Source organism: Monodon monoceros, unplaced genomic scaffold, assembly GCF_005190385.1.
Source record: "Monodon monoceros isolate NGI ecotype Baffin Bay Population unplaced genomic scaffold, NGI_Narwhal_1 Super_Scaffold_2, whole genome shotgun sequence".
Classification (NCBI taxonomy): domain Eukaryota; kingdom Metazoa; phylum Chordata; class Mammalia; order Artiodactyla; family Monodontidae; genus Monodon; species Monodon monoceros.
This window is the reverse complement of record NW_021703776.1, coordinates 64,545,163-64,617,251: the sequence shown is the minus strand read 5'-3', so window position 1 is coordinate 64,617,251 and position 72,089 is coordinate 64,545,163. Positions and strand designations below refer to the sequence as shown.

Below are 72,089 nucleotides of genomic sequence, written 5' to 3'. Positions count from 1 at the left end.
GAGCAATTCAGTGCTGCTTTATTTAGCAGAAGCTGTTGAAGGTTTTAAAAGCAATGATCCAAAGAACATGAGTGGCTGAGATCATAGTGGACAGACAGGCACGACGGCAATGCTTTTCAAATTCTACTCTTCAGACCCCAGCCCTGGTCCCCATTGCCTCCCCTGTGTAGAGATGATGATCCATTTTGTTCTGGGGGATGTGGTGGCGGAGCCTGGTTATCTGTATTTTTTGTAAATCCTCTGGGTGATTCTGATATGCACCCAGGTTTGAGAACCAATCTTCTATACCCATGTCTGAGTCCTACTCTTGGTACCTTGTTTTCTTGAGGCTCATTTATTTTCATCGATTAAATTATTAGACAAACGAAGGAAAGAAAACTCCATTCCCTTTATACTTCCTAAGAGTCATGGGGGAAGCAAAGATGTGTTGAGCACCTCCGATATTGCCAGGAAATTTGTTTTATAGATTTCACTTAATCTTCACAAGAACTCACCAACATTTTAAGAATCGGCCCTCAGATTTGAGTTATACATACTCCTCAGTCCATACCTTATCACCGTAAGTCCATGCAAGACTTTCCTTTTATTTTGTTATTGTTCCTCTTCACCCTTGCTCCCAAACCCATTCCCCTCCCCAACAGAGAACTACCTAAATATGATGGAACTCAAATATACATGTGTCCTTATAAAATAGATCTTATTATTTGTGTATGTTTATATTGTTACTTTGATAAATGATAAATCTGTAATACAAATAAGCTATAAAAAGTAAGAATGTTTCTTAGCTTTTACTTAACATTACATTTTCAGGTAGATCCCTGTTACCGTGTAGACTACCAACATTTTCACAGTATTTCATTGTCTGCATTTCACTCCATTTTATTTCTATCCTTCCAGTTGATATACACCCATGCTACCTCCCGATCCCCACTGTCACAAAAAATTCTGCAACGAACATCCTCATTTGTAACCCTTGGGGACCCGTGTGAGAATTATTTCTGGGATGCGTACCCACGAGTTGGGTCCTGCAGTCATATGATCTATGCCTATTAGTTTCAGACTGGTTTCCTAAATGGAAAGAGCACATGAGTGTTCCCACCTCCCTACATCCCTTCCAACATTTGGTGTGGACATTTGGTCATTCCGATGGCTGAGAGCACATGTCATTGTTGTGTTAATTTTCATACCTTGGGTCACTGGTGAATTTGAGCTTCTTTTCATGTGCTTCTTACCTGTTTGGATTTTTCCTTCTAAGAATTGCATTTTTATGTCCTTTATCTACTTTTCTATTTCTTTTTATATTCTAGGTATTAATCCTTTGTCAGCTCTGGCTGCTGCAATAATTAACTCCCAGTTAGTTATTTGTCTGATAACTTACCAATGTTTTTTCAAAAATCCTTACTATTTAATGTAGGTAAATCCAACAATTTTTCATCTTATGGTTAATGATTTTAGGATCTTATGAAGTACTTTCCAACCCAGAATAAGGATTTGATTCCTATTTTTGTAGGTAAGGAAATGGGATCACAGTCTTGATACCCAAGCTCACACTATCAGTTAGTGTGATTTGAAACTATTAATAATTAGCTGTTAATAAATGAGATCATGGTGTTCACAATACTTTTAAACCAATCAAGTATTATTTGCACTAAAAACATCCTGTGAGTTTCACTCAGAGATCTCTCAAAAATACCAGTCTGCAGCTTGTATCCCTCAGATTTCACTAAATTTTCCTTCCTGCCCCGAAATTCTTCCAAAGTGTCTCAAATTGCATTACAGCCAGGCTGGTCATAATTACAGCTTTGGCCTTCATTAAGCTAATTACTACTTGGACTCAAATTGAGCCATTTCGCTCAAATAACACCGTAAACCAGTCCTTTCTCTGTGATGTCTCTGCCTTTTCTAGGAAAGTACAAGGCTGATATCAGAGCTCTGTCTCTCCTTAAAGCTGGGGATTTCAAGCCACCTTTTTCCAAGGACCCCTGGGGTACAGCTCAAGTGTCTCATAATGTAAGAGAAATGGGGGAGGGAGCTGCAGTCTTGGAAGGACCCTGAACACACGCCCTTTCCTCCAATTTAACCCAGTCAAGCTTTACCTTTATTTGTTGTGTGTACTGGACGATATGTCAGATCTATTTGAAAAGGGATTCTGCTGATAAAGGGAGGGTGGGGGAGAAGCACTGCCTTAGAGAACTAGACTACTTAAGATAAACTGATATATTTTCATCTCTCTGCTCATGTTACATTTATATAGTGCTTTACATTCTGAAAAACACTGACATTTCTGTGTGAGGTAGGCATGTTTCAAGAGCTGCAGCACAATTTTCTCACAATTAAAAGCTCCATCTTGCAGCACCCGTTCTAGCAGGCGGGCTGAAGGGCCATATGCCAAGAGATAGTAGAGATTATCAACGGCTTGGGTCGAAGGTAGAACTAGATGATATCTAATCTCTCTGTTTGTGCAAAGACGTTATAACTGGGAATGCTTAGAGAAGAAAGTAACATCACAAGAATTGGCTACACTAAGCTTCTTGTCTGCTGGGGAAAGAAAGACTCCACACATTTCTTGAACACCCGCTCTGGTCTAGTCACCGTGCTAGGTGCCTCATTTCATTTAATCTTACAGCCACTCTGGGAGGGAGGTATTATTATATCCATTTTAAAGGTGTCAAAAGTGAACCATGTCAGGTTAAGTGGAAAAAGCTTGAAGCCCAGAGCTTTCCAGCTCCAAAACCAGGGCTCTTCCCACTGCATAAGGATACCTCCACATAAACATTGCATCTTTTAAAAATCAGCCTCCTTGAACTTCATTTAAGCAGTTATATTTGGAAGGAAGTTTTTCATGAGTCATTCTGTCTCATGCTGGGCATCACATCAATGCCTTGGTCCTCTCTCTCCCTCTGGTCTTTACCTCCTGCTTTTGGATCAAGCGCATCATCTGTCATTTATAGCTACTTTCAGCCTCCTTGTTGATGAGGTCACTTGCCATGACTCAGCTGTTAGCATCTTTTCTGCTTTGATTTCCTGGGTTTCCAACACAAGCCCATGCTATTTTTGGTCTTGCCTCAGATAGGAAGATTGGAAAACAGCAGTCCAGCCTTCTGGTTCTCCAAGTTGTTGATTCGACTTGGCTTTCTCTCTTCATTCATGAATTCTTTCTGGGCTGCAAGCTGAGGAGGTTTGCATGATTGAAAGGTTCTTCTCTCTTCTCAGAGGGTGTACATCTGCGACACAAACAGGGGCCAAATGTGGTATCAGCTTTGGTTATCTTTGTTTTCACTCTTCTGACCAGAATCCCTCAAAGCACACAATCACCCTTTTCCCCACCTATTTCTTAAATAAAAGAATAAATGTATTGAATAACGATGTTGAGTAGTTTTATTTCAAATATGCATATACTATGACTAGTGTTCTGAGCAAGACAGTACAATTACCAAAACTAGGTTTATTTAATCTCTTATCACTAGGGCCAATCTTTCAATGAAACTGTGCTCTGTTAAGTGGAAGCTGTCTGGTATTCACAGCTTGTGCTTCTGGGTTCTTGCATTTTATACCAGGGGGCAGTTTACTCATGTGTTTCTGATCATTCTAAAATGATGGAGAGCAAGAATGTGTGTTTGCATAACACCTTACACTTTATGAAGTGCTTTCAGATGTATCGTCTGTTTTACCTTAATTACTCTATGGGGTAGGTTTTATCATCCCTATTTCATGTAAGTAAATTCAGATGCAAGGAGCCTTAAACTTTATAAAAGAGCCTTCGTTTTGAAAAACAAATGTACGCATAAGGAGATTGAGCAGTCACCTAGACCTAGCACGTGCGAGTCATTAGCTTCTTTTGCCACAAACAATGCTGTGTTGATGAAGAAATACTATAATATTATACTTTGGGAGAAGCTGGTGCATGTAAAAAATTGAGGTAAGACTGAATTGTCATTCAGCTGGCTGACACTCAGGACACTATCAGAGGGGTAGGACTCATGGAATTAAGCAGGGTTTGATATTCTCCACGTCAGAAGTAGAGCCTTTATTTGTGAACTGTTTTCCCTTCGTGATGGTTTCCTACAGCTGGTTCTGTTGGCCAAGCCTTCAGAGCAGCCATCATGCTTTCAGGATCCCCCAGCCAGAAGAAAACAAGCACACCGTGGATTCTCAGGAGGCTAGGCAATATTCTAGGTGTTGAGGCTAACACAGTTAATAGGAAGTGTCCTTGCCCAGAGAATATAACAATACGGTGGGAAGTAGAGGGGTACAATGAGATCCGGGCTGTGACGGGTGACAAGCCTGCTTGCGCGAAGGATGAGCAGTTAGCCTGTTAAAGAGGGAGGATTTCAAAAAGAGGCATCAACATAGAAGAGCGTGGAAATCACCCAGTAACTTGGTGTTTCTAAAAGGCAGTGTCTGAACTTGAGAAATAGGCAAGATATAGGCAGATATAGGCAGAGGCCCTGTGATGGAGGACATCTTTTCTGACCCAGTTCATAACACTGTAGAGATGGGATGGGAGGAGTTGAGCATGGAGTGAGGGAGATAAGTTAGGAGGCTTCTGAAGTAGTCCAGATGAGGGATGTGGAGCCTCAACAGGCAGAGAAAGTAGGAGTGGAAGGAAGAGGGCAGAGCTGAGAAACGTCGAGAAGGTGGAGTCACAACTTGAGGATTGGACACGGAGGTTAAGGAAGAGAAAGGTGTCTAAGATGACTTCATTATCTTTGGTCTGAAGGAGGACTCCATAAATCCGTATAGGGCAGGCTCCAGGCAGGACAGTTTTAAGAGGAAGATAATAAGTTGAGTTTTAGAAATGTGTGAGAGGTGTTTATGGGACACTTCTAAGACAATGTTTTACAGACAAAGAAATCAGTTTGTATCTCAAAGCTAGACATACAGCTTTTGCTCTGGTTTGCATTTTTTTTTTTTCCTCATGCTACTCTCTTTAAATCAGTGATTCTTTTGGGCTTCATCATGACCGACTTTATAAATCCGATGACAGCAACGGATTCCCTGGGGGTGGAAAAACACACATGCACACGTTCATAAAACATGACATAAAATTTCAGGTAGTTTGAAGAGCTCCAAGTTAATGCTACTTGCTTTCAATGGGACTTGGAGCTTTAAGACTCCATATAAATCTCAGAGCAGCCAAGTCACGTATTGATTGACTGTCAAGGATCTTCTACTATTGCTATATGACTGGAGGAGTCCAGTTGCAACCACATGGTTTATTATCAACACAAGTCAGTGGGAGATCGGAAAGCAATTACAATACCTAGAAACTGGAGCACACAGGCTCATTTTAACTCTTCTGTATACTACTTAGATCTTTTCTCACGACCCCATTCTTTGCCTGTGTCATAAACTCCTCCCCAGACTTTCCCCCAAGGTGGAGCTAATAGGACACGAGTTGTTCAGACTCTTACTATTTATTGATGCAAATGTGGCCTTTCTTATCCCAATTCATTATCATCATAAGGTGAGGATCCGGTTGTGAGGACAACCTCGCTTCATCTTCCGCTCAACTCACGTTTGGTTTCACAAGAACGTAAACATCCCACAGCTTTCATCTCCATATTCTAACTCGTTTTTCTACAAGCTCCATGCATGTTCGTGTGCAATAAACTTTTTCACACATTTTGTTCTCATGCTGAGGCATGTTGGCATTCCTCTCCTCTAATGCACTAAATAGTCCTTCAGATCAACAGAGTCCCCCAAACAGATACAACGGTGCATTAAAGCATTCTGTCACCTAATATTTATTGAGTACTTCTTATGGACTAGGTCTCCCTTGAGGGTTTCCAGTCTAACGAAAGAGGCAAATGTAGATATATAAATTACGTACAGTGTGATCATTGCATTAATAGAGGTATCGAACCCAGGAGCTCATAATATGCATGCTGTGGTACCCCTTATCTGATGGGTTGAGTCTTTTCAGTCATTTTTCTGTGAGCATTTGTCGCACCCCTCCTGACTGGGCTTCACGGTGCTGTGGGGATATATACTTGGACAAATCTTGAATTTGAGAAACTTTGACGGCTTAACAAAGATGTACAAAATAAGCTTTAATAGAAGGTAGAAGTGATACATGCCGTAAGTATGAAGAAAAACAAAGGGGAAACTAGCATTTACTGAGTACATACTATGTGTCAGGGATTATTTTAGATACTTCCATTTACACTTTCTAACTGAATGCTCCTACCTGTGTTTAGGCTTAATTAGGCTTTTCTAACTTAATTTACAAATTAAGACTCAGAGATGACAAGCAAATTATCGAAGATCTCCTTGTTTGTAAAACTCACAATATTTCCACTCTATATTGCTAAAAGGACCTTAGGAAATATATCAAAATAATGAAGTGAGACAGAATATACTCATTTAGTTACTGCTCAGTGTTCCAATTTTCTCTCAACTTCATTTATGTATTTTGCCCTGCCCCTTATGGGTCAGTACATACCCTAGAACATACTTAGGGCTTGTCCCTTACCAGCTTTAACTATCAGTAATATTATGGCAATTTCAAAAATAAATCCCTTTGGATGTGGCTCAGCGACTGGCTCCTATCTTTCTCCTGTGATTTCCTCAATCCCAGGTAGCATTAACATTAGAGATAATTAAATTTGCTACCTTTACAGGATGACTTTCCATGGGCATGCCATCTTTTTTCTGAAGTGTGAACATTTCTTAATAAGACGTAGATGTGGCAGGCACCTTTTCTTATAATTCAAGGCCTTCTAATGTCCTTTTTAACAAAACTACTGACAAAGCCACTCTTAAGTTTCCTTTACTGGATGGGAATTATTACAGCTCAGATCCATTTATCCAGTGTCACACAAGTAGCTGGATATATTTGATAAACGACCCAAATTTTAACCTTCTTACAATTTAACACTTTAAAGAAAAGCCAGCAAGCTTCACCTCATTGGAAAATTACTATATGTCTGAAACAATTGGGATATCAGTATCTGTCAGACAGCCTTCCTAGGTGTAACGTCTAAAGCAAGACTCATTGAGGTGACTCGCGTTCTCTGCATGGTGTTTACCCAGTAGTCATCACTCGTGTTTGTTCATTATGTGTTGGGGTGATGAGCCAACCGCTGTACTGTCAGCTGGGGCTAGAGCCTGTTTAGTTTGGCACTGATTAATGATGTGCCCAGAGTGAGCTATTCTCAGAGCCATCTTAGAAACGCAGTTAGCCAAAGACAAATAGCTGGAACTTGGCCGATGGGAGCACAGGAGGTGTGCTCTTGAGAGAGGGGGAGTCATTTAGAAACATCCGTATGACTTTTGGTTGTCTTAACTAGGGAAGAGGCAGGTTCTGCGGTTAAAAAAAAAAAAAAAAAAAAAAAAAGCCTTGGGGTGTGATTTCTTGGTAGGCACCCCGGATTCAGTGTAAGGCACGTTACTGATGTATAATACTTGTACAACTGCATTATTTTTCTGTGCTTTGGGTCTCACCATTTATAAACTTGCTTATGGAGCCTACCTGCTTCCCAGCCACACCTTCAGACAAAAGGCACTTGTGTCAGTGAGTATCTTGAGATGTTCCTTTCGAAGATCTTATGCCAAAGAATAAGCATCTATAGCTTTACATTTTCTTTACCAAATGAACTTTACACACACACACACAAAGTTTTAAGGGTAGTGTTTTTCTTGCCTTTGTACCTTATTTTTCCTTCTCATTTCATTCACCTGTTGTACCATGTTGGTTTGACATCCATTTCTTTACTCAAGATTTCTCCTCTTCGCCTCTTTCTGTCCTTTAGGTGGGACAATAAGGAAGAGTTACATTGATCTTGAAGTTATAGAGAAAATGTCTCAGTGCTAATTAGAGTGCTGGCCTTTTAGTGATATCCCAAAAATGGGCACAGCACCTTATTTTATCCTTTCCAGAACGGACCTTCTCTCCCTGTTACTGACAGAAAGCATCTCTGAAGTTCCATTGGCAACTCCTGGCCCGAGACTTTAGGAATATTTATTTCCAAAAGATAAATAAACCCCTTTTTAGAGGACATTTTTTCACTAGCCCATCCAAAATGTTCAATTCAAAAGTTACAAGGATGCCCAAATCCACTTTGTGGGAGAGAATACAGAGATGAGAGGATGAGCCCAAAGTTACACAGGAGGCAGGATAAGAAGAAAAATGCAAAGCCAGGTAGGCACTAGGTATCCTGGTTTAGTCATTAGTGTTTGACTTTATGACTTTGTTCCTCTGCTCAAAGATCTTAATTTTTCATCACTTCCTGCAAGATACAGTTCAGATTCTTCTACTTGGCAGCTACAGGCATCCATAGTTTGATCCTGACCTGTCCCTCACAGCTTACTTCCTACCCCTCTCCCTAAGTGAATAAGAATAAACAATAATCATCATGTATGTCTAGTCTCATAGAAGCTGCTCAACAAACATTCCTTTAATCCTTACACCACACTGCAAGGTCTACACTGTAATCTCCAGTTTACTGGGGATCTGAGGCTTAGGGAGGTTCAGAAATTTGCTCCAGGACACATAGATGGTAAAAGTGAGAGAGCCAAGAATCAAACCCAGTTCTGCCTGACTCCAGGGCTTGCTGTTTTCCTTTCACTAAAGCCAAAGTGATCTTGAGCAACTGCCTTTCTATTGGCTTCGAAAGCCCATCCCCCTCACTTCTCTTTTTAGATCTAAATCATACCCATCCTGCAGGACCCCACCCAGAACCTGCCTTGTTCATACAATGCTTCCTACCCACCCCAGCTGGAAGTGGTCTCCCCTGCCAGGTAGGAGTCGGGAGCTTTGGGCTCAAATCGCTACTGTACCACTGTCTAGTGTGTGATTTTGAGTAAGTCACTTAATTCTACCTTGGCATATGCTGCAACCTGACCTCTGTAGTTCTACCCAATCAAAAGTTGTAGAATTGTGAAGTTATATATAATTTCTTGTATGTGCGGAGTCCTGTATCTCTCTGCCTACCTCACCCCCATTTCCCACTGGCTAGTACAGTACCTTATGCAGAAGGAGGGACACAGCAGATAGTATCGTGGAGAGACGCATCTACTCTTCAATTCCAACTCACTCCCATTTATTTGTTTGTCTCTTTTATTCACTTAGTCATCCATTCATTTATTTATTGCTAGGGCTGAATTTTTCTGTAACTTCCATGATCCTTCCTGAGATGTCCTAGAAGCCTCACCTCCACCTTTAGACAATATAGTTATTGGTTTGGGAAAAGTTATTGGGCAATACTTAATGCCTTGAAGGTAAGGACTTTTCATTTTTTATACTCAAAGCAGATAAAACAGAAGGAGAAGTCACACTGACAATATGAGATCTGAGAAAAAGAAGTTTGGACCGATAAATACTTTTTAACATTTTCTGTGTCATGGCTCTTTCAGCATCTCATCAATCCTTGCGCACCTGTGCATACCAGCCCATGGTTTCCAACCTGCACAGAAAAATGGATGGCTACCAATTAATTGAAGTCACCAGGTTTCAAGTTTGGTTCCAAAGGACTGTCATCTTCTCTACCATCTTCAGTGACACTTGTCCCTTTTTGGTCCTAGAATCTTTAGCTCCTCCAGGTCCTCAAGCATTCCTTTAGGAGACAGTGATTCTGCTTATCCCATCAGCAGACGCCACTGGGCAAAACAGATCTCATCTTCCTCCCCGCTAATCCCCAGAAAATTCTTGGACTCTAGCTTTCACCTGTCAGATGTTCATGCTAATTGAAATTTGAAAAGAAGGGAAACGGCGATTATGTTCAACATCAGAAGGCCTACAGTTTGAACAAGGAGACCCATGTCTTCCCACTATTTTATCCATTCAACAAATGTGTCAGGCCCTCCTGAGTGTTTGGCACTGTTCTTAAGCCCATGACACTGTTCTTAAGTCCTTTCCCTGGACAGTACACCATTTCCAAAGGTGTTAGTATTGGCTTCAATTGCCAAGATGGTAAGTGAGATAGAAATACTGTTTAGCTCTTGAGCTGAACAACTTTCACAAGGACATAAAACTGAACATAATTTCAGGCCCTGAAAAGATTTGGTCTGGGTCACTGGGACTTTTCAGAAGGTCTAATCCAAAGTTACTGAACAGTCAGATGTGTTAGATGAGGTTAACTATTGCTGACCAACATCAGTTGCTTCAGAGATGATGGGTGGGTGCTCTTGTGAATACCAAATTCAATTGATTGGTAGAGACTGCCTGCAGACAGAATCCTGGTTCAGCAGGAAATAAAAGTGCCATGATAGATTAGTCATGTCTGCCATTGTCATGGGAGAGAAGAATGATGGTATATATGCCATATAATTGCCATCTGTGCTGTTTCCTCCAAAGGACCCATCAGTAAGGGGGGGAATCACATTCAGGTGAAAGCATGGCAGACCCAGTGGATTTCTGGAAACTGTGGCAATAGCTGCCTTCATCCAGCTGAGAGAGATATAGTGAATGAGCAGAAAGGAAGAGGTATTGAGTGGAGAAAACACAAGAACCATTTCAGATCTGCCTAGGGTGCATTAGCTCCAAACCGCCAAATGACTAAGGATTTTGCAGCATCAGGGCATTTGGGGCTGTTTTAATTGTCTGAGCTTTGTGGCCATGGTGGTTGACAGGTTCTCCTTTAAAGATGGCTCACAATTACTTTAGTTTCGGAAGTGCTCTTCTGCCCTGGGAGTGTGTAATAACCAGCCATGGAAAAGAAAAGGCCTGGGGATTTATGAGGTGTCACAGTTTACAACCATCTGGGAGAAATACAGCAGGATGCTGGTACGGTAGTGTGTTAACCAGAGGTAATCTATCATTGCTACTGTTATAAACGCCCTCTTTCCCTCTACTTAAAACCATCGCACAGATTTGACGCCAGTCTTCACAAAGACGGGCCAGAAATCATCTTTTTTAAACATGTAACTCAGAAATACAGTCAAATTGACCTTCGGTTTACTAGACTGAGGGGGAAATTTCCCAGGTATGAGAAATTTTAAAATCCACTAGTGATAAAAAGAAAAATGAGATATAGTCTCTTCCTTCAAGGGACTCAGGGTCCTACGGGAAACCAGTAGTGAATACATAATTGCAGTACACTCTGAGAAGTGCAGTCCTTGAAGCGATTGGGCAAGAATAGAAATATGTTTGTATGCGCAAAAACCAGTAGTGTGCTAAATCATCACTTTGCTTTCCCTGCCCCCAAATTGTATTGGTAACTCATACCCATAATGGCACTTATTGAGGGCCACCGTTATTATTTGTTTACACACCTACTTCCCACTAACTGCCTTTGAGTTCTGCAAGAGTGAGCATTGGATCTGGTTTTTGTGTTGCCAGCACTTCAGCCAGTGATTAGCATGTATTAGATGCCTGACAAATGTTAGCTGAGCTAATACAGGACTGAACGTATACAGGTGACCCTTGAACTACATGGGGGTTAGGACGCCAACCCTCTGCACAGTCAAAAATCCACATATGACATATAGTTTGGGCAGTTCCTTCATATCCGTGGTTCCACATCTAAGGATTCAACCAACTCCGAATCATGTAGTGCTGCAGTATTTACTATTGAAAAGAATCCACGAGTAAGTGGACCCACAGGGTTCAAATCCGTGTTGTTCAACCGTCAACTGTACTTCTAAAGCTTCTAATGCAATACCCAGAATTGACAACTTATTAGAGAAAATTTAGAAAATAAAACATATTTACTCTTAAGGTGTTTGTTGATGATTCAGCTGAATCTATTTGGAAATTAAAAAGCATACCATAGTGTTCTAAATTTCTCAACAAAGAATGGTCCACTTATAATATCACACTGTAAACTATAGAAACAAACATTCGATATACCATTTTAAAACTGTAAAACACAAGAAAATACTACATGTTATTTATGGGTAAGGCATGTGTAGAATTATAAAAATATCTACAGAGAGAATATATCTCAGGCAAGAGTAGAATGAGGAAAGGATGACACCTATGGCATTTTGTATCTTTAAAAAAGACATCTAAAACAAATACGGCAAAATGTTGACATAAATAAAATTGCCATGGTGGATGATTATCTGCTATATTATTTTCTGTTTGAAATATTTCATAATTTTAAAGTTTATAATTACTTTTTTTATGAAGTAAGACTACTGGGTGGGAACAAAATATCACACTCTTAATTTGACGCATACCGAAAGGGAAAAGTATTTGGACAAGTGTGGCAAGAACATTCCTTCCCTGTATGTCAGAGTTTAGACCAGTGGGCTCTGCTTAATTTAAGTCCCACTGCATGGCCATCCCCCCTGCCCGGTGTGTGTGCTGAGGAGCATCCGCCAACACTTCCCTTTTGGTGGCACTGTCCTTCTAGAGTGACTTGCCAAAGCAGCGATTCCCATGTCCTCTGAGTTCGGGAGCCTTGCCTGGTGGCAGAGCTGGCTTATAGAAGCCAGACCTTGCCTTTCCCACCCCATATCCCCTGTGGTCTTGCCTGAGCAGTCTGCTTACGAAAAGTTTATTAAATCTCCCTTCCAGAGGGGCACATTGTCCCCTTTCGTTTGTCGCTATCTAACAGTTTATGCAAAGTATGCTGGGAGAGCCAAATGTGTGAGGCTTCAGGATTTACCTCCATGTGAGACAGTAGACAATGCATTTATTTCCTAATGGTGATTAATTTTAGAATAGTTTGGGGCTGATTTATGTGGTATTTTTTCTGTCCATTTTCCGTTTAGCTCATTCATTCACTCTGCGAATATTTTTGAAACTCATACTGGATGCTGGACACACAGAGATGAATTGGGTAAAATCCCACCGTCCACAGAGGTTGAGACACATGGGGGAAGCTCAACACATGAGCAGACGGTCACCGTTCACTGCTTTTCTTCACACCTTACCCATGAATGAGTGAAGAAGGGCAGTGAATGGATCTCAGATTTGTTGGTAAACAGCCCATAATGTTTAAAGGGGTATCTGTGGATGCCATTTATCCATGAACAGACCTAGGAAATTGCTTATCATTTAGTACCGTGTATTTGGGCATCATCATTGTGGAACTTAAAAAAGAAAACTCCTTGCAGACTCAGTTACTTCTTCAATAAAATTCCTCCCCTGCTTTTGGGGAGCTCCTAGGAGAGGCAGTCCAGCCCCTACCCCCCACCATGGTCAGCCAGGGTACCGTGGAGCACAGCACCTTGGTAGCAACTCTAGTTTGGGAGACTGGCCCGTTGGGAAGGTCATTCTTTGTAACTTTCAGAAGATTTGCCTAAGTCTTTGCTTTCAACACTTGAGCTTGACAAAGTATGGCTAAGTTTGGTAAACGAGCATTAGAAAACCAGCAGTAGCAGAATTATTAAAAATTTGTAGCCATTTCCCCCCAAACCTACTGGAAGAGAGTAGTTCAACCTTCTCTGCCAGAAAACCAGCCCCGTTGGTTTCTGCCCTTCTCACCATTCATGGTCCCATATTTTGACTGACTAACTTGACATGTTGTTTATTCAAAGCTGTGGATTAAATGCCACCCACTAATATGATTGGTGTGGACTTTGCTTGCCTGAGGCCAGCATCCTCAGACACTGGTGAAAATAGCTTCTTGCTGTCCAACAGAGCCTTAGTTAGCTAACCTGCAAATCTAGCCCGATTGCTGTATTAATTTGACTCCCCATTTCAGTGGGGAAAGGAAGCTTGGTCACAGGACTGTCTGCCCCTTGATCTCTCTCCCCTCAAGGGCAGGATACAGAGGGAAGGCAGTGATCCCAAACCTCACCTTTTCTGTTTCCTCTTTTGAGCTGGCTTCCTGTGGTTGCTGAAGAAAGTGAGAAGGATGTTTCTTCCATATCCTTTGTTCTTCAACAAACCCAGCAGTAATTGATTTTAAGACTAATTGCTGGTTGAAGGGTTTAGTTCTTTTACTGGCTATAAACATGCCTGAAACCTTAAATTAAAATGCCTTCTTGTGAGGAGGAGGGCAGCTCTTAGTGTCTTAGACTTTGGAATGTGAAGTCACCCAGATAGCATCTGCGCGGAATCGCAGGTCAGGTATTGTATGATGAGTTATTTGGGGGGCTAATGGCAAAGCCCTCGGAGCTCTCAGTTTGGATTATGATCAGATTCTCAGGATGCTTGGAGCTGCCTAAGCATCACTACCCTCGCCATCTGATTCCTACTTTATTTGTAGCTAAAACCAGGGGACGTTCTCAGCAAGCAAACAGCAGTACCAAGCAGCTAGCTCCCTTTCTAACTGCTCCGGTGCCATCTGTTTTGCTCTCCGGGTGAGTCTGAAAAGTCATCTTCTATACTCTCTCTAATAACAATCCTCCATCAGGTTCCCCAGGCCCGTCTGGACGCTGCTAACCACAGACTTGCCCGCTCAGGGTCGGCACTCGGGCTACTGCCCTGTATCCGGAAACACTGATGCTGATTGCTGCCCAGCAGATTGTGGGTTTACTGGGGAGACGGCGGCTGCCCTTGCTAAAGAAAGCCCTTAAGTGGCATCTGAGCCAGGTAGGCAGATGCTCTCACCACAGTGGCTGTGGCTGCCTCGGTGAGAAGCAGCCCACCGAGTGGAGGTGGCTTCTAAGAGCCCTACCCAACCATGCTCAGAGCAGACACTCTCTCCTGACCATCTCTGTGATTTCCCAGGTGAGAGCACTCATCTTGTCCCCACTGTAGCTGGTACCCGAAGGCCACCCCTTGGGGGAACTGAGGGCGTAACAAGCTGAGGCCTGGGCTTCTCATCTGTAAGTTACATTGACATTTCTGAGGGAAGGTCGCATGTCCCTTTCTCTTTTCCTAAGAATGGCAACCATCATAGCTCCTTCCTACCTTCTTATGCCTCCTTATTTAGACCAGTAGCCCTCAACCCCAGCTGCACATTAGTACCCGCTGGGCGGCTTTGTAGAGCATGACCAGTGTCTGGAACCCATTCCAGACCAGATGAATCAGAATCTCTGGGGGTGAGGCCAGGCAGAGGTACGTTTTACATTTTGTTGTAGACTGAGGGTTGGGAATTACCTGTTTTGAGGCTATTTCTTTCTTTTAATCATTTTTCGAGTCCATCAGTCATAAAGTAAACAGACATTTTGTCAATTACTATGTGATCAGATCATGCAGACTCTGGATATGCAAGAGTAACCAAGGACACAGCGCATGACATTATGGAACAGTCCTATGATGGGAGAATATGTGGTCCTACGTTGCCTTTAGGGGGAGGGCTGCAGGTCAGAAATGGATTTCTAGAACGGAAGAATGAGCAAGTGTTAGAAAGGAGGGCATTAGTCACAGGTGGAACGGAGAGCACAAATGAAGGCACGGGGTGACGCTCGAGGCACTGAGAGGACCTCAGTGCGGCTATAGGTCATGGGGTCTGAAGGGTGGTTCCAAGTAGGAGGCATCGGTTGGGGGGTGGGAGTGGAAGGTAACCACGAGGGCCCGTGTGGTCACACTAGAGGAGCTGGTCTTCACCTGCAGGCAGTGCTGAATCAAGCAAACGATGTGATCAGATTTGCATTTGGGAAATAATCTGGCCTCTGTGAGGAGGGGCTGGAAGGGGTAAAGTTGAAGTCAGAGGTTGTTGGGTAAACCTGAACAGGTAATGGGGCAGGGGTCCAGGGACGAGTCAGTGAGAATGACGTGAAGTAGAGGAAGGGACAGATATTCAAGAGGTGAGTGAACATCACACCACTCCTGAAAACTATAATCCTCAGAGCAAAGTTTCCAACTTTCATGAACATTCAGGTTCCTAAGCCCAGGTAGTTCCATTAGTTTGATCATTGCTACCTAGTTTTTCATCACTCACCAAAGACATAACGTAACCCAGAGTTGCATTACGGCCACAGTACAGATACGTGGCGTCCCGAGAACAGGCCTTGGCTATAAGCAGTTTGCATTCCAGACTCTAACTTGGGAGAAGTGAAGCCAATGGACGGTCCCAGTCTACAGCGAGCCGTTCTTATTCTCAGCTCTTGGGTACAAATCTCGGCTTTGAGCGTGATGCATCACAAGCCTAGTATTTGCTGGGCTTGGAAATACCATCTTAGGGAGGAACAGTCACGGTGACCTCACTGTCCGCGTCACACACAACGCTGGCCTTTGGCCCCGAATTAGGTCATCATCCACCCCTCACAGGGATGCCCACAGGAGCTCAGACCTCAGAGGGCTGTTAAGACCCACTGGAGCAACAGAGACAAGGAGAAGTTAAATAGCTTGCTGATTCTTACGATTACTGCATGCCAGGATTAGATCGCATCCTCTGTGAAGTGCAGAGGCACTTTTTTGCCTTTATTAATGAACAAACTATTTCAAATTCATCTGGTATAATTGAGGACATATGATGAAATCGAGGATGAGCTGGAGGTTGCACACCAGCTGAGCTGACCGTTGGTGATTTCAGAACGCTTTCTGTTCATTTACATTAAGCCGACCCCAAGGGGCCCCGGAGAGCCAGACCCATCAGCAGGGGACTGCACTGGTCAAACCCCAGTGGGAGGTATGGCAGGAGGGTGCAAAGGTGGGCCAAAGCATCTTCCAGTCCCTGAAACCATTCAGGGGGAGAGTTGAGAACACTGTTTACAAAACCAACTCTTGGGCTTCCCTGGTGGCGCAGTGGTTGTGAGTCCGCCTGCCGATGCAGGGGACACGGGTTCGTGCCCCGGTCCGGGAAGATCCCGCATGCCGCGGAGCGGCTGGGCCCGTGAGCCATGGCCGCTGAGCCTGCGCGTCCGGAGCCTGTGCTCCACAGCGGGAGAGGCCACAACAGTGAGAGGCCCGCGTACCGCAAAAAAAAAAAAAAAAAAAAAAAGAACATTCTTGGGAATAAAACTGATCCAGTCCTAAAGCCCAGCGATGAGAACTGTCCCCCATGAGTCATTTTAAAGCTGGACTGCGTTGGCATCTGTCTTCTCCAAGACAGCCTTTTCTCTCCATGAAGATAAATCCATTTAATGGGCACCATGGATTGGGGAAATTGCACTTTTTTGTAAGCGCTGACCCTCCTTTAGTGGTGTGCTGCTGTGGCTTCTTCAGAAACCCTCCGCTCAGCTTCAGATCAGCCCCTTCCAGCTCAGCTCTGGAAGGAAGCCCAGAATGACCTCTGGAACCCTACAACACCATCTCAAAGCCACAGATGTTATTCTTTAGGCTGTATAGAAGTATTCTTTGAAAACCCTGGTAACAGTCTTACAGTTCTGTTAAGGATGCATTTGTTTAATTCTACAGATGAAGGGTAGGAGCCTGAGAATCTTTGATATTGAACATATGCATCATTACAGTCTGGAAGATACTTGCTAAGTCCCATGGGCCACAATACAAATAAGAAACGGTGCCTCCTCTCCAGGGATTTACAGTCTAGATGGGGTGAAAGGTACACCAATCACTAACTTAACTGCTTTACAGTGAGATGACAAGAATTGTTACAGAGGCCATACTGAAGGCTCAGAAGTGGTGCTGGATGTCTGCTGAGATCAGAGGTTCTCACACTTGAGGGTGTATCCGAATCACCTGGAACAGCTGTTGAAACACTGATTCCTAGGCCCACTCCTAGAGTTTCTCATTCAGTGCGTCTGGGGTGGGCTGAGAAGTTGAATTTCTAGCAAGTTCCCAGGTGATACAGATGTGGTCTGGGAATATTTTTGTAGGAGAAACCTCTGACATAATTTCATTATCAGAAGGTAAGAGAACTCACATTCGTTGTGATTCTAGTATGTTCCATTTAATGTATCAGGTACTTTGCATGTAATACCTTGAATAGATTTTTCAACAGCCCTGTGAACTCTGTACTGTGCTTACATAGTAGCATGCGTGCTACTGTGTCAGGGCTTCCACTTTACATGAGCAAACTGAGGCTTGAGAAGGGGAGCTCATGTTTGCTAAATATCTACGATGTACCTTAAAGGGTGTTAGGCTTCATCTCATTAACAATAACCTGAAGAATCCCAAATGATTCGTTCTCCCAGTTTACAGATGATGCAAATGGGTCTGGGAGGGATTGAGTGTCTTGAGGAAGTCTGCAGCCTGGCTTCAAAATTGTGTGCACTGAGCTCTAAAGGCTGTGAAACTATCCTGAACCCAGTACCCAAATGTTTGCTGAAAACTACCAACGTGGGCTCCAAAAGCATATTTTCTTTAATACCTGAGTCATGCACTGCCTACCTTCTGCCTTTGTTCTTGCCAGTCCCTCTGCCTGGATTCCCCTTTCCTCTTCCTTCACCTCATAACTCCCGTTCATCCTTCAAGTCCCAGCAACAATTTTGTCTCAACCATGTAGACTTGCCTGACATCCCTCCTTTCCCCAGCTGGACCAGGAATAAAGATTCCTTCGCATGTGTCCCAACCTATTTTCTATTATTGAATCCCATCATATCTCCCCAAATCCTCTGGTGATTTATCATTAGTAAGAGAAGAAACAATCCACGGTTTTCATCTTAACCACCAAAGCCATCCACCATCTGCCCAGCCTTACCTTGCAGCCCCACCTCATTCGTCCAACTAAACGAAACCACCAGCCACTCTCCCCCACCCAGAGCTGTACACTCCTCCTTCCGAGCCAAGGCTCATGCTGTTTCTCCCACCAAGACTGGCTCCTTCCCTGCACCTCTTTGTGTCCACATCTTGCTTCTCTTTAAGCCCCAGCCAAAGTCCCCATGCCATACCCTCAGAGAGGGGCTGGCCCTCGAAAGGGGCTCCGTAAGTATTTGGGGGTTAAACACCTTGCCCTTGCTCCACTGTGACGTCACTTCCTCTCTTGGGGTAGGCAAGTATGCACATGTCTTTCACTCTCCCAGACCGGGAGTTCATTCAGCACAAGCACTCACTCACAGGGCCTTGTACATTGTAGGTGCTCAAAAACACTTGTTGAATGAATGGATGAACGATGCTGGATAAAGGTGTGGCTCTAAAGGCAGGGTCAAAGGTGACGAGACCACAAGCATATGGAGGCTCAGAGGATCCGGAGCACATTTCAGTTAAGAACGATGAAACCAGAGCGTACACTTAGACCAACAGCATGCTCGCTTCTATTCAGGGATCCCCAGCCTTACACCCTTTAATCCGCTCTGAGGAGCCAAAAGGTTTTCTCCATTTGAAGTACAAGTGAGACCGCCCCCCCCCCCACCTCTTTTGTATTTAACGTGTGACATTATTACAGCAAACATGTGCTGGGAAAACTCCAGAAACACATGGCTCAGACCGCAGGTGCGGTTCGGGCCTTGATTAAATAATGTCAATACCAAATTCAGATTCTAAGAGTATGTTTTCTTTGAAAACACACTGTAGCAAAGCACGTGTTGTAATTAAGCAAAGCACATGTTGTAATGAAGAAGTATTAAGTTCATTGATTTGCTGATACCTCTGCAGCGCCATCTGTGGGTTTTTCAAACAGTGATTAAAGGTCTGATAATTTCCAAAGAGGACAGAGTTAAGGATGGTGGTTGTGAGAGTCTTGATTTAAATCGCACGCATAGAGCATTAACAGAGACTTTACGCCATCAACTCTAATCCTTGTAGAAGCTACTTTGCAAAGGAATAGAAGACTAGTTGACCTGTCTGACTATTTTGTCCCTTCTTAAAAAAACAATGACATCTACTGTGGGGGTCACTGTGCTTGGCACACGGAGTGACCATAGAACAATGGTCAATGGCCAGTGCCAAGCAAAACTGTGAAGTAGGTAAAACCAGTCTTTGGCTGCTGTATTATGCTGTATACCTACCACTTGCATCCCTTTCCCTAGGGCCAGGGCCCTCTAGACCTCGTCTCCCCTATCAACCTACTCTTAGGAAATGGGCTATATTTTCTTCAAATTGAAGTGTAAATGATTGCTGGAGATTTAAAGGATTGTTCCACCTATGGATGCTTACATCTAGCAGGGATCGAAGTCTTAAGCTAGAGAAATGGAACTCTAACTGGATTTTAAGCATAAGATATAAGTAGGAGCTGCAAAGTTTCCCATACTTACATAGGGGATTATCATCATTTCCATGCAAAGGTACAACCATGAGCATATAAATGAATATGATTTTTTAAGTTATTTCTTATCAAAGCAGCTTTGTTGTTTCTATCCAGCTTCCTTCTCCTATTTTTTCTCCAATCTGGGCAACCTCAGCCCCATAAGTTGGTACTCCTGCATACTTCATTGCATGTATTTGTTGAGATCTTTGGTTGAAAGTGACAAGAATCCCATTCAAACCATTTTAAGAAAAGAAAAAGGCTTATGTAACCAAACCAGCAAATGTCAGGGTCGAACTGACTTTGTGGTTGAATATGGCGTCACCGTTAACACATTCTTTCACACACACACACACACACACACACACACACACACACACACACACACTTTCTTCCGTCTGATTCTACTGGCATTGGTCTCATTATCTTCCACTTTCCCGAATATTAAGGGACAGTCTTACAGGTCTCAGTTTGAGGGGAAAAGAACATGCTTCAGCTATCCCTCAAGTCAAGTCAGGAAAGTCTGGGGAAGGACGCTGATTGGTCAGTTCATGTCACATGCCCACTTACTAGCATGATCGTTGTGTCTAGTCACATGTAGTCTGGTGACTGTCATCTCTGACACCCCTTAAGAAACACATGAAGAAGGGGAATCACCGGGCCCTCTGGGCTTCTGTCTTCTTATCTATAAAACAAGGGAAGTGGAGATAGCTCTAAAACTCTCTCAGCATTAACCTGATTCTATTTTAAAATCGCTTCTTCATTTTTGGCATTCAAATGGCTATATCTTTGTCTCTCTTACGTGTCTTACCTCCCACCAGAAGGTCAAATAACATTAGGAGATGACAGTTACCTCCTCGGCTCAACTCAGAGTTTCTCTAAATGAGGAAAGGGGCAGCTCCTGTGGTGCCCCTCACATGAAACTGCAAAGTGTTATAATTCAGACTGGACCAAATTTAGCCACCATTTATACTGCATGATATGGGATGGTAACAATCTCAAAATCTGTGAAGCATTCCAAATTTAGCATTTTGCCTGAGTAACTAAAGAAGCAGATCAGGTGGAAGGTCAACTGGAAATTTTCCTCTCTGCCGTTATGCTGGGGGCATGAAACAATGTTTATGTAACTGGTTCCAATTCAGATACAGCCCAGGTTCCAAGTGGCTAAGATGTGGTCATTTCCATATTATTTACCTATTTCCATACCACTGAACAGCCATTCTTTCTGCAAAATCCATGTGATGTCTTCTTCTCTGAAATACCTTCCCCCCCTGCCAGCAGTGTTCATCAGCCCACCTGCTCTGTCTCGTCCACACTCCTGCTGTCATATCTTTGTCCATCCTGGCTCTCTTATTAGACCCTTCATTCACATTAAGGCAAGGGCCTTAATGTCCCTTATACTGTCCACCCAGCACAGACACATGGTAAGCACTCAGCAACATTTGCTGTACTGACGTCACAAATAATGCTTCTCGAGCAAATTTTTGTTAATAGCTTCTATCAATACAGTCTGATTTATAGTAAGCTAATAACCAGTTGAGTTATACTGAAGAGAGCAGCCCAGCCATGGCGCTAGAAACTCCCATGAGTCAGCGGTTTGGAAGACAGTTGCCTTCATGCCTTTTATATCACTGTTATCACCAGCAACCTCTTCTTCACAGGGCAAGCATGGCACGCAGGTCCTCTGAGAATAGTGGTGCCTACTGGATAAAGCAGATCCATAAGTGGATGATACAGATCTGTTATCCTTCACTGTTTCGTCTGAAGTTTCCCGAGATTCCTGCCATTAGATTTATTTCTTGTGATAAAGTATTGCTTCCCAGATAGCCCCTATGAAAATGCAAATAGGTTACCTAGTAGAGGGTATTCTTACTGTGGACATGGATTCCTAAAGGTCAGAAGCATATAAGGAAAAATGAGGGTTGATATCACTTGAAAATAGATAGACCTGTTTGTCTCGCAGCCACCAATGGCTCATCTTACCCTTGGTTCAGCCATGTTCAGTTGACTAAAGGAAAATGCAGTTGACATGGGATTCCTGGTTGCACGAGGACACTGCAAGCAATGTGTATGCAGATGACTAAAGAGTGAGGATATCGGGCATCCCTGAGCTGAGGGGACTCATGGGCTTGTGGGTTCCCCGGGTGCTCAGGTTTTTCTGAAGGCATATTGGGTTTTGCTACCAAGGAGGACTGACTTTCTTGTTCAGCCTCCCGATGTCTCTAGACCCCAGCAGATCACTAGACAGGTCCTCACACGATAGGACAGCTATAGGAGAGACATACACTTGGAGAAAGCAACCTGCACCATCAGAGAGGGGGCAGCACCATTAAACAGAGCTCAGCAAGTGCAAGGAGCTGTCCCATGTTTGGAGGATATTTCAGCTGTCTAAAATGTCCCAAGGTAGTGAGATTCTTCCCATCACCTGGCCATCAGGCAGGTTTGAAAGTTCTGGATCGCCTCAGTCTTTTCCATGCTGTAAAACTGTTACTTCTATTACAATAACATTTCATGAAAGTGGCATTTTGGTGGGACTAGTCAGTGAACAATTACTGAAGTATCCACCATGCGTGAATTGTTGAATGAACAACTGATTAGAAGCCACAGGAGCATACTGAGATCACATTTATAGTGACAGGAGAGGTACCCCAGGGCTGTTCAACACCCAGTGTATGCTCTGAACACCGTACGGGTATCTTAGAATTCAACTAGATATCTGTGACCTTGGACAATTTCTCAATCCTTCTCAGTCTCCATTTTCTTAACCTTTTTAAAAAAATTTTTATCTTATATTGGAGTATAGTTGATTTACAGTGTTGTGTTGGTTTCAGGCATACAGCAAAGTGATATAGTTACGCATAGTCATATACCTATTCTTTTTCAGATCCTTTTCCCACAGAATACTGAGTCCATTTTTCTTATCTTTAAAATAGTGTTTAAAAACACCTACGCTACTGTATGGGAAAGAGGATTAAATGAGGTGATGAACAGCAAAGTGCCTGGCACAGAACCTAGCACATAATTGAGGTGCATTTGTGATTTTTTTCTTATTTGTAAGTTGCAAACAACCCAAAAATGGTGGTATGGGGTGCAGTATAATACAGTGTTTACAGTCCTAAGTTCAAATCTCAGCTCACTCACCTACCGATCAGCTGTATGATTTTGAACTAGTTAACTTAAGGTTTCGAAGCTTCAGTTTCTTCATATGGAAATGTAAAAGGTGATAATATCTACCTCATGGATTTGAGTAGATTAAGAGGAGGAATATATATAAAGCACTTTCCTTAGTATCTGGCACATAGTAGGTACGTTATCAAGGGTAACAATTGTTGTTCTTATCTTTAATGTAAGATTAAAAAAAGAAGCAGCTAGATTACAGTCTCTTGGATGCCTCTGTGTGTTTTCTGGTCTTTTCCTGCTCTAGATATTCTGATGAAGATAAATCCACATTAATAGAGGCGATGGTTAATTGCCTCCTTGTGGGCTGGACCTGTTCTAAAGCAGAAAATTACCATATTCTTCTTTCTTGAGGTTTCCAATGGGATATATCTATTCTAATTCAGTAGACCTCTTTTTTTAGTGCCTGGCTCAACGAGGCAATACCACATGCACATTTCCAAATACATCATTTGTATGAACACTCAGGCCTTAACTACATGGGGAAAGCAATCCAGGAGGGGGTGGGTGTGGGTATTATTTCACATTCACTTGAACCGGTGCCAACCAAACTTCCACAGTTAATTGTGTCTCAGCGATTTTCTCCTGGAAAAAAATAATGATTATGCAGACTTCTAGCTGTTGCTTGGACTTCTTTCGCTCTTGAATTTGCATTGTTTACAGTCACATAATATATCAAGCAAATGAATATGCATATATCCTCCCACCCCAAGTCTCCCGCAGTCCCCCCCATTTCATAGTTAGTCAATCCACCTCCTTCCTTGCGGTTCCAGCGGGCCAGGAGAAAATAGAAGCTGCACGTCATGGTGGTTGACCCTTTGGAAAAGCACTCTTGAAGTTAGGGTTGAGAGTGCAAACTAAAGGGATCAGTGGGTAGGGAACCGTTATCCGTGGAAGACTCTTCTGAATGGGTAAGTTCAATCCCCAGGAAAATTATGGTCTTCCTTTAATCTCACAGGTAATGCAGGTGGTGAAGGAGCAGGTTATGAGAGCTCTTACAACCAAGCCTAGCTCCCTGGACCAGTTCAAGAGCAAACTGCAGAACCTGAGCTACACCGAGATCCTGAAAATCCGCCAGTCTGAGAGGATGAACCAGGAAGACTTCCAGTCTCGCCCGATTTTGTAAGTTACCCCTGACCCCTACCTCTCAAAGGCTCTGACGCACCATTTCTAGAGTGAAAGCTTATCACGCAGCTGGACTGTATTGTGAGCTGTTTATGGAAGGCCAACAAAAGAGCTCTACTCAGTTCCTGAAGTCTCAGCAACTCCTTGAGAAAAGCTGGGCAGGGGCGGGCTAGGAGGAGATGGGGACAGGTGCTGGCAGGAGGATCTAAACCAAGAAGTGACCCAGTTACTGACGAGTCCACCAAGAATTTGCAGCTGAAAAGTTTGAAACCTTCTGTAATACTTGGGACAACTTTGTTTTGCCCATGAAGCTATATTCTATGTAGGTACCCTTGAGTGGCAAGATGTTCTGCCCCAGCCAGAGTGAGACCTACCAATAATTAAAGCAATTTGAACATTGAAGTATCATGAGTAGGAGGGAGGGAGAGCCAGCTTGAGAGGAAGAGAGAGACCCACTTTCTCCCTGCCCCGTTGGCTCTGCTTTGAGTCAGAACGTCTCATATGGCTCTTGTGACTATCAACCCACAGGCCTAAGGTGGAGAATCAGGGGACCTCTTTTTTTTTTTTTTTTTTTGTGGTACACGGGCCTCTCACTGCTGTGGCCTCTCCCATTGCAGAGCACAGGCTCCAGACACGCAGACTCAGTGGCCATGGCTCACGGGCCCGGCTGCTCCGTGGCATGTGGGATCTTCCCGGCCCACGGCACGAACCCGTGTCCCCTGCATCGGCAGGCGGACTCTCAACCACTGCGCCACCAGGGAAGCCCCCTGGGGGGGGACCCCTTTTTATAGGACTTTGTATCAGATGCACTTGCAACGGTTGTGTAATTTCATGAATCTCCATCTTTAAGATGTTCTGAACCTTGAACATGAACACTGTTTTAGACTATTTTGTTTGCTTTATCTTTCTTAGTATTGGCCTCTTTATCTTCCCTTGTTCTTTTCTAAGAGCTAGGTCAGCGCTGTTACCTTTATCATTTATAAGGAAGGGAATAGGAAACAGGGTTGGGGGTAAAGGAAAGTGTTTGACATTTACTCTTATTGTTCCCTCGGAAGGCTGGACACAACTTCTTCTGAGCTTTCAATGAAGCCATCTTACATCATAGGTGTCATGAAGTTCATCTTAAACCTTTCTCTCTAATTCTTTTTCTTTCTTCCCCCTTTCTGTTTCTTGCTTTCATATATTTGACATGTTTAATGATTGGCAATTTGCAAACCACCTCCTCATGCTATTTCATTTCCTCACACCTGTGTGAGGTAGGCCAATCTCATTCCCATTCGAGGACCAGGATATAGTCTAGAGAAGGGAGGACCTTGTTGACAAGTGGACGAACCAGGACTTGAACTCCAGCCCACTGATCCCTTAGCTAATTCTTCATCTACCCTACCAGAGCTCCTTTGCCAAGTGCAAGACTAAGATGAAGTTTTAAAAAGTACACAGAAAAAAACATAGCCAAGCTATAGTGTCTACTTTGTGTTTATTTTCAAGCCTCTAGAAGCACCATTAGAAGCTGCAGAGCAGAACTGCAGGCTTTAGTGGGGATGAAGTTAGGCAGCAGGGGAGGGGAAATGCTTCCTCAGGGTCTTCGGCTCGCATCTGCATTAAACTATACCCACACTGGTCAGCAGGCAGCTCTCATGAGAGGCAGAGCTGGGGTTTTGCTTTGGTCCTCAACTAGAAGGTAACAGCCCCATATACCAAGCAGAAAGAACTTTGAATAAATGACTCCTCCGAGATGCAGTTTCTTTCTTTTTGTAAATCTTTTTACTGAAGTATAGTTGATTTACAATGTTGTGTTAGTTTCACGTGTACAGCAAAGTGATTCAGTTTCAGATAGGTAGATAGATACTTTTTCAGATTCTTTTCCCTTATAGGTTACTACAGAATATTAAGTACAGTTCCCTGTGCTATACAGTAGGTCCTTGCTGGTTATCTGTTTCATACATAGCACTGTTTATATGTTAATCCCAAACTCCTAATTTATCCCTCCCCTTCCCCCTTGGTAACCACAAGTTTGTTTTCTATGTCTGTGGGTCTATTTCTATTTTGTACATAAGTTCATTTATATCATTCTTTTTTTTTTAGATTCCATATATAAGTGATTTCATAAGATATTTGTCTTTCTCTGTTGGGCTAGCTTCACTTAGCATGATAACCTCTAGGTCCATCCATGTTGCTGCAAATGGTGTTTCATTTTGTTTACGGCTGAGTAGTATTCCATGGTATGTATATACCACATCTTCTTTATCCACTCCTCCGTTGATGGCATTTAGCCGTGTCCTGGCTGTTGTAAACAGTGTTGCAGTGAACACTGGGGTGCATGCATCTTTTCAAATTATGGTTTTCTCCGGATATATGCCCAGGAGTGGGATTGCAGGATTACATGGTAGCTCTATTTTTTAATTTTTTAGGGAACTTCCATGCTGTTCTCCGTAGTGGCTGCACCAATTTACATTCCCACTAACAGTGTAGGAGGGTTTCCTTTTCTCCACACCCTTTCCAGCACTTATTATTTGTAGATTTTTTGATGATGGCCATTCTGACCAATGTGAGGTGATACCTGATGCAGTTTCTGTCTTGCAAGGAGGGACAGTGGCGCCTTGCCCCATCCCAGGGCCTACAGTACTAAAATGTTGGATGTTTCAGCAGATGTGTGAACACAAGGAGATTTTATTGTGCTTTTGACAACAATTCTTAAAAGCTAAAGGGAGACTTGAGGGACCACTTCAGTTAAGGCCAAGTGATTCTAAAGTAATGTTTGACCGTGACTTTGTTCCAAGTAAGACTGTTAACTGCTTGTCAAGTATGAAAACTTTGCTCCTGCTTTGGCTTCTTAACTTTACTTCCCAAGGCTCTGCCTGTGACATTCTGAAGTCTCTTTTCCCTTTATTATAAGAAACTCTTACTTTAAACTTATTATTTAGAGAGAAGCAATGGAAATATTAAGGGAATCTCCTGTTATACGTAACTTTGGCATCACCACTCGGCCACGGGACTGAAAAGCACCACGGTCCACCGGAGCTCTGGGTATAGTTGCAGTAAAGTCACAAAGACTTGTCAGAGCTACAGCATTTCACGGGGGAGGCCATGAACCAGCCTGGTCATTATCCCAGAGCCCTTAAAACAGGCAGGAGAGTACCAGCCTCCAGCTTCTTCTCCAGCGATGCTCTGTCTGTTAGAATGATCTGCTAGACAGGAGCTCACCGTGGGGTTAGATGAAGTCCAAATGCTGTCACAGTGGCTTATAGGATAAGCCCAAGTCAAGAAAGAAAAGGCATAGACCATGTACGATAGTCTTCAGTCATTCATTTATTCATTCATTTAACAAATGTGTATTGAGTGACTCCTACCTGCCAGGCCCAGCCTGAGGTGCTGGGACAGGCAGAGAACCAGAGACACTTGGCTGTCCCTGTGCCAGACTTTAAAGCTGGGGTTTGGAAGGATTATCAGGGACTGTGCTCAGTGCCAGGTGGGAGGAAGCACAGGCGGGTGGGTTGTCACTAGAGCACACAGGAAACTCATCTAACCCAAGCTTGGGGGTTAGGATATTCAAATTTTAGAACTGAAAAGCATCTTTAAGGTCATCCCGCTCAAGCTTTTCATTTTGCAGACAGGGGCAGTGGCTTGGCTGGGGCTTGCCTGCTGGTGCGGAACCCCGCTGGCTGCCCTTTCCCCATCACCTGGATGCTGCACGCAGCATGGAGGCAAATCTCAGCACCATGAAGATCCCTTGGGCATGTGTCTTGTTTTTATAAAATGTTTATATTTCCTGAGAAGGAAAATGCAAACTCCAAGTGACCAAATATTTTGGGAGACTGTGTATTCAGTGGGTTGAAGAAACTCTTATTTCTTAGCTCTTAACTAATTATTTCAGAAGGAGGTATTTGTTATTTTCTACTTAGTGTGACTTTATGGGAAGGATAAGTCCATCCACACAATTAATCCGAGTTAATGGATGTAAAAAGTTTGAATAGTCCCAAAATAGGTCATTTACAATGATGTTGGGGGAAGGGGAGCTGCAGGGACAAACAGCAGGGAAGCAGAGAAGCAAAATGTGGAAAATCCAGACCCAGGAGCTAACAGACCTAGGACCAGATTCCAAGGCCATTATTTGCAAATGTGGCTCTTTAGTCAAGTTCTGTCACCCATTCTAAACCTGTTTTTCTTACGTCTAAAAGTGAAGATGATAAAAGTGTCCACATCGTTGGGTTGTTAGGAGGACTCAATGAAATAGTGCATGAAAAGCCCTTAGCACATGCCCCGCACATAACATCCACTCAGAGAAATGGTCACCCTTATTATGAGCTGATAACCAGAATTTAACAAGTGTCACAGTGTCAATATGTAAATGGTAAAACTGACACTGTGAGTGTATTTGTTTATACCTCATCTTATCTCAGAATGTACAGTAAAAGTAGATGAGAAAGAAACAGTAAAAGCAAATAGAGCCAGAAATAAGGCTAGTGCCTATCCTGCAAACCTGCATACTTGCTAAAGATTGGCCACAAGCTTTGCTCACGGCTCTCGTAGCTAAAGCCAGTGTTCAGTGCACTTGACAAACACTTATCAAGTACCTGCCACTTGCCAGGTACTGTTCTGTGTGTTGATAATTCAGCAGTGAAGAGAACAGATACAATTATCACCCTTGTAGTGATTATATTTAAATGGGGAGAAATAGATGATAAACATGGTAAATAAGATTGTAGCATGTTAAAAGAGGATACAGGAGTGCTCGCTTCAGCAGCACATATACTAAAATTGGAATAATACAGAGAAGATTAGAATGGCCCCTGTGCAAGGATGCGTGAAGTGTTCCATATTTTCAGTAGGTGCAAACCATGACATATAGAATGGCTGAACAACAAGGTCCTATTGTATAGCACGGGGAACTATGTTCAATATCCCATAATAAACCATAATGGAAAAGAATATGAAAAAGAATATATACAATGGAATCACTTTAATGAACAGCATAAATTAACACAACATTGTAAATCAACTGTACATCAATAAAATAATTTTTTTTTCAAAAGAGGATACAGGAAATAAAAAGCAGAATAAGGGAAATGGAGAGTTTGTGATTTTAAATAAAGCGGCAAGAGTAGATCTCTCTAGTTGGCATGGTGACATTTGAGTAAAGATGTGTAAAGGACTAAGGGAGCAGGCTATGTGTGTATGTGGGAGAAACGATTTCCAGCAGAGAGGATCACCAGTGCAAAAACCCTGAGGTCAGAGTAGGTCTGGGCACTCAGTTGGTAACAAGGCGGCAAGTGTGGTTGGAGCAGAACAAGCAATAGGAGGCGAGGCCAGAAAGGTAGCTAGGAGCCTGATTTTGTGGGACCTTGTTGGGGAATCACTGGCGCAGGGGACTGGTGTGCCCTGACTTGGGTTTTTAATGATCTCTCTTGCTGTTGTATGGCAAATAGACTCCAAGGAGGCAAGTTTGGAAGCAGAGAGGTCAGTGAGGAAGTTATTTCAATAATCCAAGCAAGAGGTGATGAGAAGTGATTAGAGTCTCTACCATAGATTATATAGATTTTGAAGATAAGAAGCAAAGGTATTTACCGATCAATTAGGTGAAGGGTATAAGAGAAGGATGAACTCAGATTTGGGGCCTGAACAACTAAAGGACAGAGTGAGTGGAGCAGGCTTGGACAAGGGGATCAAGAGTTTAGTTTTGCACCTGTCAAGTTTGAGGTGTCTGTGAGATATCCAAATAGACAGCTGGATTGATGGGTTTGGAGTTTGGCCGAGAGGTCTAGGTTACAATAGTAAATTTGGATGTAGTCAGCAGAAAGTTGGTGTTTAAAGTCATGAGTCTGAAATATGAAGACCAGAAAGAGGTGCAAGGAATGACCTTGGGGACCCTGTAGTAAGACAGAAACAGATCAATTTCTATGAAATAGGCACTGTTACTCAGCCCAGAGTCTCCCCAGAGCCCTTGTAGATCAGGGATTGGCAAACTAGCTCTTAGGCCAAAACTGACCCACTAGCCGTTTTAGTAAATAGAGCTTTATTGGAACACAGCCACGCTCCTTTGTTCGCATGCTGTCATCTGCTTTCACTCTACCATGGCAGAGCTGAGTAGTTGCAACGGAGTGTATGACCCACAAAGTCTGGAACATTTACCATCTGGCCTTTTACAGAAAAAGTTTGCCAACCTCTGTTCTAGATGAACACCAGATGGCAGCTCGGCAGGGCAGACCCCAGGTCCAGGAAGGAGTCTCACTAGTCTAGTGGTGCTGCCTGTCCTCTGCACATGGCACTGGCCTCATTGGGCCTGGACTTGGGATTCTCTTCAGGAAAAAGTGTTAGAATTTGAATTGCTCTTCACACACTCATTTATTCTCCCTCCGTTAATCTTCCTCCTTTTATTTATTTACAGGGCTTTTAGATAGAATTAGGGGAATATTTATCAAAGCAAAGCCAGTGAACCCATGACCTTGACCTCATTAGCCCCAACCTGAGAATTTCAAAACCCAATTTCAGCCCATGGTTATTACCTGGATTACCCTAGAGGTCATATCTCATTCACAGAGACACCATATAGGGATTGCATATGTTTTCCTAATATGAGTGAATTTGGTAACTACTGAGTCCATTTGCAGGGAAAGAAGAGGATATAACTTAGGGGGAAAAAAAAAATCTGTTCCATTTCCCACATCGCCTAATCATGTTTTGGAGTCCTTTGGGGTTCATAACAAGAAAAGGTAACTCTTGTAGCAGCAGATCCACTTATTCTGACAGTCTGTCTCCGAAGATGGTTCATAATGGAGTGTGTCACGATGAGCACATCAGGGTCTTACACTAAAAATCATAAATCATCAAGTTCTTTCAGTTATTTCCTCCTTTTGGCCCTGTCTCTGCATCTTCATCTCCATTTTAATAACTAAACTCTAGCCTAGTAAAACTATTATTTAAAGATACATCTCTAACCTAAGACTTGATGAAATTCAGATTCTCTCTCCCATGATTTCCCCGTCGCCCCAACTCGGAAGCCAGGAGTGGTGATTTATTGTTGTGAGCAACTGCCCTGGCAATTCCCCACCTTCTCCATTCGGAGCAGGGTTCATCAAAGCTGCAATTTGCTGAGTCCATTCTACAAAAGCTGAACACTGATAACAGATAGTTTTAGTGATCTGAAAGCATGAGATGAGACCCTGTGAGACCCACACTGGAAAAGCAAATGCAAGTAAAGCAAATGCACCAAGCTGTACCTCTGGGGCTGAATCTTCACATTAGGCTTTATAAATAGTCAGTTGGAACAGTATCAAATGACAGGGCATTTGAGGCCATTTAAGTCCAAAATATGTATTAACAGCTTTCTAGAATACCTTGTTAGATGGCCAGATCCTTTTATATCACTTTTTATTCTTTTTTTTTTTCTCATGGGTAAATAGATGCAGTTTGCACAAGAAACACTTGAGTTTGTACCCCTATTCAGGGCTTCACCTCTGTAAACTCTTTCCCATCTGTGAGATGGGAATGATGAAATTAACACCAGTTCCCAAAAGTTGGCGCTTTTGTGGTGGGGAAGAGGGAAGGGGTGTTAGATGAGCTAAAATTGCATGGTACATACTACCTGGCTCATAGCACACACTTACCGAGTGTCCGTGCCTTCCGCACCTGGAAACAGAACACCATGTGAAGACAGATTGCCTGCAATCCAGAGCAAGCCCAGAGTTAAGGCTGAAGCTCACAAAAATGTGAGCCTTGACTACAGTGTAATATGGACACCAGGAATATTTGGCTTGAGGAAAGAAGAGAATATTATCAAAGCAAATTCAGTAACACCTTGCATTCCTGCCCAATGCTTACAGCTAACTTACACTCACACTGTCTCCTTTGGGACAGAAAAGATTCTTATTCCCATTTTACAGATGAGGAAACTGAGACTTACAGGAGCTACCTGAAATGCCAGTCATGGGCAGAGCCTACTGAAGTCCTATCCTTCTGAGTTTGGGTCAGTGCTTTCAACACTGCTCTGAGGGCTGGACTCTGTGTCTCTCTATACATCCTCAAGTAGAACAACTCTAGCTTTACTAGACTCAAATGCTAGGGCACTACATAAAATTTCACATGATAAAAAGTCTCTGCTCTTGAAATAAAAGATTTAAAACCCATTGCACTCTCTTATCATATCTTTACAGCATAGTGCATCTAAACCTAAATTACATTGTATTACCCTGAGACAAGATGCAAATAAGCCTTAATTTATCCTCTCATTATCCCAATCTCTGTGGGCTACAATCTGGGTCAATGTGTTGTTCCCAGTTGTAAGTGACAGAATCCAAAGCAAAATGTGGTCCTGTACTTTGCCCGATACTGTGTTTGCTGTGGAATAGTCATCGTGTGGTGGCAGATCACAGATGCAGTCTAGGAGTTTATCTGCTGTAGGGGGGCAGAACATGACCAGAGATTCATTGTCTCAGCAGAGCTGAGTGAATTTTCACATAAATTTATATCTGTGGCTTTGTAAAACAAGAGAAGAAATTTCTCGGGAGACCTTGGTCTAGAAAAACGTCACTGAAGTGATTGGTGCTCTTGTGGGTATCTGTAAATGTCAGAGAACCTCTTTCCACTGATGCTTAATAAATGATTCTCTAAAGCACCCACTTGGGAGTATCGGGTTGTTCACGAAAAGTTGCAGCTTGCACTCGCCTGCCCCATCTGCCCATGGTGCCCTTTCAGCCAAGTGCTGTTCTCAAGGCGCGCTGTGGAATATGTGTTTATCCTTTCACAGGGAACTAAAGGAGAAGATTCAGCCAGAAATCTTGGAGTTGATCAAACAACAACGCCTGAACCGCCTCGTGGAAGGGACCTGCTTTAGGAAACTCAACTGCCGGCGGAGGCAAGGTATTGTTTGGGGCCACTCCAGACCCAGCAAGGAAGAACAGTGGCCTGCCCCCTGCGGAGTCACATGGGCATGGGTGTTGGTTTAAGGGTAGGCTATGCAGCATTGTACTCAGGACAGGACTAGCAGTCCAGGTAAGTTCTTATTTTTTCATGTATACCCAGGGAGAATCAAAATCTAGAATCACCAGGAGACCCGTGGAACTGAAGAGCCACCTGGGCCATTTCGTGCCTCAAGTCTGCCAGTAGTGGTTCAACAACAGCTGACATTATTGAGAGCTTACCATTTGCCAGGCTCTCACTTTACCTATGTTAATGAATTTCATCTTCCCAGTAACCCTATGAAGTAGCTACTGTGATTACGCCCACTTTACAGATAGGGAAACTAAGGCAGTGAGGTGCGAAGTAACTTGCTCAAAGTCACAGAAGAGCAGGGATTTATACTCCAGCAGCTCTATGGCTCTAACTTTTAATGATTCACTATGCTATCAGGAGAGCTGGCACCCACTGTTGGATTTGATCTTGATATTTTCAGCATGGATGGCCCTTATTTTCAAATCCCCATACTGATTCTCTTCCAAGTCAGAATTATTTTATTTGTAGATATAAGTAACAGTGAACCAAGGTGGGATAGAATCAATTTTCATAATCTTGCAAGACAAATTTCTGAACTGTCTCTATAAACTTTAATCCCAAAATATCCAGTTAAAATGGATGCCATTAGACTAGCTCCAATAGGTGGAAAGAATTTCCAGCTGTTTCTTAGCCAGGGAAGTAAAGTCCCTTGATTGCTTTCTTGACATACTGCTCATTGCAAAGTACTCATATCATACTGTCCTGGAAACAAATAGTCAGAAAATAAAATTGGAAGATAAGATTTGGGGAGAGGTGACGAGATTGGGGAACAGTCAGGAACAAGCATAAGCATTAGCAACTGTACCAAGAACAAACATCAGTTATGGCCCCAGAGAAACCCTGGCAGATACTTTTGAAACCCGATGGATGCCCTGCTCATACACAGACCTCGCCCACTAATGACAAACATCACTTCGTGTTTATGCTGAGCCCATCCTCCCGGCCATTTACTTTTAATGGCTTTGCACTGAATATTGAGTAAATTCAACGTATTTCGAATGTAAGCATTAAAAATCGTATTAAGGAATGTCCAAAGGCAGAACTTCCTTGACGAATGAAAATGCAGGTTATTCCCAGAGGATAAGAAACCATGACAATGGGTATATACCCAGTAGTGGGATTGCTGGGTCATATGGTAGTTCTATTTGTAGTTTTTTAAGGAACCTCCATACTATTCTCCATAGTGGCTGTACCAATTCACATTCCCACCAGCAGTGCAAGAAAACCATAATTCAAAAAGAGTCATGTACCACAATGTTCACTGCAGCTCTGTTTACAATAGCCAGGACATGGAAGCAACCTAAGTGTCCATCATCGGATGAATGGATAAAGGAGATGTGGCACATACATACAATGGAATATTACTCAGCCATAAAAAGAAATGAAATTGAGTTATTTGTAGTGAGGTGGATGGACCTAGAGTCTGTCATACAGAGTGACGTAAGTCAGAAAGAGAAAGACAAATACTGTATGCTAACACATATATATGGAATTTAAGGGAAAAAAATGTCATGAAGAACCTAGGGGTAAGACAGGAATAAAGACACAGACCTACTAGAGAATGGACTTGAGGATATGGGGAGGGGGAAGGGTGAGCTGTGACAAAGCGAGAGAGAGGCATGAACATATATACACTACCAAACGTAAGGTAGATAGCTAGTGGGAAGCAGCCTCATAGCACAGGGAGATCAGCTCTGTGCTTTGTGACCGCCTGGAGGGGTAGGATAGGGAGGGTGGGTGGGAGGGAGATGCAAGAGGGAAGAGATATGGGAACATATGTATATGTATAACTGATTCACTTTGTTATAAAGCAGAAACTAACACACCATTGTAAAGCAATCATACCCCAATAAAGATGTTAAAAAAAAAAAAGAAAAGAAACCATGACAATGAGCTTCAGGCTGGGCCTCGGGGGAGGACAAATGGGCAGAGTAAGAAAGGGCTGAGTTACAGCTGGGACTGACAAAGGCTCACGTTAGGAAGAAGGAACTCACCTCTCCCATTCAGCCGTTGGAGGACTGGTTCACCCCCTCTTTCCTCACTGCATTCCTTGCATTTGGGCACCTTCATCAGAGTGAATGCTGTTCTAAGAAGATAGTGTGGCACAGTGAGGAAGACAAGAGCCCTGGAGCCAGATGAAGTGGGTACCTTCCTACCTCTGTACCTGTCCAGCTCTGTGACCTTGAGCAGTTTCCCCATCTGAAATGGGGTTAACAATGCCTGTCTCCTAAAGCTATTGTGAGGAAGAAAAGTGCTCATGAATGCAGCTCTTAGAAAGCAGCTTTAAACAAAGGGGGTGGTAGCTACTGTTTTATTCTGGACGATCCTGTAGAAAAGAACAATGAGCTGGGGGTGAGTAGGCTTGGTTCTAAGCTTCTCAACTCTGTACTTACAGAGTTAACCACCTGGGTGTTTATATGCAGAACACGTGACCTCTCAGGGCCACGGTTTCTCATCTGTTAAGTGGGAGAATAGGACTAGATGATCTATTAGTTCAGTCAGCCAGATTGCCTACTGTATGCTCTGATCTCCTCACTGCCTTTGGCAAAATCAATATTCAGGATATATTGCCTGCGTAAGGTGATTTATAAAGTTTTTATTTACCTGACATTGGGCAAAAGGCACAGAAGTGGGGGGAGGAGAGAGGTGGCAAATAGACACATGCCACCAAATGCCTCCGCTCATGCCTAGCTAGAATCCTTCGGAACCTAATTCAGAGAACCCAATTTGACCTTCCAGTCTACTCCACCACGAGACTTCCCTTTCTAGGCTGAAATGGGTAGATTCTACTTGAATAATCCTGATTCTAGATGTCATAATTACAGTTTTTTGGCTAAAGAAGTGTTAGTCCCAAATATGCCACTTTTTTCCAGTTTTCTAAAAATGAATTACCTACTGAACAAAAAATATTAGCATCTAGATTATAAATTTATTAGTTAAACTCCCTAGGGAGCACGACCATCTGTGTTTAGTATAAAATCATCCTTCCAAGTGAAGGAAGGCTTTTTGGTGTTTGGTAAATTGATCTAAAACCTGGTGACTAGCTCTGTGTGCTTAAAAATAGGGATTCAAAGCAGACTGTGCTGAAATTGGTTTCCTATCACCCCATCAAAACATTCCATTTAGATTTACCCACATTAGTGAGGACATGATGGAAAATCATTTTAATCCCTTGGAGAAAGGTGAGATCTCAGACAGGAACAGCCACGAGCCATCCCAGGTTAAAGAGCAAGCACATACGCAAAGGGCCCGTGCGTGACCACACTCCCTCTAAACTTGTCCAACAGTGAGTCAAACACAGATGAGTGCATTTAAGTATTAACTTTACAGGGGAAAATAGGAAAGAGCTTCCTCTCTCACAAAACTGGAAAGGAGAGGAGCATATGTAGAGCCCTTTAGTGTGCCACGTTTGGCTAGAAGGCCCCTGAGTTGCTACTTGCCCATCATTCTACCTGCCTCATTTGCAACTCTGCTACTTGGTTAGTCCAATATAGATATATACAAATCTGGATTTCTGGGAATTCTGACCACAGTAGAACTGAGAGGCAGTAAATCATGGGAGACACACCAAGCTGCATTCAAGTCCCTGCCTCCCCATCCCCTAGCTGGGTAGCCTTGGACAACCTAATAAATCTCTCTGTGCTTCTGTTTCCTGATCTGTCAAGTGGGGATGATGTCAGTTCCTACATCGAATCATTGCAAGGGTTAAATAAAATCATGCATCTGTAGCACTTGGTACTCAGCACACGGTCAAACATTCATTAATGGTATTTAGTATTAAGTTTAGCTTACAGTTACTTAGAATATAGGTTTTTAAACACAGGCCATAGAGTGGCAACGGCTGTCACATACTTGCTTCACTCTGTCCCGCATTCTCTATGGAATGTGAAAGGCTCTTGTTCACAATCCTTCATAATGAGATTGCCTTGCTTCCGTGTTTCCTGAACTTCTCAAGAGAGTTAAGATGAAATCCCAGAAGTTGTCTATGTTCGAGCTGTTATATGCTTCGTGAGAATCTACAGGCTCAGGAACTGCCTCCTATTTTCCTTTCTTTTCAGAGATTAGGGTCTTTCAGAATCACTTGCATTAAATAGTCTTGATAAGAGCCCAGGGCTACACACTGGAGTATCATTTTCAAGAAATGATAGTATGAAACTTTTGCTTCTTGTTGAAGACAGTGTCCGTTTTGTTGACCAGTATCCCTTCTCTAAGCATTAACATGACAAACTTAATCTGAAACCCACTGGTGAGTGACACGTGTACCCAGAGGAGTTGGCATGTTTCTGCGCCGAGGCCAAGGGCGGTGTACCTGCCTTGTTCTTTCAGCTCGCTCAGGAGACCTAGAGCCGAATGGTACGTTCAGGCCATTTCAGTAACCATGGGAACCCTTCTGGGGAGCAGGTTGTTTCTTCCTCTCTGATTGAAATTTTCTTTTAATATTTAATTAAACCTTATCATAACTCATTTTTACAAAAAGGCAGGTATAAGTAAATGCGTTTTTTCAAAAGAAGAGAAGCCAGATTATTTTCAGAAAAAAATCACTTTGCAATAGATGAAAATAACAGATAATCATTGTTCTCAAAAGGTGGAGGGACCAGAGCTTCCCTGGTGGCGCAGTGGTTGAGAGTCCACCTGCCGATGCAGGGGACATGGGTTCGTGCCCCGGTCCGGGAAGATCCCACATGCCGCGGAGCGGCTGGGCCCGTGAGCCATGGCCGCTGAGCCTGCGCATCCGGAGCCTGTGCTCCGCCACGGGAGAGGCCACAATAGTGAGAGGCCTGCGTACCGCAAAAAAAAGAAAAAAAAAAAAAACATTAAACAGAAAGGTGGAGGGACCAGTAATGTGAATGAGAGGGGTTATCATTGACTAGAAGATTAGGAAGGCACTAATATTTGAGAGCCAGCTCTGTGGAAGGTGCATGATGGATACTCTGTATATGTTTTACTCATATAATTATTAGTGTTACTTAACAGAGGAACCATAGGGGTCCCTAAGGTTTTTATAATTTGGCCAAGACTCCATAGCTGATGTGTCAAGACCAGGTGTGTAACTCAGGTCTGTGTGACTCCAAAGTATCAGTTAGGCCAAACCATCTTTAAAATGACTCAGGGGCTCTGGAGTTAATCTTTTGCTATGAAAGGAGAGTCTCCAGGGAGACAGAATTCTGAATCAAAACAAGAGTATCTCCTTCTGAAGAATGTTCAGTGAAGTGAGGAAGATTTGAAAGGCGGAATGACCTTCATTCTGTATCCGTAGTTGTTGTCTTCCTTTACTGAACCAACAGAGATATCTTCTATCTCATCACCTGGAAGATGACATTTCCCTTTTAAAAGCATTGCTGGGGTTCCTCATGTTTTGTGACTTGGAAACGTTTGACCCTAGGCAGGAAGCAGACCTTCCCCTAGCACGCTGAAGATTTTGCACATTTTAGGTTAACCTAAGAAAGACCCAAAGTCCTAGTGGAAGTGCCATAAGATTTCACTTTAGTAAAGGCCACCTGTCTCCCAAATGCAGGACTTTCAGGGCCCCCTGGGCCAGCAGCCAGCTGCCAACTGTGGGCTTTGCGCACAAGACAAAGATGTCCCCCTGAGTCCATGGCAGAGTCCATCAGGACTCGGTTCTTGCTGTGCCCTGTGCCTCACTTTACAGTCCACATTTCACACTCAACAATGGTAGCTATTCAGCTAGCCCGTCTCCCATAAACACCTGCTGGTCGACCCAACACTTGTCTCCAGCCTGGGTATGAAGAGAGACAATGAGCTGCACTGTTCCATATAGCTACCTATGGCTATTTAAGTTAATTAAAATTAAATAAGATTCAAAATTTCTTCTATTACTATTGAATAAGCAGGTACAGAATATTTGCATCATTGCAGAAAGTTCTTTCGAACATTGCTGCAAGAATTACAGTTGTCAAAGGGTGATTAGCTGCATAATGATCTATGTGACATATAACTTTAATCAGCCCTGGAGACCTTCTTACCAGGCTGTGAGCTGTGAAACCAGCTTTTCCCTCTGACCTTCACACACACACACACACACACACACACACACACACACACACACACACACAGAAAAAAAGAGTGAAGCACAAAATTATCTCCATATTTTCAGTTTTTGAGTTGGGGGAATGAAAAGATGGCTATTAACGTACTAACATTTCTAATTGACTGAAAGACCTCTATACTAACTCCTGTTTTCTCTTTAAATGCTACTAAACAATCTTTGCTAATGTTCTCACTGCTTCCTGCTAATTCCTTTTGGTGACGCAATCCACTCATTCATTGCCCAGAGGGATTGGGGAACTAGTAACATCATGCTGGGTTTTGAATAGAAAATACACATTTTTCTTACCATAAAAGAAACTGCGAATCAAGCTGCCACTGATGGCTGACACTGGAACTGTCTCACCCAACAAGTCGGTGCGCTCTGCTGGTCGGAGGTGGCATCTCTGCTCTCCTTTAGAGCGGCTCTGCCTTCAAGACAGCCACACACAAGTTATGATGCTTCTAAACCTTCCCAGAGCTAACGACTCCAGCCTTTATCCTGAGAGAGATACTGGCTGAGTATCCACCCATTTGTTTATGAGTCAAAACAACCTTCCCAAGCCGTTCAGCCCCTTTTCCAATATTTTGTCATCCATCCAAGACTTCCTATTTGATGGGAGGAGCAGAACACATCACTCACATCAATGATGCACAGATCTTTTGCTCTCCACCATCTTAGTAGTAGACAGAGAAAGAGGAACTTCTATAGGATAAGAGAAGAGGTAGCCAGAGGTAGGAGGAAAACCAGAAGCTGGTGGTGTCATAAAAGTCAAGAGAATTTAAGCCTCTGGAAGGAGGAAAATCTGTCAGCTATACCCTGTATTGTTATGGCAAGGTTCCAAGTAGCCTTTTGTGTTTCTTTAAACAAACAGTGACTACAGCTTTTCAAGGAAGACGGTTGTTTTACCTCCCGGAACCCTGATAAATAGCCACTGTTTTCAGTAGTTTCTGAATGTAGGAGTGTGTTGCACAAGAGATTTTCCCTATTCCTGTTTTTCCCTGTAGTATAGGCAGAGTTGCTGAGTCACGGTCCCTACTTCCCAGACCCAGGAAACAAGTGTTTCCACCATATTTCTTTAAGTTGCCACTAAGAGCTAGGGAGCTCCTTCTCCTTGAGCTGCTTGGCTTTGTCCCTCATGTCTGCCTTTCATCCTAATAATTTTTGCTACACCCAGTAAAGTACTGTAGGCACTCTGCAAACATTCACTGGAGAAATAGACATAACGTATTAAATAGACAACTTACGAAAGTATGTGCAGCAAATTTTTGAAGTGTTGCAAGGGAATGTAAGTTGTGCATTTTACTCCACAGTATATGTTTGTACCACTTAAAGTTCTCAATGCTCCCCCAATTATACTGAGGATGATTGATCCATTTGTGCCATATTGACCCTTGGGCTTCAGGTTACCACTGCCAATCCCTAGAGTTTACCCCGGTTTGAAAAGTGAGGGATTTCTAGGAAGAACAGGCTAAGACCTCACTCAAAATAAGACCAGCGTGTCCAAGCACTACAGCTCACCAACTTCCTTCCCAGCTTTCTGTCACCCTTTTTCAGTTGCTCACTTAGCCAAAGTCCCATCTCAGAGGTAGCAGGGGAAGGAGAGCTCTCTAGGAAATTTTTCCAGCTAGATTTGTGGCCATCACAGTTCATTTAGACAAGGTGAAAGGTCCTTTGGGGGGAAGAAATCTCTACAATTACTCATGCCAGGTTCCCAAGAGCACTGTTGGTGCTCGTGGCCAAAAGTTGGCCCTCTCCTTTGGAATTGCAATTCCTATTGTGAATTACAAGTCAAATTCCCAAATGTGTTCTCCTTATGGAAAACTGCCTAATTGAAATGGTTATGAATTATTCAGGGAATAACTTTATTTTCTCCCTTTGAAATGCTCTCCCAGAAGAATGACCTGTGCTGTTGAGTATATGTGTGTGTGTGTGTATAGGTATATATATATAACAGAATTTTGAAAATTTAGCAATTCCAGATGTTTTCCTAGCACTCAAATCACTGTTTCTTTCCTCTCAAATTTTCCCACCAGCGTTTAGATTTTTTTAAGTATATGGATTGCCATATTCTGGCTACGTTCAGGAATTCTCAAACCCTGTTTATAGATGAGAAAGGAATCACAGAGGCATTTTGCTTTTGTGGATCCAGTTTGGGTGTTTTCTTTGTTCATTGTGTGGCTTTTACTTCCAGTTTTAAAACTTTCTTTTCTACAAAAGAATTGTAGTTAAAATGTGGTTTTGCAGTGAAAGCAATTTTAGGTAGAAGAACATTTTTCTTAAACATTATAGAGACCTTTTTGGTCAGAGTGGCTTCAAAATAATCTGTGTTTGTAGACACAGTAATGGGGTGACTTGACCAAGGCCACTGTGTTTGCCAATTGCATAATGTCACAAAGGGGTTTACAGGTCAGGGATGCTCTGTGCCTTAAGCATCTTGACCGGTGGGTCTTCATTTATCAATTTAGCCAACAGCAACTGTGTAACTTCCACGTGCCAGGCACTGTGCCAAGGGACCAGTGCAGTGCAATTGTGAAGACAGTGGTTGTCATCAGAGCGCCCTGGCTTCTCCACACTGTCAGGGCTGATGTGTGTCCTGGAGTCCTCTTCTGTCAGTAACCTTTCACACTGAACCCACTGGGGCAAGTTGCTTACCTAGGGTCTATGGCAGATAATGGGGAATACTAAGGGGCTTAACATGGGAGCACCAAGGATCCAAGGAGATGCTGGAGCAGCTAAGAGGATGGGAAGGGTCCCTTTGGCTGCAGTAATCAGAGAGGGCTTCCTGGAGGAGGCAGCATCTAGCACAGCCCTGAGAGCTGCACAAAGATTGCTGTCACAATCTAAGTTTCTTATCTAGAAAAAGCACTCTCTGCCTCCTTCTTGCTGCCTCACCAGCTTATTCAAAAATTTTTATTACATTTGGGGAAGTCAACTTAAAGGAGTTATTTATGAGAATGATCCTAAGGTACTGGTCACACTTATTTAAGAGGACTAAACTCTAGGAAAGAGAGAGGAGATGATTGCAATATCCTCATTCTTGGATAAATTTCTGAATCATTAGTGTATTTCCTCATGAATTCCATCCCTTGTGTGTGTCACTAGCTTCCTAACAATTTATTCATTGATTAGTTTGTGTGCATAGGCCTCAGGGGTGGGGGGTTTGATATGCCAACTGAGATATGGCACAACCACCTCACAGAGGAAAGTGGAAGCAGAAAAATTCTCAGAAAGCTGTTTTTTCTTCATCTCCCTCCCCACTTTTGTCAGGCCCAACTGAATAAAGAATAATCCCCTGGTCATTCTAGTAACCCTCTGGAAGCCACCACCTCAGAAACTCTGTTGCCATTGTCCTCAAAGGATTTGATAACTTTCCCAGTGGTACCAAATGTCTACCAAGAAGGACAGGAGCTAACTAAATATCAAAATCGAGAAGGGGCTAACTGCCAGGGCTCTAGAATCATTCCTTCTTGAAGAATTAAAATCGAAGGAACTGCGTGTTCTGCTAGGCAAGACTATGATGAAATAAGGATGTCAATATTTTTTGGAAACCAGAATCGCTTACCTGGTAAATTTGTGTTTTTTTTCCCCCAGACAAGTTTTGGTATTGTCGGCTTTCACCAAACCACAAGGTCCTGCATTATGGAGACTTGGAAGAAAGTCCTCAGGGAGAAGTGCCCCACGATTCCTTGCAGGACAAACGTAAGTGCCTCTCCTGTGTTGGAGGGCTGAGTTTTGGTTGCTTGTTCGTTTCCTGGTCACAGAATATCATGCAGAAAGACTATCAACCTCAGTAAACCCATTAGGCATGTCTCATCTAGCTGTGAGTCCTGGCCGAGCCGTCTCATCAAGCATAAGACCTTGATGGATTTGTGGTTTGGGACTGAAGAGGGGAGGGTGTAAAAGGGTGCTCACCTATCTTTCCTGAAAGACGTAAACCTGGGGTTCAAACACCCACTTTTACGTTACTTGTCCAAGTGTTATTCTAAGGAGCAAAAACAATATAAACCTGATTGTCAGTTGTCTTTTTCTGATGACCCAAAATAATTTCACATGAATCATGTACTTGATCCCACCACGTTTATGCATTATAGTTTACTGTATCCCACACTTATAATGCAGAGCTAATGCCAGATCCACGTATGGCTAGTTTACTTCAAAGAAGTAACTCAGACACTCAATAGCATTCTGTTGTTTCCTCAATATTCCCCAAAATACATATTATTTATACCGATTTGCTATTTCTGTACCATGTCTTTTAAAGAGCCAGTCATATGCTAGATTATTTTAGCCCAACACCAAAGCAGGTTCCAGGTTTTTTTAGTCAGCATTAAGTGTACTAATTAAACAAAGTATTACAGAAATATTAAAATACACAAAGGTAATGGATTAATTTGGAAGAGAAATGAGATAAAGTTAGACATAGCCTCAGAGGATATCTCAGGTAGAGAAATCAAAGAGTGAGAAAAAAGTAAAGACACTTTAAAATAACTTTTAAAAGTCACCTGGACCCTGCCATGAGTCATATAAACAAGTCGCAAACAGAATCCTTACCTCCAGGTCCTAGCACCTTCCCCCTTGTCACCCCAGGGCCTGTGGAAGTCAAATCTGTACTGTCTTCCTTGCAGCTCATGGCCATCACAGGGGAAAATAAACCACAAGTGGCAAATTCCTGACACACTCAGACTCTGGGCTGACATATCAGACAGACAGCCTGGAACATTCTCGCTTCCTCCAGCTTAAAAATGGGACAGTCTGGTCTTCATAGTGTCATTTAGTTCAGAAGGCAATCTTATTTCTTTTCGTGGGAGCACTGCCTCTTCAGCCCACGTTATTTGAAACCCAGTACCGCAGAGTCTGGGGCAGTGTCTATGCATTCTTGCTATGGGGTCTCCCCAGGCCTCTGCCTGTAATAAGGACCCTCCCTTCAGGTCTCAGAAAGCCTTCCGCATCCCACCATGGACAGAGCTGGACCAGTGGTTCTCAGAGTGTGGTCTTTGGACCACCAGCAGCAGCATCACCTGGGAAATTACTAGACATGCAGCTTCTCAGATCCTCACTCCCAGACCTGATGAATCACAAACTCTGGGGATGGGGCCAACAACCTCTGTCTTAACAGACCCTCCAGGCGTTTCTGATGAGCGCTCAGATTGAGAAGTGTGGAGCCAGATGTTGCCTGACACGCTTCATAGTGAGTCCCTAAATTGGGCTTTCACCAATACGTAAATATTTTAAAAGAACAAGAAAAGTGAATCGACAGTGGGTTGCCAACTTTCAGTTTTGGCAGAAATAAAGGCTATTATAAAAGAAAATCTAACTAAAATTTAATATCACATTGCTTTCATTTTAAAAAGGGCTCTTGATCAAACAAAATGAAAGACCAGAAAGGCCTAATCTTGGAATAAAGGACAGTCCCTTGTACTAAATTAAATTAGCTGTGTGAAAAAGTCACAGCAGTGTCTTCATTTTCCTCTGTTTGCTATTAACTGGTGAAAAACTCACTGATGAAACCTCCCTCATGAACTCAGAACTGTCCAGAGGCCAGCCATTTGGCATCTCTGCTCTAATGCAGTAAAATGAAAAGGTAGAGGTCAAAGCAACCACAAGCTCTATATGAAGTCTTTCACCGCCTCGTTCTTAACCTGACCAGGAAATAGGGAAAGTGGTCTGGGCAGGAAAACAAAAAAACCATTCCTAACCTACATGGCCCAGAGAATCGGCTCTCCCACTCACTGGGTGTGTTATTTATCTCCATAGTTACAGGGATTTAATCCACTCCTCAACCCACAGATAGGCACTAGACTGGCGTGGACTGTAGGTTTAAATGCAGCACTCTCGCTCTCGCTGGTTGTGCTGCTTAGGAAGTCGGGAGCCCTGCCCCTAGAGAAGGTCGAGTCGTGGACAGCACCTGAGCCTTGAGTAGGAACAGTCTCTGGGCTAGAAACCCGAGGGCCGATGCCAGGGAGAGCCAGCTTGCCAGGGTGATTGCAGAAGAGCCAGGACAGAGCTGCAGATCTCCAAACAGTTTTTGGTCGTGGCCACAGAGTGAGGCTGCTTCTGGGAAAGGGTTGCATCAGTCCCTCTGACAGTGGCTGTGAAACTCATCCACTCCTTTCCTCTGCGGCCTTTGAAGTCTAGTAATTCAGAGTTCCAGAAGAGCTGCTCCGTAAACAGTTATCCGTTGCAAGGCAAACCAAGAATGAGTACCTGTGCAGGTGTGTGCATATGGGAGGATGTGGTGTGTGTGTGTGTGTGTGTGTGTGTGTGTGTTGAGGAGATTATATCTGTATGCACATGTGTGCCAGGGAGGGGGCATATTTCATGTAATGAAGTCAAATGAAGCTATTGTGTGCCTGAGATGAGAAGGTCCCAGCCTAGGAAACTAAAGTTTGCTGCTTCAGGCCTGCCATCTGGTTTGCATTTAATTACAGCTCGCATCCTGCCTGGAGCAAAATAGTCCATCCTCTTGGAGCCCTTAGTCAAAAACCTCATTCCACTAGAAAAATGAGACATTCCTTTAATTCATTTCAAGTACCCTTGCTCTTGCCATGTACAATTGCCCTCTCTTGCGACCAAGGGGAAAATTGTCTTCCACCCCTTGAGTTAATCAGTGCTGAATACTGAGATATTGGTGAATCAAATAGCATAATTGAATCCTCTTAATCCAGAGAGTGCAAGTGGAGATTGAGGGCCTCTCCGTAGCTGTCTTCATGTCTAAAGATTTAGCAAATCTCTCTTCTCGTATTCCTTTTGTTAGGCAGGAAACATGGCCCTTGAAAATCCACATCTCCTAACCTCCCTTCGCCCCACATTCCTCCCACCAGGTTTATAGACTCTCATCACCCCCACTAAACACCAGACTCCTCTGCTTTCCAGCAGTGCCTGGGCCCCTCAGAGACTCCCTTTGAAAGAGTCTAGGCCAGCGCTCTTCACTCCCACATCAAAGGGTTTTGCTCCCTCACACAAGGCCATTAAGCCTATTACAGCAGAGGAGAGGAGCAATGGCCACAGCAAAGCAAAGTGGGCAATTGGGTCATTGAAGCATGGGGAATAATTCAGGTCCCTCAATCTACAGAGAGAATTAACTTCGACTGTTGATAATGAGAACAACAGCAAATAACATCTTTTGAGTGTTTACTCAACACCAGGCACTGTGCTAAGAGCTCTACATTACATAATAAATTATCCTCCCCACAACCTGAAGAGGTAGGTATCATTGGAAAATTAGGATTAGGAAAATGAGGTACAGAAAAGTTAAGTGACCTGTTGAAGGTCACATGTCCAATAAATAATAGAGCAAAGATCTGAATGCAACCATCCAACTCCATGGCCTAGATTTTTACCCACTTCTCCAGACCACCTAGATTCAAAGCCAGCAATGATCTTGGCTCCAGCATTGAGTTAATTCTCAGAACAGCCCTATGAGATGGATGATGTTATAGTTCTACATTGTAGACAAGAAAGCTTATGCTCCAAGAACTTAAGCCCAAAGTGGTATAGCCAGTAGGTGCACCTAGAATTCAAATCCAGGCTCTGTGATTCTAAAGGCACAGCCCTTCCAACCACTCCAGGCTTCTAAGTTAGAGTCCAGATTCTTTACTAAACTGTACTGGGATCAGCCTGCCCTTCCTCTGTATTTCTGCCCATAGGAGCTTCCACGATGGAGCTGTGTATACAGCAAGTGCTCATGGCTTACTGGTTACTTCCTGGGGTGATTTCTGCCTCAACTTGGCTCCCAGGGGTGAAAGCTAGAACAATTTTTTATCATGGTGGCCACATTTACTTTTTCAAAGGCATTTTTTTTTAATCATGATTAAAGTTCCTTCCCCAGATAGTAGCAATCAAAGAGTTTCCTGAACATATCTGAAGTGATAACCACTTCCAGGGCTGTGTTCAGCATGATCTGGGGGGCCGACATCTTCCAAACATAGGGAAAAATCATGGCCTAGCAAGGGACCATAGAATAGAAGAAAGAGCAGCAGTCCCAGCTCTGTCCCTCACTAGCTGTGTGACGTTGCATGATTTATTTCTTCTCTTTAGTCCTCAGTCTTCCCATCTATAAAATGGGAGCGTTGAATTAGATTGTCTCAATCCAGCTCAAACTGAAAAAAGCATTGAAAGAAATGAGGCCAGGCCGCACGGAGTTAGAGTGGGTGTTAGGGAACCAGTGGTGACCCTTCTGGTTCTCATATCTCTGAACCCCACTTAGTTATGTTGCTCCTACAAAAAAGGGCCTGATAGAAACACCAGCCCTGCTTTGAAGTAGTCAAGGGCCCTCTGTTGCCTCTTAAGAGTGTAGATTCAAAGGATATGAGTCTGATTCTGCTCATGGGTTTAGAGAGGACAGCATTTTAGCCCTTCTGATGCCTAATTTTCCAGTGCATCTAGAGACAAACTATGTAAAGAGCAACCTTTAAAAGCCATGCTGTATTTTTAGAATTTTGTGTTTTCCTTTTAGCCATAATCCTGTGAGTAATATAGCAGCTCGTCTCCTTGACAGGGGACAATGCATGTAAAATACATAAAATATCTAATGCCACAAGCACGGTGGAAGAGTGCTTTTTCTCCGCTGATTCCTTCTCATTAGAGATTCTAAAGACTGCTCGCACGACAGACTTTAGTGTTACTCTTGTCCTGTTCCGAGTTAATCTTGCCCAGTTTTCAAAGCCGAGGGGTAACTTTTACTATTTATAGATCTTCATTGACCATGTTACATATTATACAACAGAAGACTACCCTGTGACTCAAACTCCATCTGAAGCTTGAGGAGGGTTTTGGAGTTGGTATGTGAATTATATCACAGATTCACTTCAGTGGTGGATTTTCATTGAAAAGTAAATCTTAAGTAAACCCAGCTTCCCAAAGTGCCCAAATATCTCCTCCTGGGGTAGTGATTAGGGAGCCAGGTCAGCCACTGAGAACAGGGCTGATTGTTGGTTCTGAAAATGATTTTGAGGAGAACTGAAGTCAGAGGCTGTGGTCAAAGGTAGGTTCAGGAATCACAAGGACCGTCTAAAAGAAGAGGCCAATCTCGAGCAGCCAGGCAGAGAAGGAAAGCAGTCCAAGGTCAAGGGTCATGCCATTCAGGAGAGGCTGCATCGCTACATTTTGCTGCAAGAATAAATAACCTCCACAATGTCAGTGGCTCAGGACAGCAAGAGTTTATTTATCACTCCTCACATTACGTAACTGACATGGGCTTTCGAAGGACTGGTCCACACAATCACAGGGACTCAGGCCAATGGCTGCTCTGCCATCCCAGAGCTGTGCCATCTGGATGGACCATGGAACCGGATCAGTCCCTGTGGCTGGAGAAGAGAGGCTGGTAGGCGTGGACTTTTCACTGCCTCAGCTAAGAAAGAGGCCATTTCCTCTCACATGTCATTGACCAGAGCTAATCGTATGGCTCCACCTAACTGCTGGGAAGAGCAGTCTTCCATATGGCCGGAAGGAGAGGAGAGGCAGTCATTAGTGAGTACAAGTCAGGTCTACCAAAGAGATCTAGAATCAGGACTGAGCTAGCAGCGGGTGCCTGCAGAGAATCCTGGAAGAGTTCCTCACAGCCTCCCTCTTCTCTAGGGTTTGAGAGAGCTCTAGAGGTGTCACAGATTTGGACAAAGTTCTTAGCAACTTTAGGGCACCCGGACAATGTTAGCTTTTAAAGAGCCTTCCTGTTAACGTCGTTTTGACATTCTATATATTTTATAATTCTCTCTTCATCTAAATGTCACCCCCAAACCCAATGCCCCAGTAAAAATAGGTGAACTTTAATCATGAAATCTCTCATTATCTTCATCATTAGAGGAGTCTAAGGAATTGATGACGCAAAGCTTCTGCAGATCCTAAGTGAGCTCCTAAATTCACAGTCCCTTACAGGAGTGAAAGATTAGGAATTGGAAAGGGACAGATGACTTTGCAGTTTTTTAAATTAAGCTTCCAAACCATCCTACTGCCTTCTCTCCATCAGATGACCTTAACAAAAGCTTTAAAGGCCCAAACCTTTCCACATCTTTTATCTTCCCCCAAGTTCTGAGTAGGATGAGAGATAACATCATTTTATCAAACTGCATTACACTCAGGATTTCCAAGATAAACACCAGCTACCACTTCCCTATCAGAAAGGAATGTTCCCTTTAATTGAGTTTAATTTCATTGTCCATAAAATAGGAATAATAAAACCTGCCTCACAGAATGCTTGTGAGAAGTAATGAGATGGTAAGAGGGAGAATTTGGAGAATGAGAGTTCGGGATGGTTTAGATTCAGATAAATTTTTTTGTGATATGGTTACTTCCCCTCATTATCCAAAACTCAGAAACTAAAGAGAGGTAGCAACTGTAGCAGGAGATATCCATCTGTAGGAAGCATTTGGCATTGCTCCTGGCACATAGATGTCTTCCATAAAATCGGTATCAGTACCACTATTAGTATGATTATTACCGCTGCTTCTAATACCATCACTTTTAATGCAACTATGATGGGTTTGTTGTTGTTGTTTCTGGTCTTTTTTTAGGTATTTGCTTTATTGAACCAAATTCTACTATGAACATAGATTTTTCTCCCCAGGGATGCTTTTTACCAGGATATAAGGATATATTTTAGTCCCTAGCCCTGGACACCGCTTGACTTCTCTTTTCTTTTCACCTCTTTTCTCTTCTAGCGGTAGTGTCTGGGAATGGCAGCCGTAGCAGCAGACTCGATGCTTAGTCTTGCTACTTTATGGACACTTAAGCTGTCACATGATGTAGTTACTTTCATTTTCTCTTATGAATTGCAGTGCCGGTGGCAGATATCAAAGCTGTGGTGACGGGAAAGGACTGCCCTCATATGAAAGAGAAAGGTGCCCTTAAACAAAACAAGGTATGATTTCCAAGTTATTGCAAATAGTTCTCTCTGCTCAACACAGTTACTGACTGCAGTGGGCCGAGCCCTTCTTTGGTAGCTATGCTTGTGTGGTTGGTGTGTGTGTGTGTGAGTGCACACACGCACACACAGTTACACATCTCTTAAACTCAGCTCCTTTTCCTTTCCTCATTCCTTTTACATCTCCTACCTAGTCTTATTCTTTCTCTCATTGATCACTTGTCGAATCTCCACCATGCCTTGCATTCTCTCACTTCCTTTCTACGTACAGCCCTAGGAATTGCCCTCTCTCTGTTGTCACCAGTCTTCTCTCAAGCCTTTTCCACTCATCTCCGTCCATCCTCTGGGCCTCTCCTAACCTTCTATTTATGTTCATATTCTCCCTTCTGCACTTCCACCCCAATCCCTTTCATTTCCTCCTTCTTAGTTACCCGCCTGGTGTCTCAGTGAAGTCTGGGAAAGGGAGGAGAGACTAGATGGCTCAAAACAAATCTTCGAAAACTTTTAAAGGCCTGATATTCTTCAGCATCATGGGAAATATTGTGAAACAGTTCAAACCCAGCTTAAGGGAGAAAATCTTCCCAGAGGTGAATATTGCTTAAATACTCTTCACATTGCAATATTCTTCACCCTCCCCATCATGTTGTTCGCCGTGACAGCCTACATTCCATAACAGAGGGTATGGGAGGTGGCATTTTCTGAAAAGATGGAGGAATTTCCCTTGCCCCCAGTTTGGAGGTATTTGCCCTTGGAGGGGCCATCAGGGAGCCAATTTTTTACTTCTTGGCGTCTTGTGTTACATAGTATCTGTCCATGAACAAAATTAATCAGCTTCATCTGGAAGCTTCAGGCACCTCACAGCCAAAAATGTCACATAGATCAATAGGTTGCTTCTTTATTGTCCCGTGTCATTATCTAAGAGGAATGTAAACATTATACACATCCTATTTATCAATCAGTGTTGAAGTGAATAATGCCTGCCCTGTAATTTCAGTCATTATAAGATGAAGGTGAATCCAGGTCTGCATAAGATGACCCTATCTATGGTTAAGGAAAATCAAAAGCACTACAAAAGTACTGTTTAGGAAGAAAACAGGGAGAGGATACAGCCAAGGAGACAGGTAACAAGATCTTTGTTTCTTAAGTTACATGAGTATAACTCACCTCAAGTCCATATGAATCCTTCTGTGTCGAGCCTGTCACAGTGCTATCATATAAAACGCTGAGTGACATAAGGGCATGCCTTGGGATCTGTAGGTTATCTGTTACACAGCATTTCTTTCTTCTCCAAGATATGGGGAAGTAGGGATTCAACAGCTCATCATATACCAGAAGAGCATCCTTAACTAAAGACGCAAGTCCCCAGCCTTCATGGTTTGCCTCCTGCGGGGCCGCCTTCCTTCAAGACCACCTGATAACAGACGGAGCGCCGGATCTGCTCAGCTCCAGCTGAGGTCCCCGTGGTTATATAACACTTGGAGCCGAGCAGGACAAGGTGTGAGGAAATTGGCAGCAACAAGAGTCTGTAACCTAAAGAAGGCTAGGAGGGGTATAGTTGGCAGCCAAGCAACTTGCAAGGACTCAAGCACTCTGATTGGGACAGCGAATTATGTAAAACAGGTGTGAAGGAACTTCTGGTTTCACCCCAACCTGTAAAGAGCCTAGGAGTTGTCACTCCTATCCTTACAGTAAGAAGAAACTGAATAAAGTGAAAATCAACAATTTTCTTGGAACTACCAAGAGAACTGATGTTGCAGGGGAGACCACAGCCATGGAATCTGGAGAGTCAGGTACATCCAGAGAGTCACAGCCAGATCTGCTCACCTGAAGCAGAATCTACTGGAGCCGTAAGCTGTAAGATCATTTGGCTGGCAATTCTGATGACTGCTAGTATGAGAGCGAGAAACTCTTGGGGGTTGCAGTCTTGTGGGGGCATACTTTCATGGGCTTTATTTCCAGTAAACTTAGCAGATTCTCTCAGTGAAGATCTTATAGAGAGTCCCCCATCCCCCACTGCCCACCTCCATCATGGCTCTGGGAGGGGAAAGAGGTGAGTAATCATGGAATATGACAGAGCCTTCTCCATAACGAAGCCCTGTTCTCCAAACCTTTATCCCAGCTAAGGGAAAGGAATTTCTCCCATTGCATTCCTTTTTAGACTTCTTATCTCAACCACAGGGTTGGGGTTGGGGGGAGATATAATCAACAGCAGTCAGAACCTCAAGGAAATCAGTAGGAAACTCTGTAGCTATGCTACTGGGAAAGCTGTACTACTGGAAATACACTTGAGAAGGTGACAGCCACAAGACATAGGACCCCCAAAAGATGGAGCTTTAATTGGAAAGTTATGGAGTGCTATCCCTCACCCATATCCTACCACTACACCACTAGATTCCAAAATAATAACACTGGATTATACCTGAAAGTTCTGCAAGATACAACCTCTCTCTGAGGAGGAGTATTTAGGGAAGCTCAAAGTCAGTAGGGTAGACAAAAACAGGGACACTAGAGGAATTTGAAGCCTCTGGCACTTACAGGTATAGCAAACATTTAACGTATCCCAATTCCTTGCTAGATTAACATAAATCATCACTCTAAAGGTCTGTGTATCTCCCTTCCTATTACCTGATACAGCATGTCTGGATTTCAACAAGAAGTTACAAGCATGCCAAAAAGCAATTAAAAAACAGCCTGGAAAAACAAAGCAGTCATCAGAACCAGACTGCAATACGACACAAATGCTGGGATTATCAGACAGAGAATTTAAAATAACTGATTAAAAGGATTAGAGGCTCTAATGGAAAAAGTAAACAACATGAAAGAATAGATGGGTAATATAAGCAGAGATGTGGAAACTCTAGAAATGAATCAAAAGGCAAGGGTATAAGTAAAAAGTACTGTAACAGAAGTGAAATAAAGTATGCTTTTAATGGGCTCTTCAGTAGACTTGACATGGCTGAGGAAAGGATTAGTGAGCTTGAAAATGAGTCAGTAGAAACTTCCTAAACTGAAATGCCAAAAGGAAAAAACATTAGAACATCAAAGAACTGAGGGACAATTGCAAAAAGTATAATATATGTATAATTAAAATACCAAAAGAAAGAGAATAGAACTGAAGAAATATTGAATCAGTAATGGCCAAGAACTTTCCAAAATTAAAGATAGATATCCAACCACAGATCCAGGAAGCTTATAAGATACCAAGCAGAATAAATACCAACACACATACACACACACACACACACACACACACACACACACACACACACACACCCCTAGGCATATCATATTCCAACTGAAGAAAACCAAAGACAAAGAGAAAATCTTAAACCAGAGGAGGAAAAACACCTTACTGGTAGAAGAACAAATATTAAAATTAAAGTAGATTTCTCATCAGAAACCATGCAAGCAAGAAGAAAGTAGAGTGAAATGTTTAGTGTTAAAAAAAAACAACTTAAAATTCCATATCCAGTGAAATTATCTTCCCAAAGTGAAGGAGAAACACTTTCTAAGATAACCAAAACCAAGGAAATTCATTGCCAGCAGACCTACTCTGCAAGAAATTCTTCGGCCAGAAGGAAAATTATATAGGTTAGAAACTTGAATCTACATAAAGAATGAAAGAGTGTCAGAGAAGGAATAAGTGAAGGTAAAATAAAAATATATTTTTTTTATTAATTCATCGAAAAGATAACTCTTTGCTTAAAATAATAATAGTAAAATGTGTTAGATGATTATAGCATATGGATCAGTGAAATGAATGACAGCAAAGTCATAAGGGATAGGAGGGAGGAATTGGTATACTCAAAACAGAAGACAAGGAAAAGGGAGAAAATTAAAAATAAAGAACAAATACAACACATGAAAAGAGTTACAAACATGGCCAATATAATCTAACTATATCAATAGTCATTTTAAATGTCGATGGTCTAAATACACCAATTAAAAGACAGACATTGTCCTAGTGGATAAAAAGCAAGACCAACTATATGGTTTTCTACAAGAAACCCACTTAAATATAAAGACTAAGATAGGTGAAAGTAAGGGGATGGACAAAGATATCAAAATACATGAGACAAACTGAGAGAACTGAAAGGAGACATTCACAAACCCATTATTATCCTGGAGACTCTGGTACCCTTCTGTCAGTAATTGATACATCAAGTGGAAAGAAAATCAATACGGATATTGATTACTTGAACAGCACCATCAGTCAACTACATCCAATTAACAAATCCACCCAACAACAGAATACACATTTTCCTCAACCTTACAAGAAACATTCACCAAGATAGACCACATTCTGGGCCATAAAATACATCTTAACAAATTTAAAAGAAGAGCAATCATACAAAGTATGTTTTACTTCCCAATGGAATTAGACTAGTAATAAAGAACAGAAAGATAGATGGAAAATCCCCCAAATGTTTGGAAATTGAAAACACACTATCAAATAACCCATAGTTTAAAGAAGTCTAAAGAGAAATTACAAAATGTTTTAAACTAAGTAGAATGAAAATATAACTTATCAAAATGTGTGGGTTTTAGTGAAAGCCGTGCGTAGAGGGAAATTTATACTATTAAATGCATATATTAGAAAAGAGGAAGGATCTAAAATCAATAATGTTTCCACCTTAGGAAACTAGAGAAAAAAGAGCAATTTAAGCCTAAAGCAAGCAGAAGAAAAGAAATAGTAAATATTAGAGATGAATAAAATAGAAAATAAGAAAACAGTAGAGAAAATCAACAAAATCAAAACTTGGTCCTTGGAAAAGATAAATAAAATTGATAAATTTCTAGCCTGACTAACCAAGAGAAAATGAAAGAAGATACAAGTTACCAATATCAAAACAGATGTAGAGATGATGTTCTCATTTGAGCCTAGGATATGTGTGGGTAGTTTTGGCCTTCTTGTAGGAGATTCCTCTCCCCTTAGAGGAGATCAGCAAAACAAACTGAGTAAATGACATTTCCAAACTTTTAAAAAACTTGTAAATGACACATAGAAAATTGGACAGGTGGGTGGACAGATGGATGGATAATGGGGCACACTGCTATAAACACATAAATAAGCCTTCAGATGGAGGCTACTTCCTGGGATTCACTGGCAGAGATATTCCAGCCACTCCCAGCTTTTCTAGGCTGCCTTGAGGGCTGAGAGAAACAGCGGTATCTCTACCAGCCTGGCTCTTTCCTTTGTACGCATATGAAAATTGTTTGTCTTGTAATGCTAATAGCATTCATACATCTGGTTCATCGGGTGAAACGTCAAAAGGCAGAAAGGAAACCCACAGTTCTAATAATTTATTTCCTCAATCCACCCACACCCACACCCCTTCCCCATTGCTCCAGAGGCCTGCTCCTCCCTACGTCTGGGACTTCTGGATAGGAGAGGGGAGACCTGCAGCTTAAAAGGAGAGTTGGCCAAAATCTGTCCACAGGAGGTCTGTCAGTGCTCGGCAGTGGGCAGCACCCAAGGCGTGTTGCTGGCTCTTCAGCTTTTCCAACTAAAGAGTAGGTTCTGACATTTTGTGCCACAGGACTTTCCATTAGCTCAATTATTGAACAGGGCAAACTGGGACATTAGCATCTTTAAGGCAGACACTTGTTAATAGCAAGATGTTGGTAACCGCTAGTACTTCTCACTCATTCAACATCTGGCATGCCAGTCATGGTCTAAGGCTTGCTCGTGGAGTCATTCACTCAGTACGCATTAGAGCACCTGAGATAGGATAGACTCTGGGCACAGAGTGATGAACAGGCAGACATGGCCCTGTCCTCCTGCAGCTTAGAGTCCAATGTATTTAAAAGAGGTTGGTGCGACAGACAAATTTCTGTGGACACAAGAAGTGTTGGCTTCTTCACAGAGAGATTAGGAAATGTCTAACACTTAGGAAATGTCTAACACTTGAAAAGAATTATCATGGGTGAATGCAAATTCAATTGGAAGAATTTGACTTTCGAGGATTAAGGATTCTAAATTTAAACTCTGTGGTTCATAAAATAAAGTTGATTTGTCGCCATATCTTTGAAAGTGGGCATTCCTGGTACTTATCCCACTGATTTGGGCCTTAAGAGTTAAACAGTTAACATGTAATCCCCAGAGGGAAGATATGACCACGTCTCAGTGAAAGGGATAGGAATATATTTGACGTGAAAGAAGCTTGAAGCTCACCATGTCCAGAGCCCAGCTTTTATTTTTCCAGTATGATTTCATGTACCTGAAATAAGAAGCAGATTATACTAGAAGCTGATGTTCTAGCCTCAGCTTGAAAAGCCTGGTCTTAACCAAAAAGCCTTTTATTCAGATTTACTTCGTTCACCATTCATACTCATCATGTATTGAGTATCTTCTTTATACCAGGCCTGTGCCGGGTGCTGGGAATCCAAAGATAAATACGACCTGGCGCCTGTCCTTGGGTGTCTAACAGATATAAGACTTAAGTATCAACATGAAATTACAATCCAATGTTGCCTATGCCCCAGTAAATTTAAATACCAGGAGAGCCTGGGAGACTTGAGAAAGCTGGTGGAGGAAATGATGTCTGAGCTGGCTTTTGAAAAGGAGAAATGAGGGGAAGACTTTCTAGGAGGAAACAATATGTGAAAAGGCACGTGGGGCCTTTTGACATGTAAAAGTGCATCCTCTGATTGAGAAACATTGAATTCAGAGTACAGGATTGGTGGGGACAGAGAGAAGAAAATGGGTTAGAGAACTATTGGCTGATCATGCTAAGATAGCTGGGGACCAGAACATTATAGCTGCTTATAGAAGGCAAGATCCTATCTTATTATTCACTATATGAATGACTGAGTTTGCCTTCTAAAATGTAAACTCAAACTCATAGATATACAGGTGAGCAACAATGCTTCATAGCTATGATATCTAGTTCTCTGGCTATATTTAGCACACACACATGCCAAGTTATATCCTACACCTTTAATCAAAATTCTTTGACCTCAAGATAACGTAGATAGATAGTGGAGAGCCAACATAATTAAAGTGAATGCCAGGAGAGATGGCCAAATGAGGCAAGTCACCCAAAGCAACGTAAGGAATGGCGGCCAACGCTATACACCGAAAATATGTTGTCTAAAACTCTACTCTCGTATTCAGTCAACCCATCATCTGACCCCTGGAAGATGGCAATCCCCAAACCAAGGCACCATCATGCCCTGAATTTCTCTGAGCACCCCCTGACCCCACATGCCTTGTCTCTAGTCCCAGGGCTAGAGGGTTGAATATGGGGTCAGAGACCATAGGATCAGTTCCTCCCGTATCCTCTAACCCCAGAACTCACTTATCCCAGGCCTTCCTCCACATGGTGAGGTGGGAGATGTGCATTAGTGGAACAGAGGATGGAAATAAGCTGCTCCTGGACATGATTTTCCACTGACTTAAATCCAGAGGGAATAAAAGACCTTAGGTAGTGAGTAGCAAAGCCCCAGAGCATCAGATGTCTAAGATGTTGTGGTGTGTGACAAGGAGCCCCTGAGGGGGACACTGCCCCAGATCCATGACTGCTTACTCCACCATCTCCTGGCACCTCTCTCCCTCACAGACAGTTTGGACAGGTGGCAGCTTCTGGAGTGTTAGCCTGAGAGGCCACCGCTCCCAGCTCCTCAGTCTGCTTGCTCAAAGTGCTGGAGAGCTGACCTCCACTGATGCCTCAATGACAGCCGGCCAGGGACGTCAGTAAAACTCATTATAAGCGATAGCAGCCTTCAACGCAGGCATGGGGGTCAGAGAAGTAATTCCTCCAACCCCTCCCAGGCAGCTTCGGTGAAATTAAAGTGGGGAATGATATTCTCACGAATTTCCTATTTCCTCCCTGTGTTTATCAGAAATCTAGGTCATGACAGCTCCGCTCATTCACATCTTCACTGCTAAATGCCTTAGAAGGGCAAAACCCAAAGTTTGAGGCCCCCTCCTTTTTCTTTCTGCTCCCTCCCTGCCCTGCAGAAGAGAAAGTGTCACCAAGGACAACCACGCTGACACTCTGGTCTCAAGTGACTTCAGCACCTAGTCAAGAGGCCACGTCTGGGCTCTGGTGATGCTCACACCTGCTGTCGTAAGCGAGGGGATGGATTAGCCATGCGCCTGCCCTAAGCAAAGTGGCAGTCATGGTCCAACGTCAGCCGGAAATCCATTGTCAGTTTCACCTTTTCCTGTTGACCTCTGAAGGTCACGTGGTGCTGCTGTAATGTACTGACTGGGTGTCCAAAAGCAAAGCCTGTCTTCTCCTTTCTCTCCAGTCTCTCAAGTATGAGTCAAAGACTTTTCCTAATGAATGACACTGAGATTAGTAAAGAAATCATCATCTATATCAGTGTTTCTCATCTAAGAACAGTCTTTATGAATTTATGAGATTAGAGCTTAACATTTTGTTGAAAAAATGTTTTCAGTTTTTTAAAAGAAAATAAGTCACCTGTGATCCTAGCACCTTAACATAATTATTTTCATTTCACAATTTGCTTCCAGTTTCCAACCACAGGAAGACATTGTTCATAATTGTGATTTGTATGTATATAGTGTTCATTTCTCTTGCTTTTTTTCACTTAAGATCAGATCTTCATAATTATACTGAATGCCTGACTGCATGTATTTCTCTGGGTTGCTAATTTGTGATTTTTTTGATGGTTTACCCAAGGAAGGGAGGACATTTATTTAGTTTCTCATATTATGTTCTTACAGGTAATGATATATACAGCTTTTGCTTCCTTTTGAATTTTCTTTAGGAATAACCCGGGAGTGGGACCCCTGGTTCTTGATATGGATTGCCTTACTTTTTTAAAAGGATGACACCAATTATGGTACCACTACTAGGGCCCATGACCATTTTCATTATAAACTAAAAGACCCAAAAGAGATGCCAAACTTATGGAAAAATTGTTTTTGTTTGTTTGTTTTGGCGAACTCTTTTTTAATATTATTGATCTTAACTGGGCAGGCTTGAATGGAATCCTAAGGAAGAAAAAAATGAAAAATACAGGAACTTCCCTGGTAGTGCAGGGGTTAAGAATCCGCCTGCCAAAGCAGGGGACACGGGTTCGATCCCTGGTCTGGGAAGATCCCACATGCCGCGGAGCAACTAAGCCCCTGCGCCACACTCCTGAGCCTACGCTCTAGAACCCACAAGCCACAACTACTGAGCCTGTGTGCCACAGCTACTGAAGCCCGCGTGCCTAGAGCCTGTGCTCCGCAACAAGAGAAGCCACTGCAATGAGAAGCCGCACACCGCAACAAAGAGTAGCCCCGGCTCGCCGCAGCTAGAGAAAGCCCACGCGCAGCAACGAAGACCCAACACAACCAAAAATAAATTTTTTAAAAAATGGAAAATGCAGAGGGGGGTAGTTTTGCAGAACAGATCCCATTCTATGACTCAGCATTCTTTCCTTCACTTGTTTCTATTTCTGGTAGGGCGAGGATGCCCTAAGAGTATGAGATACTGGTAGGTCTGGGCTCAGAACAAGAGCTGCTTTCCCTTAATGATGGGACAGCTAGAGGTGAGCCAGACACAGATTAAAATCCATGAGAGCCACAAATAGCCTGATGGTTTGCTGTGTCAGGAGAGGCATCCAGCTAATGCTGGGCCTTTGGAGTTCACTTGGAAGAGTTCTTTCTCATCTGAAATCTGAAGGCATTGACCTCATCTTTCTGCCTGCTGTCTTCTTTCTGGGGGTATTCTTGCCGTGACTTACTGGCCAAAGGCAAACCCTCTGACAGATGCTGAGGTAGAGAGTGATGTGGAGCGATCTACCTCCCCAAGAAGGAAGGCCTGTGGGTAGTTACTGAGAATGCAGCTCCCAGATCATAGCACAAGAGAAAGGGGCGGTCGCCAGTGGCGCCTAACAGACCCAGAGAAGGAAGGTTAGCACGTGTGTTACAGTGATGCAAAGCACCGATGTGCACTCATTTGGCCCTTCCCTCCAAATTAGGAGTTGTCAGGGTGTTGAGAGGTGCAATGACTCTCATCTTCCATAGGTTGTACCCCGCTGTCAGTCCAATAGAAAAATCATAGTATCCAATATTGCACAGTGCATACAATTTGAGAAGCATATATTAACATACATATTAGGCATGACGCTGAGTGTCTCAGCCAAGGTCATTCAGCTACCATGAAATGACAGTGTCACTTAGTCCTTGGTCCTGGGGGTCTGTCTCATAGTCTGTATTATGAATGAACCCAGACATTCGAACGAACACTCACCAATGAATGAACCCCAGCTATTCTGCCACTTGGGCCCACGCTCTCCTTTATACCCTGCAGCCACTATAGGATAAAACTAGGTTTTGTGTAGCCTTTGCTCTACAGTAGTTCAGAGGTCAAAGGGCAGACGTGTTACCTACAGATAATGAATTCATCCAGAAGCCTCATTACCTCCTACGCAGCTTCCATGTTTTAGCAAGTTCATACCCCTATGGACACCTGTCTGTTTGGAAATGATAGAAGATAGAGCAGCCCGTAATGCTGCTGATTGGGAAGGAGTTTACTGTTTTTCATGGTCTCCCCGGGAGGGAGATGCTGAAGATAGGAGAGTAGCACAGCTTTGGGGATATGTGGCCTTGGACAACTCACTTAACCTCTCTGAGCTCCTTTGCATAAAAGGGGAATGATAACATTTGCTCCATGCGCTGTCTTGAGAATTAAATGAGATGGTTCACGCAGACTCCCCCTGAACAGAGAGAAGGAAATGTGCTGTCAACCTTGAAAAACATGCTCCTTCCTCCCGTCAGCCTCACGGCTGCTCCTCTTGCCTGGACACACTGTAGGCACTATTCCATGTTCAATCTGCAGCCATTTGTGACTACAAAACAGATGTGTCAACTTTCCTCAGTGTGCTGTTTTCTCTAATCTCTCTTAGGAGGTGCTTGAACTTGCTTTCTCGATCTTGTATGACTCAAACTGCCAGCTGAACTTCATAGCTCCTGACAAGCATGAGGTAAGGGTCTCAGTGGGGTTAATTTATGAGAGAATGTCATATTTTCTCCAGAAAAACAAGCAGATAAAAAATATTGGGAAGAAAGGAATTTCATTTTTTTAAAATGTCTACCTGAGAAAAATCACGAGCAAAGGTACATCTTGTTGACTTGGAATAGAACAGGAACCTCTCGAAAAACTGCAAGTGGTAACAGATTCAACTTCTTCTTAGCTTGATCAAGAGTTTATGGTAAGGACTTCCCTGGCAGTCCAGTGGTGAAGACTCCGCGCTTCCACTGCAGTGGGCGTGGGTTCGATCCCTGGTTGGGGAACTAAGATCCCACATGCCACATGGCGTGGCCAAAAAATAAATAAATAAACGAAAACTTAAAAAATAAAAATAAAGAGGTTATGGTAAAGAAGAAGAATGTACACATGCTTCATACTCAGTAAGGGCATAATTGTTAACCCAGAGGAAGTATCAGCCCTGGCTTATAGCTTTGGTTTTCCTTGAATATTTAGCTTTGGGCCAGAATTTTCCCATGATAAACTTATTTCTATTCTTTAAAACATTTGATGGAGTAGGTTTTTTACCATGTTTCTGTAAGTTATTTTAAGAGGTTTAGGGCTGTCTCTGCTGTTGGAATTTTATTTTTGAGATGCTTTTATTCCTTTTGACATCTTGTTATATGTATAATTTGTTTCTCTTCTTGAATCATGCTGTCAGCTATATTTAAAATATTTAGCATAAATCCAGGAAAATGCATTTGTAAGATGAAGTAGCAGCTCTGGTTGATTTAACTTTTTCTCTTGTAAACTAGAACCCAACATCATGCTTGAAACTCTTATTTTTAGATGATACCATTCAAATTTTTGTTGTGCATGTGGTTACATAAAAAGCTTTTAGAAAGGAAGGAACATTTTAATAGAATTTGAATTTTGTTCCCCATTTCCCCTGGGAGACTTAGCTCATTTAGAAGTTATTCTGTATTTGGTTTTCACTGGTTTGAAGCTTTTGAATAAAATTGTACATCCCAAAGAGAGAAGAAAGATTATATGCAAATCCTGCATTTAGAGCGGCACTTAAATATAATTCTGTGTTACTTGACATTTCGTTCACAGAAGGGGATGACTTTGTCTTCATCTTCCTGAAAATACACACTGTGTCCTACCATTTCTCTTTTTAAATAAAATTGTGGTTGTACACAGGCCACCGTATTCAAGATATATACGGATGTATAGGAAACTACTTCAAATGGTAGAACTGTGGATGCTATTTAAATCTATACAACGCTGTTTTCCCCAGTATACATTAATTCCAGATAAGGATAAATGTTCTGGGACTGCCAAATTTTTATTCATATCTGCCATTTTTTACCGATGTAGTGAGGAGAAAAATGCCATACACTTGTGTAAATTAAAAGTATTCTTCAGACCACTTCCGTATCTACTACCTCATTTTATTTGCATAATTGCTCCATAAAATGGAAAGTTCTGTCACAGATATCCTTGTTTATTAAAGGGGGAGAGAGAGGCCTCCCAAAATTGAATAACTCGACAATAGTACTGGTAATAGTAATTATAACCGGAATACTCTGCACCAGGGACCATTCAATGCTTTATGTGCTTCACCTCTCTTAATCCTCATTCTGTAACTCTTAAGGAACAAACTAACATTATTCCCATTTTATAAAAAAGGGAAATGAGGCACAGAGAGGTTAAGAAACTTGTCCAAGATGAAACAAGCAGTAAGTGATAGAGCTTGGATTTAAACCATGGAGGTCTTGTTCCAGAAACACTTTCTCTTTGACCCTTGCACTGTGTAGCTTGGAAGGAGGAAAGCAGGACCTGGACCCATGACTTCCTGCCAGTGCCCATCCCCAGCTTCAGCAATTATCAGCTCATGGCCAATAAGGTTTCACCTATACCCTCACTCACACCCAGCTGCCACAACACCCCAGATTATTTTCGAAGCTCATCCAGATATCATATCGTTTTATTTGTAAATATTCCCATGTGCATCTCTAAATAATAAAGAGTCCACTTGGAAACATAACTATCAATCCATGATGACACCCAATTTTATAACGTTTTAATACCACGATTTGCAGTCAGGTTTCAGATTTCTCCAACTGTCTCATTTCTGGTTTTCTTTTTTTCTTTTATACTTTGTTCAGATCAGAATCCAAACAAGATCCATACATAACAATTGGTTCACGTGTTTCTTCAGTTTCCTTGAATCTATAGGTTCCTCTCTCCTTCTCTCGTGAACATGTGCATGTGTTTTATTTCCTTGCAATTTATTCATTGAAAAAACCAGCTCATCTGTTTGGTAGCATAGTCAATAATCTAGATTTTGCTGATTTTAATTCTGTGTATTAGTTTCCTTGGCTACCACAAATTTAGTGGCTTAAAGCAACATAAATGTATTATCTTACAATTCTGGAGATCAGAAGTCGGATGCAGGTCTTTCTGGGCTAAATTCAAGGTATCGACAGAGCTGCACTCCTTTCTGGACTAGGGGATAATCCATTTCCTCACTCCTTCCTCACCTCCATCCGTCTCAGTAACGGCGGGTTGAGTCCTCACACCGCATCATTCTGACCGCCTCTTCCATACTCAAATCTCCCTCTCTCTCACTCCTGCTCCGTTTCCCCCTTCCACTTTTAAGGACCTTTGTGATTACATTGGGCCCACCTAGATAATCCCAGATAAAAATCCCTGTTTTAAGATCAGATGGTTAGCAGTCTTAATTCCCTTCACCATGTAACCTAACATACTCACGGGTTCCAGGGATTAGGACATGGTCTTATTTCAAAGGAGGGTACTGTTCTGCCTACCATAACCTGCTCTATCATTTCACGTGTTTATCTGCATCCTGTATGTCCTATTAAGTGATAGTTAGGCGATTCAGGCTCTGCTTTAAGCAGCAGTAGTGTTGTATTCTTCCGTGATGTCTGGTTGTCTCTCTTTTGGAAATGTTTGCAACCATTGATGATTATCGCCCAGATCCTTGGATCTATTAGACTTTGGAAAAGGTTGATATTCCAATTCTATTGTAGTTACATAAAGAGAAACTGGCCTCATCAACTCTTTGGTTACCCTGAGGTTAAACAGTGTACATATGATAGGCAGGATAATGCTTGATTCTCTTGACCAGTTTTCAGAATCATGAGCATCTTCAAAGGAGGCCAGTGAAGGATGTTTGGTGTTTGGGTATCATTATGAAGTTATGGATTTAACGTATTTGTATATCAATAGGTTGCCGTTATTGTCATTATCAGTGTCCAAATTATCTAGAGAAAGAAGGAACACCTTCTGGTTAGCTTCTGAGTTCTATTGACAGATGTCTTTGGCAGCTTTCAGGCATTCTGGCATGACAAGATATTCCAGGTTCATCTTGTACATTTCCTACCTTTTCTCTGTGGAGCTTTGGCTCCTTTTGGTATTTAGCGACCAGAATCTGGACATTAGGTGTGCCTGTCACTACTGCGTTGGTCATTATTTTCAGGTTTTTTGTAGACAGAGCTTGGAGTTATGTTTTTTTAAAGATAAAATACACTGTAAGTTCATATTGATACTTCCAACTCAGATTCAGTACTACAGAGTTCTTATTTATTGGTTGATGTATTTTTTAATAAAATTTTCTGTACTTGCTGCTTCTGAAAAGAAAAGCACCACAGAAGTGTTCCCGTGGGTTAAATTAATCTGTACTAGGAAGCTAGCCAGGACTGGGAAAGCTGTGCACAAAAAGCAGTAATCCCCAGCACGTAGGGATTTATAGTGAAACAGTGTCAGAGCTGAAAGGGGCCTTAAAGAGCATGGGGTTCAGTGGTGCCCATATCTGGAGGGACATCAGAATTAGCTAGAAGCTTTTCCAAATAAAATTTCCTGACCCAAGATCCATAAGATCAGGATCTGCAGGGTAGGACCTGGGTATCTATTTTTATTAAAGTTATTTATGAGGAAACGAATGTTTCGATGTGTTTGGAATCTATCTAAGGTGTTCATGAGGACACTAATACTTCCAGAAATCCTTTAGCACTCAACTGATGTTTAGAGAGGTTAAAGGCTTTGGCTGAGATCCCACAGCCAAGGCAGAACCAAAGCTCTACAGTTCAGGGCCGTGCTACTCAGACACGGGCCTCGTGAAACACCCATGGTACACCTCCTTGGCTTAAAAAGTGGTGCCACCAGTGTGCGTCGTGGTAGATGTCTGTCACCTCACTGTGACTTGAGATCTGTGTAGTGCTTGCCATCTTGTAGCACTTTTATGTTGAGATCTGCTATCGTATTTTGGAACATAGCCCAGGTAACCACAGTGCAAAGGACAAGCTAAGTAGGATCTGGAATTGCAGCTTGACCCAGTAAGGGCAAGAGAGGGGGGAATCTAGAGGATGTTCTAGAAGGAAGACCAGTCCCACAGGAAAAGCAGGGAAATTGCTCTCAAAGAGGTCCTATATAGGACTAGGACATCCTAAAAGGTGAGCAAGCAGAGCATCCAGAATGCAGGCATGTTTCTGAGATGCGGGCAGCAGGGGCCAGTTCTTCCACCAGGTATCATGGCTCTAATACCAGGGCAGGGCAGGGTTTCAGCCTCTGGAGGGAAACTGACAAAAGCAAGGCAGGTCCTCAGATAAACGGAGCACAGTTCCTAGTCTACTGGAGAGGCAAAGGACACGATTAATTTTAATGAGAGGGGAAGAACCAAACTCCTGGTTGGGTACTATGGAGTGCTTTCCAAAACAGGGGATGTGCCCAGGGACCAGGCTCCAGAGACCTGGAGGAGAAAATCCTTGGAACCTGGAGACCCAGGCAGAAGGGGTCCCTAGACCGGCAGCCGAGCCACCTTCCGTTAAGATCACCCAATAATTTTAGCCACTTTGCCCACCAGACATCGGGCAGCAGTCAGATATTTCCTAGACCTTTTGCTAAGAAATGCAAAGGTGGGACTACCATTGGGCTGTCATTGTGGGTGCTGGGAATCAGACAGGATAGGCAGAGATGAGCTATTAGACCGGGAACCATACTTGGAATGAGGAAAGAAGCAAGCTTTACCTGATGATGTTGAGTCCAGGAGTGTTGGGATATATTCTACCAATACCTTAAACTCATTGACTCACTGGTGGGATGTTAGAGATATTATGTTGCACAGGCACGAAAACCCAGACCCTCCTGCTGCGCCACAGGGAGGCATCATGGGTACAGAAGAGTGCAGGCACTGGAAGCAGATTGCGTAAGTTCAAATCCCACCCACTCCACGTACTACCAAATGACTTAATTTCTCACCACCTCAGTTCCCTCATCTGTAAAACAGAGATGCTACCAGACGTGTCAGCTTTATAGACATGCTTTGCATGTTAAATGATGATGTAGGCAAAGCACTTAGCACAGAGCCTAGACCATCCTGAGTGATCAGTAAGTGTTAGCTATTGTTTCTCCTCTTGTTATTGTCATCAGTAGTTCTCATTGTCACCTCCCTTCCCACCAGTACTGTATCTGGACAGATGGGCTGAATGCGCTGCTGGGGAAAGATATGATGAGTGACCTGACGAGGAATGACTTGGACACGCTGCTCAGCATGGAAATCAAGCTCCGCCTCCTGGACCTGGAAAACATTCAGATCCCCGACGCACCTCCACCCATCCCCAAGGAGCCCAGCAACTATGACTTTGTCTATGACTGTAACTGAAGCGCTCGGGGTCCAGAAGCTCCCCCCTCCAAAACTGGAAGAGCTAGCTAACAGGAGAGAAGAATGAAAACGCTCCCATGCCTTGGAATCCGCTGTGGTAGAGGAAAGCTGTGGTCCACATTTCCTTTGGCCCCAACGCCTCTAGCCCCGGCGTCTTCCTGCCCCTCCCTGGCGTCCTGCTCACCGCCCTGATTCCATTTCTAGACTCCGATGCTTTAGGTCACCTCCCGTTGCTGCAGCCTAAGGTGGGAGAAAAGCAAAACCCACCGCCAGTAAGAGAGCCAGAGGGCCCTCCATCTTCATCCCAGCAGGCAAGCCCACCCCTCCTGGAGGCTGAAAGCCAGCAGCACCAGACCGCCCCCAAACCTACAGCCAGACCCAGGGGTGTGCCCGAGGCCTGTGTCTGGAAGAAACAGTCTAGCTACTTGAGAGGACCAAACACCTCCTCGTTCCCCTGCTCTCTAGAGTCCGCTCACACCACCAGTTCCATGTGAATTGAAATCTGCTTCCAAACCCCCTCCCTCCCACATCCCGGCCTTTGCCTGCCCTGTTCCTCTCTGGTCCCAAGAGCAACAGCAGAAGCTTCTTCCTAGTTCTTCCCAGGGCTGGGTCTCCACAGTCCGTGGTTCCCATGGCCACTTCACGTCTGCCCTGTGACTGCGACCACCCTTCCTGCCTCCCAGCTAGTCTTGGCTTTCCTCTCCCTGCCCCAGCCCAGACCTGCCCTCTTCATTGCCACACACCCTTCCAGCGCCTTAGCTGAAAGCACAAATGGTGAAACCAGTCCCCTTGCTCCATCTCTAATGTGCTAAATCTAAAAGCCCCGATGAGAGGCAGTTGCTTATCGAAGGGTTTGGTGGTCCTTCTCCTGGTGGTTCTGCTGAGCACAGGTTTCCACAGGATGGTCAAGTATCCAAGTTTACATCGTTGTAATTATTACAGGTATTGACAGTTTGCAAGGGTTCAGGGTTGTTGGTTTGGGGGGGGATGGGTTATGTTTTTTTGGTTATTTTTTTTCTTTGCTTTGTTTTTGTACAAAAGAGTCTAACATTTTTTGCCAAACAGATATATATTTAATGAAAAGAAAAGATACATAAAGGTGTGTACTTTCCAGGGTTTTTTTTTTTTTTTTAATTATTTGAATCCTAAACCTCTTCCTGAGAATAACATTCCCCTAAACATGCTGTGGAATAAAATTAATTGTGATGAGTTGTGGGGCCGGTGTTTTGATTTGGTCATTTAGGTTCTTGCTGCCCAGGCATGAGCATCATCTGTGAGCTTGTCAGAAATGCAGAATCTTAAACCTCACCCCAGCCCTGCAGGATCAGGTGATGCACGTGCATATTAAAGTTTGAAAAGCACTGGCCTAGGGGACTCCTGACCATTGCTGTGTCACCATAGGCTCTGCATATCAGTAAAGAATGATCCTTCTAAGAAGACCACCTCAAGTCATCTAAAAAAATCAGACCCACTGCATAATAATACGATCTATTCATTTTACACTGTTGCCTCCTGACGGTGACTTTCTCTTTTATTTTTTCTTCCTTACCATTATATAATTTATGGAACTGAGCAAATGAAACACATCACACTTTGAAGGAGTACAGTGAGCAAAGGAAAAGAATGCAGACCCAGAGACCAGAAATCAGTCAAGCCAGAACTAAATGAATCTAACTATGAATTAATGAAGTATGGGTAAGAGCCCAGCAAAGGATTTTTCTGAGGTTAGTTCCATTGGAGGCATATCTGGATCATGAACTCCAAGGGCTAGAAGGGGTATCAGAAAGGTCCCAGTGATGCAGAATTTATAGCACAAGCCACTCTCGACTCTCAATAGAAGTGTTAGATGCCTCCAGGTCACTGCCGTTCTTTTGTTACCCAGATGTGCAATTACAAATTGTCCTGGGTTGAGATGATATTACAGGAAAAAAAAGGGAAAAAAAGACCTCCTTTATAACCCACAGTAATTCCCAAGCGATTATGCTTTACATCAGTGCACTCACCCCTGAGTGTCAAGTTGATACTTCCTTTACATTAAGCTTTGGTGATATTAACATGTATGTCCTTCATGTCAGGAGCGCTTGTTCATCCACCCATCAAGGACTGGTGAGGTCCTGAGAGTGTGACATCATTCTTTCATTTTGTGGTAAATGGTGCAGGGTTGCCGTCCACATTTGCCCACCTCATCTTCTCAGCCTAGGCTGCCTAATGCAACTTTCCCTGCCAGTGGGCTTCCCACAGCCAGCTCAGCTCCCGTCGCCACAGGTTTCTAAGCTTGGACAAATCAGCCAAAGCCGAGGGAGCACTGGAGGAGGAGCCCAGTTTTGTCGTGAAGCCTAAGCTGCATCCTCCAATTCAGCTTTACCTGAAATAAAACTGATGGCTGAATTTTAATCCACTGATATTTTAATTCCTCTCGTTCTTATTCAGAACCTATAGGGGAAAGGGTAGTTAACTGGCACTCTCAAACACAAGTGACCGAGGGCAGGAAAATCTGATTATTATTGCAGAAGAAAAAGTGCAAGGCTGAATGTTCCTTGAGTCTATTTGCAAATCCCTTCTAAACCACCTTCCAACTAGCAACTCAAGCATTTCCTACCTACCTGCTTTTATAATGAACTGAGCAGTTGTACCATTGGCATACATGCCTTTTATCGATTTTGTCTTAGTTATGAAATCTTTAACTTAAACCTTTAACTTACTGTAAACCTTTAGCTTAAAGGAAATAAAATATTCCTGTGATAATCAAAAACATGCTTAGAGCTAGACACTAGGAATGCAACAAGAATAAAATTTGTGAAATCGGGAAGGTTCTAATCAAATAATTTAGTCGAATATAAAACCAGATAATTGCAACACAGTGTGGAAATGATACTATATAACTGTGTACAACATAGAGTAGTAGAAAGGAGGTCATGCTCAACACGCTTGAAAGTGGGGTAAGGGAAACCAAGAGAGGAGTAGAAACTTGAATTAGGTCTTGAAAGAGAGAAGCTGTTTGCCACGCAAGAGATAAAACATTCCAAGTAGAGCAAAACATACAAACAGAGCCTGGAGGCAGGAAAACTGGTGACTATTCCAGAATCTGTAAAACATTCAGTGTGGCCAGTATGTAGGATGGATATGAGAGGGGAAGGGAGAGAAGACTGCAGAGGGTGTAAGAGGCACAAATCATGAAAATCCTGAGATGGTTGGCCAGGGATTTTACTTGAGGGCAAAAGAGTGTAGTCAGAGGAGTGATGTTGTCAGATTTGCCATTCAGAAATATCACAAAGACAAAATACCCATGTGGGGGAAAGATCAGTGTGGGAGAAATGGAAAGAAGAGATATTAGCAAGAAGGTCATTGACATAGTCCCAAGCAAGAACCATTTGAGCCAGACTTTGGTATAAACGATGGGAAAGGGGAGGAGAGTAAAGCCATTAAACAGCAGAGTTAGCTGCCTTTTTAGTGAAGGAGAGAGAAGAATGCCAATGACTCCTGAGTTTCTGGAATGGGTGAGTAAGCAGATAACAAGGCTGTCACCTAAAATCAGGAAGAGAGGAGAAATGGGAGATTTTAGAAATAAAAGTGAGGGGAGATCATGAGACAGCTTGTTGGACTTCTCCAATCAAAGAAATGGAAGCCAAACCTCATTCTAAAATGGAAATCTCATGACTTGAGAAACCTGTGGATGAGGGGCCTGGAAATTGTCATCGCTCAGTAAGTAAATCCCCTCCCATCCCTTTGGTCCCCCATCCATGCCCTCTCCTTCCCTCACGTCCTCTCCTTTCCTTGATGGTAACACAGTGGTTGAATGATCTTTAGTATAGTTCAACTATACGGCATGTTTCAACCAATTCAGCCTGTTTTATGAAAAAGGAAAATAATAAGCAAAGGAAAGGAAGAAAGGAGAAAAATTTAAATTTGAACATACTCTTGAAATAAATATTTGAGGTAACTTGCAATAAAACACAATTTAAAATAAACTTGGGGGGTGGGTGGGTGGGTGAAGGATATATGGTATAATTCTATATGAAAATATAGTTATACCCTATATTTTTCTTTTAATGGAATTACATTTTTTTCTGACAGTAAAATGAATGTTAAATGTTTTTAATCAGAACACACCCAAATGAAGGAAGGAAATAATTCTACCAGAAACATGATGTGTAGTTGATATACTTGAACATTAAATCTAAATCTGGGCTTCCCGGAAGCCAATGTAGATAAGGAAGCAAATTGGGGTATGTAGCTCTCATTTTTTAAATTAAATTTCTATCACCTCTGTATATATATAAGCAAATATATATAAGTATATATAAGCAAATATCCTTTCCCAGGCACCAAATCTCAGAGAGGACATGCTATTAAAAGCACATAACACCTTCAATAAACACTTCTTAGTAGGTGCTATTTGTCTGCCACTCTGTTTTGCTAATGAAAAGAGTTACCCCCCCCCCGAAGCCCCTTGAGGGATGGAAGCAAACAGGTACCAGAGAAGGGGCGTTCTGAATGCTAGAGTCAGTTTAGGGACAAAGTATAGAAGAATCAGAAGAGGAGTCTGGAAGTCGAGCAACCAAGGAAAGCTTGGCCAGAGAAAGAGGTTCAGGAATGCACCGGGTGGGTCCAGGGCTAGGAGAGGTGCTGGGTACAGACAAGCAGGATACAGGAACTGAATCCCCTTGCACTTTCATCAGGCACTCACTATGCGCCGTGCACAGGGCACAGGGATACAAAAGTAAACAAGTGACTCGGCCTTCTAGAGTCTCATAGCCTAGGACAGGAAAGACAGACAAATAAACGCAATCCAGAGCTAAAAGGATCTTAGTGTAGAGAACACTGAGCTAGCACACGGAGCAGGAAGTGACTTCTGCCTGGAGGGAAGTGAGGCCTGAGAGAGGGTTGGAAGGATGAGTAGGAAGCCACCAGGTGACAAGGGAAAGAAGGCCAGGCTCACTCTCTACTCATCCTTCAGGTCCCAGTATCATCATTGTTTTCCCTGGACATCAAAGTCAAGGTTGGCTCCGGCTCTGTGTTCCCAGAGCCCCTTTTACTTACGGTCATTGAGCTTTCACTGTCTTCCTCACTTGCTGGGAACCCTATGAGAGAGGGCATCTGGCTAGCTGTTCTCACCACTTTCATGCCCTACCCTGAGCCCAGTGCCAGGCACCTAACTGCACTCCGTCAACTCTTTCTAAGAGAATTGATCAAGGGCTTTTCTGGAAGGGGTAACAGCATGAGGCAATAGAAAGAGGAAATGGGTTATGGCTGGAACAGACATGAGTGTGGGAGAGAGAAAAGTAGGAGATAATCTTGGAAAAGAGAGTGAGGACCTTGGAAAAGAGAGTGAGGACCTTGAATGGCAGACCAAGAAGTTGGAACTATCTTTTCTACGTGGCCGGGGCCACTGCCATAGATACTTAGGTGAAGG

General features: G+C 42.9%; 1 protein-coding gene and 1 pseudogene across 1 annotated transcript; both read left to right on the top strand.

Annotated features, from left to right (window-relative positions):
* Window positions 1-23,633: 23,633 nt before the first annotated feature.
* Window positions 23,634-67,889, top strand: LOC114902002 (engulfment and cell motility protein 1-like). The gene is made up of 6 exons (XM_029234324.1): window positions 23,634-24,164; window positions 32,911-33,023; window positions 42,796-42,903; window positions 49,977-50,059; window positions 60,929-61,006; window positions 66,476-67,889. Exons 1-6 carry the CDS (start codon window positions 23,950-23,952, stop codon window positions 66,674-66,676), a joined length of 798 nt encoding a protein of 265 aa, XP_029090157.1. The 5' UTR covers window positions 23,634-23,949; the 3' UTR covers window positions 66,677-67,889.
* Window positions 28,896-28,991, top strand: LOC114902191 (annotated as a pseudogene).
* Window positions 67,890-72,089: the final 4,200 nt, after the last annotated feature.

Coding starts and splice junctions, on each gene's coding strand:
- LOC114902002 (XM_029234324.1), top strand. CDS start 23,950: ATGGGTAAGTTCAATCCCCAGGAAAATTATGGTCTTCCTTTAATCTCA. Junction 24,165..32,910: donor TTCCAGTCTCGCCCGATTTT/GTAAGTTACCCC, acceptor ATCCTTTCACAG/GGAACTAAAGGAGAAGATTC. Junction 50,060..60,928: donor GTGCCCTTAAACAAAACAAG/GTATGATTTCCA, acceptor AATCTCTCTTAG/GAGGTGCTTGAACTTGCTTT.